At 44.1% G+C, this 72,089-nt stretch overlaps 1 protein-coding gene across 1 annotated transcript; it reads right to left on the bottom strand.

Annotated features, from left to right (window-relative positions):
* Window positions 1–23,409: 23,409 nt before the first annotated feature.
* Window positions 23,410–50,119, bottom strand: AQP1 (aquaporin 1 (Colton blood group)). Its single transcript, XM_073334754.1, has 4 exons — window positions 49,490–50,119; window positions 28,329–28,493; window positions 26,887–26,967; window positions 23,410–25,196 (listed from the first exon to the last, which is right to left on the bottom strand). The coding sequence occupies exons 1-4, from the start codon at window positions 50,072–50,074 to the stop codon at window positions 25,017–25,019; spliced, it is 1,011 nt and encodes a 336-aa protein (XP_073190855.1). The 5' UTR covers window positions 50,075–50,119; the 3' UTR covers window positions 23,410–25,016.
* Window positions 50,120–72,089: the final 21,970 nt, after the last annotated feature.

Genomic DNA, 72,089 nt, shown 5'->3' with positions numbered 1-72,089 from the left:
GTTTCCTACAGCTCTGCCGGCTTGTCCCTTGTTGCTAATGAAACAGTCACCAAATATGAATAGTGGAGGGAGTGATGCATGGGTAGCTTACAAATCACATTGTAAATGCTCTGAGATCCTTCTCGGGAAAAGATTTGTTAGAAGTGGGAGACATTTTCCTTTTTACTATGAGTTATTTACTTTGCATAGAAATCACATGTTTTCACTCAAGCGTTTTTAAAAGGACATGATGACATTGCTCATGCTGTCTACAGGCATTGCCCCAACAGAAACAATAAATAATCCCTGACTGTTCTGTGGGCCACCGACCATAGGATATACAGTCCTGCATTGCTACATGCTGCTGGGCCAGTGACGACTCATATGTTGACCTCTCAGCTACTGCCCTGGCTGAGTTGGAGCTATATAATACTTTAAAACGTCCTGAAATGTGGGACTAGATTTCTGTATACTCTAGCACAGGGGTCGGCAACCTTTCAGAAGCGGTGTGCCGAGTCTTCATTTATTCACTCTAATTCAAGGTTTCGCGTGCCAGTCATACGTTTTAATGTTTTTAGAAGGTCTCTTTCTATAAGTCTTTAATATATAACTAAACTATTGTTGTATGCAAAGTAAATAAGGTTTTTATAATGTTTAAGAAGCTTCATTTAAAATGAAATTAAAATGCAGAGCCCCCCGGACCGGTAGCCAGGACCCGGGCAGTGTGAGTGCCATTGAAAATCAGTTCGCATGCCGCCTTTCGCACGCGTGCCATAGGTTGCCTACCCCTGCTCTAGCAGCATAGAGGAGCCAGAATGGACGGGGATGACTGGGGACTTCAAGCTTAGTGCATGAGCCTCTACAGCATGAGCTAAAAGCCAACCGCCTGTTAGCTGAGGCTGTAGAGCAGACTCATTAATCTCTCTCTAAGTGGTCTCGATGCCACTAGAGGGGACAGAACCCCACACCCAGAAGGTGTGTGGGTTACACTGGCACCCCTGGGAGATACCCCTCCCCCATGTAAGGGGATACCTAGCTAGTACAGAGCTGCTGGAATGACTCCAGGGCTCCACCTTTCAGATGTAGGGAGTGTGCCGGGGCGGGTAGAGAAGAAAGGGTGGTGCTGGGGTACTCTGGCTGTTTTCAGGCTTGATGGGGCCAAGGGCAGCATGACAGACCAGCTCTAAGACTGCTCTAATTTTTCCATAGGCCCTGGCAGGGCTAGGGATATGGAATGCAAAGGCACTGCAAAGCCGCTCCCCCTTTGTTCCTGTGATAGATGTGGTGCAGGACGAACGGAGCATTTGGCCCACTGCTATTTCTTTTAGGGTGATCAGATGTCCCAATTGTATAGGGACAGTCCTGATTTTTGGGTCTTTTTCTTATATAGGCTCCTATTACCCCTCCCCCCCCGTCCCAATTTTTCACATTTGCTGTCTGGTCACCCAAATTTCTTTACCAGCCAGGCGCCCACTCTGCTTGGACCCAGACAGTGAGAGGAAGGAGGGGAAAGAAAGAGTAATCATAGAAGAGAAGTGACTCTGCCGTAATAAGAGAGTGAAAGGGAAGAGCTATGAAGAAAGGGGGACAACTGTTTGTAGTCTGGGGTTTACTACCGAGATCCATTCAGGTCACACTGGTGCCCAGTCAGTCTTAAACAGAGTCTGTCAGGTTAAAAATCATATTTAAAAGAAACAACATCCTCATCGACGTCACTAATAAATCCTGAGATTTACTAAGAGTGACTGAATGTAGGGGAGAGGTTTTTCTAAAACCACGAAGGGTAGTGAGGCCACATACCCCTACTGACATTTAGTGGAAATCACACACATACATTATCCTTGCGCCTTGGAAAAATCTCATTTATGTCCCACTGTTTTGTATGTTTATTTCCCCTTTGCCTTCCTCTCAGTTTGGACACTGAAAACAGCCTAGTCAGTTTCACTTTTCTTTGTCTCCAGTTTTAAAGCAGTTTCCCTTTCTTGCTCTCATACACTAATATAGCTCACTGGTGTATGTACTAAACAGTGCATCCCACTAGTATGGTGCTGTGGTATTTGGGTTACAAACACAAGGGGAGATTTGTCTATTGGGGGAGGAAAGAGGTAAAAATGTTTCCACTGGGACTGTTTAAAAACAAAAGCAGTTGAAAAGCAGTTTATTAGTCTTAACTTCAGTAAATTCTTTTAAAAACAAACAAAAAAGAAACCTAAAGCTGGGGCAGATTTGACCCAAGAGTGTCCCTTTAATAGGATAAGCATAGTTTCTTATGATGTTGTAAAGTTCCACAAAATGTTGACCTGAATATCAACCCATAATGATAAAAACACCCTGTTAAAAAAACAGGGAAAGGAAATTTATAGATTAAAAATAAATTTTAAGTAAACAAACAAAACTAGACTACATCAGGGAACTAATTTAAATCCATAAAAACAATGAGATCCCAAATTAAGATTGAAACTGCATCCTTAACCCTTCCTGTGCACCAGTAGAGTCACTGAAATAATAAGAATAAAACACATATAATTCCTTTACCAACATTAATTAACTAATGCTCATACCACTCCTGCGATATAGGAGAGCAATACTATTGCCATTTTAATACTTCAACATTTGTGCAGAGGTTGCTTTGAAAGTTATAATTGTTGTACGACAGTGAGGTAGATATTAGCTCTTTTTCACACATGGGGAAGCTGAGACATTAAGGGCGGGATTTTTAAAAGTGCCTAAGTGAGTCAGGAGCACAAACCCTAATACAGGCGGTAGGAGCACAAGGTAAGTGCTTTTGAAAATCCCACCCTAACGCCAAAAGTTTCAAACTCGGCTACCTAATGGTATTTAGACTCCATATTCATGATCTGGAGTGGTCTGAGCAGTGGATACTCAGCACCTCTGAAAAATTTGTCATTTGTATTTAGCTACTTATATATTGCCTAGCCTTAAATAGCTGCCTTAAATGTTGGCCTAAGTGACTCACCCAGGGTCTCACACACACACAAAATTAGTGCCCGAGCCAGAAATGGAACTAAAGAGTCCTTATTCCAGTCCCATTTTCTAGCCACTGGCTTCTTGAAAGATAGGTTACCTGAAGTACCAAACAGGCTGTGATATCATAGCTACCACAGTCCGTGCTAAGCACAATATTTTGGCTTTTGCTTGGGATGACTCAGCTTTTGTTGTGTTTAAGTTAAACTCTTATCATAAACTGAATGCGGCACTTGACATATGTTTTGCCACATTAAGATAACATTTGACTTCACATCACGTGGGTGCTTTGCCTCTCTGCTCTCTACCCTGGCAGGAAATGTCTTTATATACAACTTCAAACACTAAGGTAGGGTATAAACCCAGGAGATGGAGAAGTGACTGCAAGGTAAACAAAAGGGGCACAATCGTCTGAGATGCACAAAATACCCGAACCCTACCACCCTCTGAAACAATCTTAGGACACTGATCTGCTGTTCCATATCTTTTTTAAATTAAATATATATATATATATATATATATATATATACTGCTAAAATCCAGCTTCTTCCTCTTCCGAGCCACCCGGGCCAGAGAAACACCCTTCCTTCTCCTCAGTCTCTGCTGTTTACTAAAATGGATGCATCTTTGCTTTCCCTGTTTGGAATCGGGGGACGTGGCTGGGGAAAGGATCGACTGTTTGGACACTGCATTAATTTTAATATTCTGGAAAGTTGCTTGGGCCTCTCTCTCTCTCTCTCTCACCTCATTTTGTCTTCTTCACTTGTCTGTGAGGCATTTTTAAAAGGCAAATGCAGCCCGCTACACTGATTAGTAACGAGCAGAGGTTCTGAGCTCCAAAGGGAAGTCAAGGGACGCTTTTGAAAAGACCCACGTTGGCTGCTGCTCCGGCTCAGGTGGGGGAAGAGCCAAACAGAGAGCTCAGCTCCATTTGGATGGTGCTCAGGGCATCCTGTGGACGAGTTGAGGGTGCTCAGCACCATCCGGGATAAGGCTCTAAAAGAGGAAGGAGGGGGAGAACTGAAGCAGAATCTTTTGTTCTAAGAATCAATGTGTCACACTTGGAGATTTAAAACTGCACTTTGCCCTCAGTAAAAGTCAGGGGCCCAATTTCTCTGCAGGGGAAACTCCACTGACTTCAATGGAATTTTGCCAGTAGAGGATTCGGCCCAGGGTCGGGCAATTTTCCTTCAGCTTGGCATGACTTACTGTTCACTTTCCAAGCCTTAGTAACAGAGACAAACAGAACTGTGTGTTTGACTGTCTTAAAAGGGCATTTCTTCTGTATCAGTGCACAGAGCACTTGGCTCATCTCTTCTCTCCCACACGGTAAATGGGACGCACTGCAGGCAGCTTCTCAGGAACTCAGATGTAGCAAACACCCACTTGTAGTGAAGGAGAAGGAAAGTCTCGTATTGCCCCAATGCACTGCAACTACAAATGGCAATTACAGTTACAGTGAACCTCTGCTCAGAGCCAAGCCACTAGGTGAAACAAATGTGGGCTGATTATTCCCAATACCTCCCTGCTGCTTTCATTTTTCACACCCTTCCCCCTTATCATACTGCAGGCATATTTCAGCGGTTGTCATTTCCTTTGCTCCCTTTTGCTATGGCCCCAATTCAGCAAAGTGCTTAAGCACGTATTTAACTTACTTGACATTAATGAAGCTCAATTGGGCCCTGATTTGCAATACCTGGAAATGATCATATCCAAGAGAGATAGGCATGTGGATGTCACTGCTGGAACAAAGGTTTGTTTTAGAATTTCTGCTCTATTTTTTTTCTCTGAGTTGATAGGAGTAGGTAGCATCCGGGTGAAATGATGCTATAAGCCAGAAACAGCATATTCAGCAAATGTCATCCTTTTCCTCTCATCACAAATTGTCCACCAGCAGTATGATTTCATGCAAATTAGGCCTCAGCCCTGCGACATAGTTCCCCCTGAAGGATTAGGGCTTTAGTCTCTCTTTGCATTTGAACAGCAAGTATGTTCTGCTGTCATATATCAGTTTATGGATTATTCACAAGCTGTTCATTGCTGCTATTCCATTGAGTATCCAGTATTCACAGTTCCCTAGCTGAGCTTTGCCACTGGACAGCTGAGCACATGTCCTGCTCCCATCTGTGTTTACTGATCTGATTGTCAAAGGTGCCGAGCAACCACAAGTCCCACCGAGGTCAGTGGTTGCTGCTGATGACTAGCACCTCTGAAAAACAGGACACATGTCGACTTTTTAATTTACTGCGAGGAACCCTGTTGCCATGGCAAACATTGCCATAGGAATGTGTCAAATAAATAATGATAAAGAAACGAATGGGCTATAAAGCAGTCTAAACCTCTTTTTCATGTCAAACCAACCAAAATAAATGCATAAACCAAAATAAAAGAAAAATATGGGGTGGGCTTCTGATCTCAGTTACATTCAATTCCAATTGCTCAACTGTGAACCCAGAGTAACTCTTCTGGGATTTACACCAGAGTAAGTGAGAACAGAACCGGACCCATAACAAATACATGAATATCTCAATTATAAATAGGGTGGATTACATGCCTTTAAACAGCTTACAGACAGCAGGCATGTAGGGTGTCCTTGTGCAATATAATAAGTAGTAGTGGGCACTGTAAGATCTTTGTAAACATCATTTATCTTAACCTCCAAAGGGAAGAAAGAATACAATCCCAGGATTAGCAACTCAAATGGAGGCGTTCAGAACAGATGTCAGTTGTTGGAAGAAAGACTGAGATGCAGACCAAGGCTGATGATTGAGAAGCTACTGGTCCCTTTTCCTCAGCAAAGATTTTGTTAAATGGCCACAAGAAAGATAATCAGTGGACTGAGCGTTAAATAAGAACAGATTTTTCCAATGTTATATTACTATTTTCAAGGGAAACTACTGAAAAAACAGCAGTAATTCTCTGTGAGTGAAATTCGTCCCTGTGAGCTGGCCCAGCTCAAGACCTATGCATCACCTAAACCTTCAAAATAGGGCTTTAATGGTGCACAGACATGGGGTGACTTTCACCTTGACGAGAGCTCCATAGCATTCCACTTGGCAATACCAAGGATTTGAGAAATCAGCAAAGAAGACTTGAAGATCAATGCTGTGCCTCTGTCACTCGTAGGATAATTACTACTGCTTGTCAAATGCATTTAAAGAAAGGCATATGCCATTATTTATATCAGACAGTTAATCAGTATAACAAGACACTGACTGGATCCAAGACATTATGCCCACTGCCTCCTACGCCCAGCTGCGGCTGTTTCACCACCCCAACAGAATCCCAGTATAGATCCCCCCCTTTCCCAATTGCTGCTGCTGTCCTCTGCCGAGCTCAACCCTTAATTCCCCACTGACTCCCCATCCCCTGCTGCTGATTCCCTCCATATTCATACTCAAGATTGGACTCTTACATGCTCCTCAATCCCACATTGAGGTCTGCACTCAGCAACATTTTTAGGCCCACACTTAAGAGCAAAGCATATGCTCAAGCGCTTCCCCGACTAGGCCTGGACTCGAGCTCATGGCAGAATTAGGATGTGAGAGGAGGTAGGTGTGAGAGGAGCAGAGGGAGAAGTGAAAGGGTATAAAGATAAACAAGGCTTGTGGTGAACACTAGAGTAAATACATTAAGTATTTTTTTTAAAAATAACAGAGAAGATGGTTTTGAATTGCAACCTGAAATGACTCAGGAACCAGATGAGGTGTCTGAAGATGAAGGGTGAACGGCCACCCTGTTCTGCACATATGGAACAGTGAGGGGTGGTACTCGGCACTGGCTCTGAGGAGACAATAGCGAAAGGAGCTGAAGTAACAATTATTAGAGGGAACTAAGGCATGGACAAGTGGGTGAAACCCTGGCCCCATTCAAGTCAACAGGCGTTTTGCCATTGATTTCAGCAGAGCCAGGGTTTCACCCAAATATTACAGCTGATGTGGGATCAGGATAGCGACACATACAGGCAAAGCAGTAGAGGTGGTTATAATCAAGTCTGGAGACAAAGGAAATGTGGGAGGAGAAGATGACTTAAAATCAGTAGTGACACCTAGGTTCAAAGAGCAGAGGGAAACGAGGGTGAGAGGTAGGAACTGGAGTTGGAGTTGTGGTCAAGGACACTTCCCAGTGGAGGCACTTCTGCCTTTGGATCATTCAGCTGAAGGAAGCTAATAGGAGAAAAAGCAGAATAACTTTTCCAAAGCATATAAAGAATCAGAGAAGTCTAGCTCATTTTTCAATCCTTGATTCCAACACACCACAGCCACCTTATTTCCCACAGTGCAGAGCTGACCTTAAAACCTTAGTTCCAGCTGCCTAACTCTATTTTAAAACCCCAGGTTGCTTGGTATTTTCTTTTACCGGCTTTTATCCGATGAGAGCTGCAGACTGAGCTGCAGAAGCAACCAGGTCCCATTTAACATTCACTTTATTCTAAGAATCTAAATTGCAGCCAGCGAAGAGGTAGGACTGAGCTTCTGTGTAAATAGGGATGATAAATGCAGAACCCACTGTAATGAAGTTCCAAAGCATTGCTGGACTGGAAACCTTCAAGCAGCTTTTATGCTGGGACAGGCTTAAAAAGAGAACATGTATATTAAAAAGATAGTCATTTTCTATGTTCCTGTAAGAGCTGGTTGCAAATTTTCCACTGATACTTTTTTCAATGAAAAATGGATTTTTGACATAAAGGAAATTTTTACCAATAAAAATTAGATTTGTTTGTCAATATTTTTTCATGTTGGGGGAAGGGGAATCATTTCCCTACTAGCTCCAGTTACTATTAATATTTTGGCAGCTACTGATATGCCTGAGTAGGAGAGATTTCTCTTTCCCAAGCTAGGCTTCCTTGCCTGATTTTGCATTTCTGGGCATTTGATGTTCATTGTGGCCCTGAATTTTATTTTATTTTATTTTGGCAAAGGGATTGTTTTTTCTTTGTTTTGCTGTTTTGTTTTTGCAAGGGAAAAACTGTCACTTTGACCTGTGAATTTAATAACCAAAGGTAGACTGAGCAGTTAGGTTTAGCCCTGAGTATTAGGGGACAATGTTAAGCATTATCAGTTCTCATGACTATATTGTGAGTCTCATCATTTTTGTGATTTTATGGAATGTCCAAGTTCCTGGAGTCATGTGATTATATGTGACTCTCAACCCTTAATTTTTTTAGGAAGCTCTAGCCCTCAGGATTGTGGAGTAAAGCTTGAAAAGGTGGCACTCCCAGCCCCTATCGCAAAAGGCTCCAAAACAAGAAGGAAAATAATAAAAAGAACCCCAACACTATTGAATATTGTAGATATCCAGAGAGCAGGAGCTGTGTTCCACACCAGATCTGGACCCAAGATTTGTGTAAGCATTACTTGGCTGAGCAGGGGGATTGGAGAGAGTTTACTCCCCTCTATACTAAGTAAGACAAGGGCACAATCTAGCCCTGAGGCTACAATTGCTAATTTCATATAGCTGGGACCCAAATCAAGTCTTCAGATGTGTGCACGCACACACACACACACACCCTCGCACACTCCCCATTGAGTTTAGAGCAAGTTGCACAGGCATCTAACTATGCAATTTGGACCTCTATGCACAACACTTTGAAAATGACGGGGTGTGTTTGCACCTTCTCTATCATGCCATAGTCACTGGCTATTCACAGAAATTGCTTGTTCGGTTAAATGTTCCAGAAGTTGCAACACTTTAGGTTCAGATCCTGCAGTCATTGCACATGCAAAACTCCCACTGAAGGCAATGGGAGTTTTACTTGTTGCAGGGATTGGGCCCTTTGTGGCAAAATCATTTCACATGGCTTATATTTGGAATAAATGTGTGCTGTTGAACGTCCACAGCATTGAAATGTAACAATGATTTCAATGTTTGAACTGAGACAGGAAACAACTATTATTATCATGAAACCAAAGTCAAGGCTTCTTAACAATATAAGATATAAATGATTAACAGGACAAACAATTCTTTCAGGAAAGAAAAGGTTATTGTTAAGACAAAGAAAATCCCACCACAATAATTAACCAGGATAAGGATTTTGACTGAGATCTTTGAATTCCATTTCTACTAGGCCAGGTATAGAATTTAGGAATTGAGCCGTTGGTGGCTTTTATTCCTTATTGAGAAGTCCTCCCAGTTTTGTAATATTCAAAATTTACCTGGAAAGCCTTGGTTTGTTTCAATTAATGAGTTAAAATAATACTCCTATAATACCGTGCATATGATGCCTTAAAGGGGATATTATTACAGAATATCTACATTAGACATTGAAGCAATTAGAAATATGCAGGGCTCAACAAATAAGGCATTGAAAGATTTGCAAGCTGAACATATTAGTTATGACTTCCTTAGGAGGGATGTTCTATCTCTAATGGGGGACTGCAGCAAAAAGGCCTGGATTGATATGACAACCACTTGTTTTTACTTATATATGTATATGCTTTTCTGTGGTATTCATCCCAGTAGCGTTTCAGCACCTCACAATCACTAATTAATTGATTGTCACAACATCCTTGTGATGCAGAATTATTCCTGATCTCACAGCCTGGGAAATTAAGACAAGGGGTACATCAAGTGACTTGCCCAGTGCCACACTGGAATTCTGTGACAGAGTTAAGTATAGAATCCAGTGCCTTATCCTTAAGAATATTCTGAATTGACGCAAGTTTCTATTGGGATCTATGTTATGTTGATTTATTTTAAACCAGCAACAACTGAGACTTTATAGGGCAGGGCACTTTGACTCGCCTTTGGCTAATAACATTGTTCCTCTGTGACATGTTTAAATGATGACAGTTTATCACAAGAGTAGACAATCACAAGACTAGACAAGTTCTCAGATATAGTGGCTGCCTTTAGAAGCAAGACATCTTTCTTACAAATCACAGATATGACGGCATCTATCCAGGGTTCCTAAAGCATTTGCCACTTTTAAACATACAAAGGCATATACAAAAAGAAGTCAATCCATCTACTCTCCAAAGCCATGAAAGAAAACAAAAACCACCCATGTCCCAAAATACCAGCCCTTGACACATAAATTCCAGCCCTCAACACACCCCTTCAAAAGCCTAGGTGAAGAGAGAAGCTTTGCAGCATGACCTCAAAGAATACAGAACTGGCTACTTTGCAGGAGAGGATTCCAACATCCGAAGGGCCTGTCACATCCTGGGGTGCAACGCAGACCAGTGCGCAGTTGCGTTGCTTCATGCCCTGTAACCCCGAATGCTTGAAATGCTATGCTGTTGTGGCTCACAGTATGGACCCCGACAGCCAGGAGACAAGCATCCAGTGAGTATCCGAGTCCTGTGCAGCTCTGGCTGAGCATGCTGATCCTGCAGCCTGCTTGTAATACTCCAGAAGCACAGTGGTATCCACCAGCCTTGGTTACTACTCGCCAAGTGACCCCAACACGTTCCCAGCCCTGATTTTTTCCAAAACTGCCTGCTCTGCAAAGTCCCGCCCTTTCCTGGACAATGCAGAGGAAGGTTTGTGGCCTCCTCTAAAGAGACAAAAAGCACAGCTTATTACTTTAACTGAGGTTAACAATAATTTTAATTCAAACACAGCCCTGGGTTGGTTTAGATTAAAAATAAAACAAGTTTCTTAACAAAAGGAGATAGGATTTGAAGAGATTTTCAAGTATAAAGGGTTAGAAATGGTTACAAGGAAATAAAAGTGAAAAAACTTTCTAGAGACTAAGACTTAACAAAACTACAGTCTTGGTTCAACGTAAGGTTCTTACCACATTCCCTTCCAGCAAGATGGCTGACTTCTGCCTTGCTTGGGATCTTTCTCCAAAGACAAAGTTCTTAGTTCCTTTGTCTTTTTAGGTGAAAGGTTACTTGGGATACTTTGCCCCTCTCTTTTATAATCTACTGAATCTTTGACATGGATTCTTCTGCAGGTGAGCCCCCAGAATAAAGTTCATTCCATCACAAGAAAGGAAGAAGACATGGAGACTGGAGGAGAAGGAAGTTCAATGCTGGTGTTTGCTGAAATGTAAATTGACCTTCACCTGCCCTCTTCCATGCAAATGAGTGGCCACTAGTCATGTGTTTGCCAATCAACTCTGATGACACCTGGCTGGTGGCATTGGTTTGTCCTTTGTGTGGTGTAGCTGTGTTCACCCAACCTCCAGATGTGTCTGGTAAACCCATTTTAGTTCCACATTTCCTTCATATGTGAATGATCCCTTGGGCATTTATCGTGCAGACACCATGGGAGAATATTAATTATCAGCAGTGGTGCAACTAGGGCAGTCCGGTGCAGTATGCCATACCAGTAAGATATTTATAGCCAGTACACCGTACCAGAAAGACACAGGAGGAGCAGAACGTGGGGCCGCTAGGCGACCCTACACCGGCAGCTCCTCCAGCGTGGCTGTACATCCTCCAGCCCCAGCCTCTCCATGCAGCTGCATCTCCAGAGTCCTGTCTGGGGTCTGTACAACAGCCCCACAGGATGACAGGGCTGGGGGTGGTACAGCCATGCCAAAGAAGTCATGTGCTCCCCCCGCTGCCCTGTAGCTGGTGCAGCATACCAGTAAGAAATGAATTCTACTTCCACCGCTGATTATCAGTGTGTTACTAGTTTTCCAGTGATGCCTTACATGACACATATCAGGTACAGTGTATGACATTAATGAACTGGGGTACACTGAACCGGTCAGGCCAGCTGAAACCCACTGGCAGATCCCAGTGAGCCCCTTCCCCTCTTGCACTGGAATGCTGCTAGGTTCACAGGCTCCCAGGCAGAAGAACAGCCAACAGTCCTACTCAAGCTTCTCCACTGAGGGCAGTTGGGGGTGGCATAGCCTGGGGACAGAGGCAGTCTCTCAAATAGGCATGTCCCAGGCCATTTAGGGTCTTATAGATCAAAATCAATACTTCAGATTCCACCTGGAGATCAACAGACAGACAGCAGCCATCACAGAGCACTATTGTGCCATCCCAGCAGATATTAGAGAGCTGAGATCTGATTCTCATTGACAGGAAGGGTCCTTTGCACCATTCCATCAGGGTAAAGAGGCTTTTGAGGGGGTGTGAATGTAATTTACTGTCACTGTAAGGCCCCTTTCCATTGCCAGAGCAGTGTTAAGGGGTGTTAGTATAAGCATGAATCAGGTCTCAAGCGATAAAATATTGGCATATTGCAAGCAAGCTCTCTTGCATGCCGTGATGATGTGAGGCTTCCCCAACTTTGAATCAGGTACAAACAATTTTATGTTCCTGCGATACAAGTGTCCCCTGCCTTCCAGGGTGTTGAGAGACGGTGAAATTCATTCCTTTCCCGCCACTCATTGAAATCACACACAATGTTAACAGAAGGCTGAAAGGTTCCACTTGAGTAATAAAGGCTGGAAGATGGAGTTGGTGACTTCCCTGAATTGATCTTAGGCTGCTGTCTGACTAAACTCATAAAGTGAAATGGCGCAACATTAAAAAGTCAGAGCTGCCCCAGAGAGAGTGCATGAGTGCTGCAGCCTGTTTATAGCAGCATCCGCTCAGTGGTCAGACTGCTACTTGCTCGGGCTCCAGAGACTTTTTCAGGAAAGAAAAGCGTTAACACTTCCAGCAATTGGACTTAACGTGAGCCTCTTTGCCAAGTGCTGCTGCCCGCTCCCCTTGATTATGAAGAAAAAAACTTTGGGTGTGTGTTTTCAATGGCAAAAACACATGAATCAGTTTTCCGATCCCCCCGCCCTTCATGCACACCTTCGTACAGGGAGTTTATCACAGACAAGTTGGGGGGCAATTTTGTGGGGGACTCTTCTTTAAATGTTAGCAACATCTCTTGGGACAGTAGCCAGAAAGGGGGGAGTATGGAAAAAGAAGGGAACTGAAGAAGAGGCCTGAGAAAGATGTGATATCAAAGATAGATGGGATCATTGTGCTGATTAGTTTTCATGTGCCTCTTGACTCCTGCTTTCAGACAAGAATAGAAACAGAACAATGGTAATGGTGCAATAAAAGCCATTCATGGCATATTTTTGAATCTGACCAACCACGAAGTTGAAGAAATCTTACTGTAAATTTGGTTTATTGGTTGTTGTTTCTTCCACTTTTTTTTTCCTGATTTCCAGCACGATTTGGCGACCAAAGATCTCTCTGGAACATAGTGATATAGTAGTTGAGCTCCTGGAGCCTATCTGTGTAGCTTAACTAAGAAGCTTAAGGGGTGACAGGATCACAATCTACTTGTACCTAAACAGTGAACAAGTATTTGATGATGGGCTGGTTCTTCAGTGTAGCAGACAAAGGTATAACAAGATCCAATGGCTGGATCCAATGGCTGGAAGTTGAAGCTAGACAAATTCAGACTGAAATAAGGCATAAGTTTTTGGCAGTGAGGGTAACTAACCATTGGATCACTTTTCCAAGGGTCATGGTGGATTCTCCATCATTGGCAAGGTTTAAATGAAGATTGGATGGTTTTCTAAAAGATCTGCTCTTGGAATTATTTTGGGGAAGTTCTCTGGCCTGTGTTACACAGGAGGTCATAAGAACATAAGAATGACCATACTGGGTCAGGCCAATGGTCCATCTAGCTCAGTATCCTGTCTTCCAACAGTGGCCAATGCCAGGTGCTTCAGAGGGAATGAACAGAACAGGTAATCCTCAAGTGATCCATCCCCTATTGCCCATTCCCAGCTTCTGGCAAACAGAGGCTAGGGACACCATCTCTGCCCATCCTGGCTAATAGACTAGCAGAGGTCAGACTAGATGATCATAGTGATCCTTTCTGGCCTTAGAACCTAGGAATCACAATCCTTGAATCACATATTATGAGTTCTAATTCAAAGAGTCAAAGTAGTCAACCCCTCTGAGGCCTGATTCTTTCCTGATTTTCACTGGTGTGACTCAGGAACAGCTCCCTCAAAATCAGTGGCGTTAAACCCAGTGAAGATGAGAAGAGAATCAGGCCCTCAGTACCATTGGTATATTATCCAGTTGCTCTATTTGTGTGGACTTGTGGTCTGCACTGTGTAACCGTTTCATCTACCCTCTTAGTTACAGGACCAGATTATTGGCTGTTGTAAATAGGTGCGGCTCTGAGTTACATCCCTTTACACCAGTTAAGGATTGGTCCCAGTATATTTAAGGGAGGATTGGGTACATAGAATCCATAAAGTCCTTCTGCCCTAAAAGGGGTATCCAACTCTGAAGATCAAAAATCCACTGAACTATGTCTAGTAGTTCTTGAGAAAAGATGATACTTTTATGCAGCAAAGGAAGGTCATTATATGGCACGGACTGTATCCTTCTGAGCTTCACTTTTGTAAAGTAACCCTGGGACACAAGGTCAGCCCTTCTATTTATCAGCATCATAGAAAGTTTGTGGTTTGTTTTCACCAACAATGTGCATGGAAGTCATGGTTTTCACTGACCACGAACGGTCTGCTTTCATTTTATATTAGAATGAATGTTTGATCTTCTGTTTGCCCATGGCTGAGGGGACGGAAATGGCAGGGAATTAGTTTTTAATGCTGTTTATACCTGAAAGCTCTTGAAATCAACTATGCAAGCTTTTTATGAACTCTGAATCTGAGCTATTCACAAAATGTTCCTCTACCATCATTTTCATTGTATCCTTTGAGGATAGGACAAGAAGCAACGGGCTTAAGTTGCAGCAATGGACGTTTAAGTTGGACTTTAGGAAAAACATTCTGTCAGGATGGTTAAGCACTGGAACAAATTGCCTGGGAAGGTTGTGGAATCTGCATCATTTGAGGTTTTTAAGAGCAGGTCTCCAACACCTGTCAGGAACGACCTAGTTATTACTTAGTCCTGCCTTGAGTGCAGAGGAGTGGACTCGATGACCTATTGAGGTCCCTTCCAGTCCTACATTTCTATGATTCTATGAGATTTTGTACACACGAATGGGTGGAGAAGGATTGTTCTTCATACAAATGCTCAAGGCCATGTGCAAAAAAGAGTGTTTCCTAGTCTTTATTTGTTGTTCATAATCAACTATTCACTGTCTGTTGTTTGATTTTCCTTATTCTCTTGTTTAAAAATTGTCAGTCCACCAGTCAAGAAGGATCAATGATACTATAAAGAAAAGGAGTACTTGGGCACCTTAGAGACTAATCAATTTATTTGAGCATAAGCTGCATCCGATGAAGTGAGCTGTAGCTCATGAAAGCTTATGCTCAAATAAATTGGTTCGTCTCTAAGGTGCCACAAGCACTCCTTTTCTTTTTGTGAATACAGACTAACACGTCTGTTACTCTGAAACCAAAGATACTATGTGATTTAAGTGTCAATTCATACACCATGAACAGTGAATAGCAAATAGTCAATATGATAAGACAGCGAACATCCCATAGGTTAAAAATTGTTGAAATAACCTACTTTGACTAATATCTTTGCAGAAATCAGAGTTAGTTTGTGAATAATTCAAAATGAAACAAAAAAACTAAATTCAGTGGGACAACTTACTAAAATAAGCAAGAGCTCTGCTGCATATGGGTTTTATAGATACACACATACTTGTTCCTCAATCAACCATTTTTATTCAAATTACTGTGCACCTCCTTCTGCTCCCTAATATATATGAGACAATAGAAGTCATGGGCTTTGCAGCGCAAAAGAGGAGTTTGCATGTGTAAAACAACTTACCTTGCTTCAGAAGAGTTGATACATTCTGTACGAAACTTGGGTTGAATTAAAATTGTCGATAATTCAAACTTTAGAGAAATTTGCCTTCCTCCATCCGTTGTGTGTATGTGTATCTGTTGTGAGGATAGCAATGCACATTGCCAGGGAATATTCTGTTGAGCACTACATTTGCACGTGGTTGTGTGGAAGGATGATAAGGTATTTTTATGAAATAATACAATAGTCTATTGAACCAGAAAGAAGAAAGGAGATACTGAAATACAAGAGAGATTAGATCATAATATTAAAACATTGGCTATCTCATTTCTTTGCCATGCCAATGAGCAAGAAAGGGGATTTTATTTACAAGTATCTTACACTTACTGATGTGTGTTTGCTCTATGTACAATGATCCTTGATCTTTTTTAAAAAGGGGAACAGGGCAGCTCAGTAAGGGCACGACCCAAATTTAATTGAAGTCAATGAGAGTATCCATTGGCCTCTCCAATTAGGAGCAGCCCTCAAAATCCCGAGAGAGTTGAGAACGTTTCAAATTTTTCTATATTGGCCATTACAAAAAATCTACGTGGTTTGGAGTCAAGACAAGTGCTGTGAGACTATGAATAGTCACATTACTGGTTATATATCTCATTCCAAAAAATGTCACCTACGGCACTTCCCATCATGCTGTGGTGCTGATCCAGAAGGAAAAGTGGTACAAACTGAATCACCAACACCCTGTCCTGCAGCATGTTTAATTTCATTGGGTGTTTCCATCCAATATGATGGCATGGTTTTTATTGTTTGTATTATTGTAAGTCCTAAAGGCCCCAGTTGGTATCGCTGCTCCATTGTGCTAGATGCTGTATATACACAGAGAAACACACAGTCCTCCCCTGAAGAGCTTCCATTTTACAGGTGAGAAACTGAGGCTCAGAGAGTGAAATCTTGTCCTCAGTGAAGTAAATAAAATCACGGAGGCTTCAGTTAGGCCAAGATTGCACGCAGAGAGAATAAGTGACTTGCCCAGGATCCTCCAGGAAGTCTGTGACAGAGGCAAGAATTGAACCCACACCTTCTGAGGCCTAGTCCACTGCCGTCACTACAAGACCATCTTCCTTAGCTTTAGGAAGCACCCAGCCTCAGGTCGTGTAATCCACATCGAGTTAATTTTCACATGTCAATCAACCTGTTAAAATATAGGTTGCATTTTACAATTTGCCATTAGAAATTCTGTAAAATACCTAATTCATCCCTATCAAGGAGGGTTCATATCTGGGGCAAATTCTTTCTGTAACATGAATCAATTTATTAATAAATAGGGCCCAGCCAATGAGGTCAGATGAAACAAAACCCAATTCAAATCTTCACAGAAAACTTGAACCAAACCCAAACTTTTTTAAGTCCAAAAGTTTGGGCTTTTATTGTCATTTTCCCAAGGGTCTCTGTGCACTTCCCAGTTTCAGCTGGGACCGGAAGTAAAAATGCAAAGCTACTTTGGGAGCTGATTACTAGCTTTGTTGTATTTTTTATTTTATTTTAAGAAAATACTTAACCCGCAAATTGTAGTTGGTGGACAGCTGGTGCAGCTTGTGTATATGTGAACACAAAGGCGACTTCCCGTCCTGTTGGCTCTCTTCGCATTGTGTTTCAGTCGCCTTTCTTTCCTTCTTGTATATGTTTTAAGTCTATGTGAACCCAAGTAAATAAGAATCTAAATTTAACTTGCCGCAGGCTGTAACAATGAGATGCAGATATGGAGACGGTAAGGTGCCGTCTGCTGGCCTGAGCGGAGAACTGTAAACCTCAGTTCTAATCCCAGCTGTAGTAGAATGTGCCTTTAAGAGACCCAGTAGCAGACCCCACCAGGTTGGGTGTGGGCATAGTTCATGCAGCATGATCACTGAGCAATCTGCAGTGAAGAGCAGTTTATTGGAACTAGCTGGGTTGTGCCTGTGTAGGTGGCCATGTCTACTCAGGAAAGTTACAGCAATTCAATTGAAGTCAGTTTTCAATCTGATTTAGTTAAATGTTGCACACTTGTGTGGATGCTCCATTTTTGGTTTGTTTTGATTTAGTTTAAACCTTCCCCCCCCCCCCAGTGACTTAAGCTAAACTGCAAATGCAACTTTTAAACAGAAATAAGAACGTCCACACAGGGGATTGCACTGGTTCAGCTACATTGGTTTAAATTCACATCTTAGGTCAAACTAGTGCAACTTTCTCGTGCAGACAAGGCCCACATTAGTTGTCTCTGTGTCCAATACCAACCTGGGGATGTCACACTGGCTCTGCCACTGATTTTTCCCTCTAGCCTTAGTCAAGACAGTTAATGATGGTGTGCCTCTGGTTTACCGTTTTATAAAATGTGGATTATAACATTTACCTCCAGGATAAGGGTGTTGTGTGGGTTAACTAGTTAAGGCTTATAAAGCACTTTGAAGATAAAGAGCTATAAAAGTGCTAAATTAGGAGGCTAATACAGGACTAACTAGACTGTACAGAGAAGAATGAATGGCAGCTGTATTTCTCTGATAGGTGAGTAATAGAAAGGCATAATCTTCTGGGAGAGAGAGAACAGCTCACTAAAAATATCATACAGGTTCTTGATTCTGATACAGTTTAATAATGGGAACAAGGCGTAAAGGAGAATTCTCCAAGGCTATGTTGATGATCTGGTTCAGTGTTTCTTAACCACAGAGTCACGACCTCCAGGGGTCATGAAAGTCCATCGGAGGGTTGTGAGGTGTTAAAAATGTTATTACGATGTAAAGAAAAAGAAATCTGACTCCCCTACTCCCCACACGCCCCTAACCTTCCAGGTCAAATTTTCTCTATCAACCTCTCGAAATACATAGACACACACATCAGTTACATAGGCTTTTTTAACTCTTATGGCTGGCCTATGCTTGGAATTTACATCCGTCATAGCTACGCTGCTCAGAGGTGAGACAAATCCACACCCCTGTGCCGAGTAGTTAAGCCCCGGTGTAGACAGCACTAGGTCGATGGAAGAATTTGTCCATTGACCTACCGACCACTTCTCTGGGAGATGGATTAACTAGAACGATGGGAGAACCCCTCCCATCAGTTCAGATAGTGTCTACACTGAAGCACAAGCACTGTAGTGTTTCAAGTGTAGACAAGCCCTCACTTTTAGAATAAATGTAAGGGGGGGTTGAAAAATGTTTGGTTTCAGAGTAGCAGCCGTGTCAGTCTGTATTCGCAAAAAGAAAAGGAGTACTTGTGGCACCTTAGAGACTAACCAATGTATTTAGTCTCTAAGGTGCCACAAGTACTCCTTTTCTTTTTTTGAAAAATGTTTGACTTCGAATAAGGGGTCACTAACCTGAAAAGGTTGAGAAACACTGATGCATCTGAAGACGTGGGTTTTTTACCCACGAAAGCTTATGCCCAAATAAATCTGTTAGTCTTTACGGTGCCACCGGACTCCTCGTTGTTTTTGTAGATACAGATGAACACAATTACCCCTCTGATACTGGTTTAGTTGACTACCCAATTGGGGGGACTGACAGGCACCCTTTGGGGGGGTCAGGTATCCGCTGCATTCCTAATCATTATGGGAGGCTTCTAAACTTATCCAGTTCATTTCCATTTGAGAGCTATTACATGCAGAGCAGAAAGATGGTTGATCAACAACTGCTTTTTTAGAACTTGAGCCACCACCAACCATGGGAGTCTGGCTATGGATTTCAGTGGGTGTTGGTGCCCTCGTGTCTGGACATTTGTCCGTGTGCCCAATACCTACTACTGCATTTCAGATTTGAATCTGTTTACTGTGCAGCCTCCTAACATTGTATTTTAATTGGAATACTGTGTATTAAAATTGAGTGCTATAAGGGTCTTTGCCAGCACAGTCCAAACCACTTGTACTATGAACAGAACGGGAAATTATTAGTAATTATAGCCTTGACTTGCATTGTTTAGAAACCAACGTTCCCAGTTCGGGATCCAAGAATTTTGAATTCATCATTAAGCTTTTCCGTTTCCACAACATGGAACTCGGGGGCTTTATTTAGCTATTTAGATCTGCAAATAAACATAGGCAAGGCAGCGCTCAGCATCACCACGCCTGACTTATAGGTGCCTAGAAAATCACCTTAGTCTGAGTTCTGCACCTATGCCTCCTGTGCAATGAATGGGGAGAGATTGGCGCCTCAGAATGGGGTTCACAAAAGCCAGTGCATTAGGCAGCTCCTTGCCTAAGCTAGCCAATGGGAGATGCCAAGGAGAGGAGTGTGTCCTAAGCCCTTCCCTTCTCACAGAGATCGGCCCCAAGCTCCCAGCTACAGGAAGGTGCCTCCCTCTGTTTGGCATTCCCCGCTGCAAACCCTCCCGTGTTAGGTGCCGGTGCCATTTTTTTGCAGGAAGTGAGAGAAGGCAGAGCAGCTGCCTCATAACTTTTAGCCCAGTGGTTAGGTCTTCAGCTGGGATGTGGGAGACCCCTGGTTCAAGTCCCCCTCCCACCCACATGGAGGGGTTTGTAGGGATTTGAATAGGGCTCTTCCACTTTGCAGGTGCGTGCCCTACGCCTGGGCTTTGGCAGACTCAGCTCGTCCCCCGCTCCAATGACTTTTTAAAAAAAATTATTTCTCCACAGAGGAAGAGCTTCCATGGGAGAGACAGAGGGAGCCTCCCTACCCCCATCAGGATAAAGCCCAGTGGCAATGGCACCCATCAGAGATGTGGCAGATCTCACCTCAAGTCCCTTTTCCCCTCCAGATGGAGGAGGAATTTGAAGCAGGGGTTTCCAACCTCCCAGCTGAGCACCCTAGCCACGGGGCTAAAAGTTGTGAGGGAGGGCGCCTCCTGCTGTCCTTTCGTGTCAGCTTGCCTATGGGGCCCCAGTCTGCTAAGGGACATCTGATCACGCTCACGGGATTAGGCCCCACTGGCGAATTAGGCTGAGGAACGCCTATCTTCTGCTCATTTGTGCATCACTCTGGGGCTTAGCAGTGTTACTTCCTCTGAGAAGCAGAAAAAGCAGCCAGTGTCAGCAGCACCAGCCTGACCCTCCTCTTCCCCCTCAAGTTCCCCATACCCCAGCTGCCTGACCAACCCTCCAACGCAGACAGTGGTGCACGTGGGGAGCTGGGGGTGGCTCCAGGCCTCTTTGCCCTTTACCTTCTCCACTCGTCATTGCATTACGGGCCCCTGTCAAATTCACCAGCAGCTGGCAACGGGGGTGGCCCCATAACAACAAACCCACCCATCTGCTGCCAACATAGTGACCAGAGAGCCTGCCTGACCCCAGAGCATGCCAGGAAGGAGGGGAAGGCAGCCAGGTCCTCCAAAGTAGGCCGAGATCTGAGTATTTCTTTCCCTACTTCCCCCTCAGAGAGGCAGAGGGCAAAAGATCCCTTTAACCAGCAAGGCAGTACAAAAACCAGCCACCTGACAACCCATGTCCTGCAGAGCCAGAATCATAGGTGCTTAAGGTACTTTTGCTGCAAACATTTTGGCACTGAGCAAGTTTAGGTGCCTTCGGGACTCAGGGGCAGCTGAGCAGCAGTTTTGTGAATCCCAGAGGGGCCTGATTTGTGGATTTAGGTGCCTAAAGTGGCAGTTAGTCACCACAGTCCTTCAGTGAATGTAGCCCACAATTTCCAAGGGGCTGTTCTGGGGATTTGCAATAAGTGCAAATTCTGTTGCAATGGACAAAGACATTCATAACAATAGTCATAATAATAAACCACGCTGTAATTCATTTACCTTGATGTGCCAGCAGTGAACCCAGGGCCGGTGCAAGGATATTTTGCGAAACTTCCACCTTGAGCCCCAGAGAGCTGCAGTAGGAAAGGGAGCGCTCAGAACCGCACAGCACAGCCTCTCCAGAGAACTTTGCTCCACCGGGGAGCTGGGTGGTGAAGGGGGAGAGGGGTCGCGGGGAGAGGCAGCGGTGCTTAGTGTTTGTGCTGTTGGTTACACATAAATCACCAGATTCAAGAGTCATCATGGTGAGGAGCCTAGGCAGGCAATCACACACCCACGCACACCCCTCCCGGGAAGTTTGCAGCCGCAGCCGCAGCGAGGCCAGGCTGGATGCGAAGCGGGATCGGATGGAACGCAGAGCCCTGGCGGAGAGAGGGGAAGCCCATGGCGAGGCACAGGGACCTCAGCGGCTCGCTCGCTTTGAAGAGGCTCTTCAGGGAGCTGGGGGGAAGCTCCAGGCAGGAATGGGATGGGGGGGACAGAAGTGCCACCGGAATGGAGAGAAGCAGAGCGCCGGGGGAAGGAAGGCGGGGGGGGGCACAGATGCACACCCTGGAGGGTCAGCCTTGCGCGCGCCACCTCTCCCCTTCTGACCCAGCATTCCCTGTCCCCTGCGTCCTCTCCCCCCTTCCCTCCATCACTGTGTCTCCTTCCCTCCTCCTCCTCTCCAGCGTTTTCCTCCCTCGCTCCCTCTCCAGAAATAAGGGAAGTGCCTGGGAAATGCACCTGAGGCAGGTCGCCGGAGAGCCAGCCCCGCTGGCCCCTGAGAAGATGCACCCTGCCTCGGGTCCAGGGCACGGGCTTGTGATGAAGTACGAGCCACCACGCCTTGCTGCGGGCTTCTCCCTGGCCAAGAGAGGCTGGACGTTGCCCATGGGGGCGATTCCCAAGCCCCTGGATTCCGGCTCCTTGATTTATTTGCCCCAGACAGAGGTTTCCCCTGGCAGGAGAAAGGAGCAAAGATGAACCCTCCTTGCGTGCACGGCTGGGTTGCCATGAGGCAACCTGCGCACAGAATGGGACAGAGCTGCCCAATGTAGTGTGTGGAAGCGACAGAGAGCAAGGGAGACACGGGTACGGGGGAAGGCGGCTTGGGGAAAGGACCCAACTGCGCCCCTTCCCATTTTGGATGAAGCAAAAAAATAGGGGGGGGCACCGCTTTTTGGCACCCCAAATCTTGGCGCCCGAGGCGGCCGCCTACTTCGCCTAGTGGTTATACCGGCCCTGAATGAACCCTTTGCAAGGAAAACCGTCGTGGTAATGTGCCAAGATTCACACTGGGGAAGTGGTTATTTTCATATTTTTACTACTAAAAAAATCTTTTATTAATATGATTGTATTAAGAATCATTACCGATGTACGGCGCCCAACGTGTGCTAGGCTCACTATACAACAAATAGAAGGATAAAGTCCTTGTCTCAAAGAGGAGCGGCCCAGTGGGAGTTAGGCAGCTAAATATCTGTGAGGATCTGGGCTTCACAGCCTAGTTTTACACGTTCAGGGCCCAGGTGCTGCTTTACATTCTGTGCTGTGCCAGGGGCACACCAGAAAATAAATTGTGACTCCTGGAGTCAGAATAGTTCTGTACTACGCTTTGCTTTGAGTCATGAGTAAGTTACATGGAGCAGCTTATCCCACCTCTGTGTACCTGCCCCACTACCTCTGGCCAGTGTGTCCTGGTGGATAAAGCCAAACGTGCTCTTACTTCCTGCTTCTCTCTACCCCATTCCCGACAGACGCCTCTTGCAATTAATGCCTTTCCATCTGTCACTACATGTGCCACTTTATAATATTTTACTCTGATATATGCTTATTTATAATAAAATAATAAAATATAATTATTAATTATTATGATTATTATTATTATTCAGTAGCACATAAGATCCCAATCAAACTCAAGGCCCCTCCTGTCCTAAATGCAGTACAAATTCAGAATAAGAGACAATCCCTTCCCCCAAAAGCTTACTATTTAATTTGGGCCTCCAAGGGTAGGAGAACAGAACTATCATCCTCACTTTATGGGGTTGGCGGGAGGAGAACTGAATGATGCCATACAACATGATGTTGCACTGTATTGGATGGCAGGTTAAAATCAAGAATCATGATCAGTTCGTGTAGTACAACTGATTTTGTTTATTTCTAAACTGATCCAAAATCCAGCCATGCCACATTTACATAGATAATACATGGGATAATATACCAAATTTGAATGCAAGAAAGAAAAACGTATTCCACATTTGCTTATTTTTTTAGTTTTATGTGCTGTACATGTCCTGAACTGCCTTCAACTTTCATATCGATTGGAATCTTGGTTTGGCTCTCTGATCAATGCTGCTTCATTAACATGAGAACAGATCAATAGCGATATTGATTGATTCGTCGGGTGAATTGAAAGTGTGCAGTTTTTTATATAGATACACCCCAGGCCTCGTTTCTTATCTAAAGGGGATAGTCTAAGTATAGAACAGGTATATTAGTACATATCTGCTTCAAATATATTCTGCGGTTAGTATACACAACCGTCTACAATTGTGTATTACTTAGGCAATACAAAGTAGCACAAAAATAAAACAGAAAATAGTCTTACATATTTTTGTGTTAGTTTTCTCTCCATTTCCAGTGCCATTTATTTTGCCTAACATTTACCGCAATCCTTTTCCTTTATTTTCTTCTCCTATTTTCTTACAAAACAGTTTATTAGTCTCTTAATATAAAACATATATATAAAAAACCAGGAAATGACCCCAAAACTGTGTTTAGGTTCAAAAATGTATTTGTTTGTGCCCATTTAGAATATACTCATATACTGAGTATATATAGTCTGTGTTACAGTGTCCCTGAATTTCCCAGTATTAGCTACTCAAACAACGTGGGGTGCGTTTGATTTTGTGCCATTTTGTTTTAAGATGCACAGTTATATTTGCAAGATTAACAAAAGCAGACGAGTCACAGGACTAGGCAAATCCTGTTGACACATTAGCGAGGTATTGTTCTCGTTGCCATTGTTATAGCTGCGCTCCAATTTGACTTCTAGTTATTAGTTCCCTGGAGTCCGAAAATTCAGATTTCATTTTATATCTGCAGGCTGCATCGAGGTTGTGCAGGGAGAACAAAAGATTGGAAGATGCAAACGTTTCTGGCACTTGCAGATTTGATGCTTGCTGAGAACATTTGTGGTGCAGTGTTTTGGGGGTTGCATGCAGTCTAGAAAGCTCAGCCATGTTCCATATCACTAATAACCAATTTAGGTGCATTTATTTCTAAAGGATTCTTTTGTGCGAATAATTGGAGAGAATTTTTTCATGTGCTATTATGCCTCGTATTTTATGTTGAAACTTTCTGTCTAGTAAAATCCCTGTTATGGGTACAGACAGATCATGTGTCCTAGCATTCCACTGTCACAGCACTTACACTGGTGATTTGAATGTCGTCATCATATATGGAGACATCGGAGGAACGATTCCTTTCCATACAGTGCCATAAATCTGGGGTTTCAGAATTTTAACTTCACCCGCTAGCTCACACGCAAGTGTCTCGTGATTTTGGCCTCAAGCCCATTGTATTTAAGAGCCAGATAGTAAAGGCTAGAGTGACAGGGGGCGAGGAAATGGAAAACCTGAATTAAAAACCTTCTGGAAATACTGCTTGTGTGTTTACAAAGAGTCTATGATAGTGATAACATCTTCAGAAATTGATGTGTTTCTTTCCCTGAATTCTTCTTTATTTTGGCTTCATCTCCACCCTTGTGTTAACGTCATCCCCATCCAGATCGTATTCTTCAACTTGGCCACTGGTCCACACCTTCATACGGTCAGTCAGGTCACTGCTTCTGGGAGCCAGGATGAAGTCGTAGATCAGGGCAGCACTTGCACCTCCCAGCATTGGGCCCACCCAGAAGATCTGAAATACAACATCAAACTCTGGTATTTCTTTCAGTGCTTTCCAAAATACTCATTCACTTTAGAGCCATTCTTGGAAACATCCTATGTTATTCATTCATTTTCACGTTGGATTAGACCTGGAGGTGGTCACCTAATGGATTATGCATTGGGGTGGGAGCCAGGAACTCCAGAGTTCTAATCCTGGTTCTGATAATGAGTTGCTATGTATCTTTGAGCAGGTCACTTCGGCCAATATTGCCAAAGTTGTTGGGTGTTTAAAGTTAGGCACTTACAGGGAAAACATTTTGCATGTTCCTAAGTAAATGTGGTCTGATTTCCACTGAAACTATGGGAACTGCATGTGCTCTGTGCCTCCAAAAATCAGGCCACATTCATTTTGAGGTAAAATTTTCAAAAGTGCCTAAGTGACATAAGCTCCCAAATCCCCTGGATTTTCAATGGGACTTAAGCTTTAAATTGCTTAGGTGACTTTGAAAATTTTACCTTAAGTGCCTGTTATGGATTTAGGTGCCTACCTTTAGCTACACAAGTTTGAAAATTTTAAACTAAACTAACTTTCCTTTATAACCAAAGTTACATTTTTTGTAACTGGGAGATGGATGGCATGGTAAGCAGATTTATACAAGTTTTCTCAACTCTTTCTTTTATCCTTCAGTTTGGGATTTATTGCATGCCCCAAATGCTAAGAATAGCCCTACTCGCTAATGTGTAGCATAGTGATCATTAAAGAGAGGGGAGAATACTGCATAAATTCACATTGCATGAGGATTTGTGCAATCAGATCTTACAGGCATAAATATTCATTGAAAGTGATTTTGAAAGTTGTGTGCAATTGTACTGGTGGAAACCAAATTTCAAATTCTCATGCATGAGTATTCAATTCAATAATACATGTACACTTATCTAATCAGGAAACAGACACTTTATCATGTGATTTTAAATGGACACACTTAAAGACTTTATCCAAGTTCTAGACATTGTAGCAGTTCTAGTGGCATTCACCATTTTAAGCATAGGGAACATCTCTGAAATCTGTAGTATTTCCAATGCCCTGATCCAGGACAGCATGTAAGCAGATGCTTAACTTTAACCACATGAATAGTCCCATTGACTTCAAAGCAACTACTCACATGCTTAAAGTTATTCATAAGCTAAAGTGCTTTCCTGAATTGGGGTCAAAGGCCCCATATATTCAAAGGCATTGAGGTGACTAATTCCCATTTATTTCAATGGGACTTAGGCGCATACATACTTTGAAGGATCTAAGCCTAAGTGCTCCCACTGTAATTGACCAATCACAGCTCACAAACACAGCTTGCATATTGAGTACATGGCCAGAACTATGCAGTAGGTCTGTTCAAAGTTAAAAGATTGTGCAAAATAAGATAAATCGGATAATATTGAATAAGAAATAAAGTTGAGGAGTTTGTGATCTGCATGCAGTTATTTTATGGACTGAAAAAATGATTTGTTTAACAAATGAAATATTAAGTTATTTGCTCAGCTCTGATGATAATATATCTTCTAATGTTCGTATTTTTGAAGTGCAGTCATACTTTCATAATGCTTTTTATCCAAAGAACTTAAAGTAGTCGGTATACATGGCAATGCTTAACAATTATCATGAACTTCATCTTAGGTTTTTGTCACTAAAATAAATTCCTGTAGAATGAATGATTTGAACTTACCCAGTGATTAGTAAAGTTTCTGCCAACCAAAGCTGAACCCAAAGACCTGGCTGGGTTAATTCCACAACCGGTGTAATCAATCTATGAGAAAGAAAGAGAACTTATGTTAGGGAAGTGATTCAGAATGTTATGTGTTGCACACCAACAAAATATGTGTGTCTGAAATACAGTTAAATCCATACTTAGTGATCACTTAGCAGGGTTGTGACCAACCAAATATGATTCTGAATGGAATCATCTATGGAGTCTTCTAGGGAATGGAATGGAAAAGAATAAGAATGGAGACTTCTATGGAAGATGGAGCAAAATTGTACTCAAGGGGCCAACGGTGGAAATCCGGCCCCATTAAAGTTAATGGGAGCTTTGCCATTTACTTTAATCGGACCAAAATCTCACCTCAGGTTCAGAGCAGTTGTGAATCAATGTAGTTTCAATTTTAATGGAATTATGCCAATATATATCCTGTGAGGACCTTGCCTGGTGCAACTGGGTATTTGGAATCATCTCTTAAAACCTGAGGTTGTCTAGTTTGGATAGTTTCTCTTACTGTCATTATTGAATATTTGCATATGCCATAGGAGTCTATGCCACCTTACAAAGGCCACAGAGACATGGTTTATATCCCAAAGAGCTTAACACTGAGATTATATGAGACCCACAAGAGATGACATCAGGCCAGGTTGGGGAATGGGACATGTTCACAAAACAAAGCTATGATGTTACTTGTCTTCAAAAAAGCTAATTCCTTGTTTTATCTTATTTTGTTATAATTCTATTTTTAAACGTAGAATATTGAATGTTGATGACTCAAGGCAAATCACTGTGGGGAAGGAGTGGGGTTCGGAGGAAGGATTTGAAGGAGGAAAGGGCTGCATGGCGTACAGAACCTGGGAAGACATTCCAGGAGCAGCAGGGGAGGAGTGCAGAGGTGGTCAGGGAAAAAGAAGCAAACAGAGTCTGGAGAGTAGCAGAGCTAGTTTAGTGCAGTTCTTGGTGAGCAAACTGTGTCTTTCACCTCTGCTGCTTCTAGGTTCATGCTGAAGTCTAAGGAATGGCTGTTACATTTGGAAATGAAGGCATTGTTTGACCTGTGTCTTTATAATTGTATACCAATGTCCCAAAGTACTGTATTAAGGAGTAATGCCATACAACCTGTAGAGGTCAGGAGCCTACTTTGTATTAATGTACTTTATAAGGGTGGGTTGCAAAGATGATATATTCAGTCTTCAGTTGGCAGGGCTGGCGAGCATTTCAGGGTGATACCAGCAGGATAAGGGAGATTGAAGGGGAAGATAGGGACTGTGCAAGGTATTTTGGCAGGCAGGTTGGAATGTATGGCCTTCTGGCCATGAACAGAATATGCTAGCCACTCCTGGAAAAATCCTTCCAAGGGCCATTACATGGGAATTTGCAGAGTATCTACAATGAGAATTAAAACTTACAGCAAGAAGATGTCCTAAGGCAACAGAGAGCCCAATAGCCAGAGGTGCTGATCCTGAGATATCATTTCTTCTCCTGTCTGTGGTGGCAAGGACACACAGCACCAGCTGGAAGGTGGCAATTATTTCAATGCCCAGCCCTTGGCCTGAATTGATTCCCTCTGCAAGCTGTATGGAGACAAGAAGAATAATTTCATCTGACATTCTGAGCCACATGCAGGTGAGACTTGAGGTTAAAAACTCATACTGTATTAGTTCCTCAGTGAGAAATTCTAGGCCAGTCAGGCAATTTCATCTCTCATGTTGCTTTTAATTGACCAAAAAGAGAAAATCTAGAGTTGAAATACCAGCCACTGTACTCATCACATGCCCTGGAACTGTTATTAGATGATACTGTAAAACTATAAGCCCTTCCAGCCACAAGTTAAAACTGAGCTTCTAGACACAGTGGCTTTTGGTAACACAGCCAATTGCAGGTTTCTGCAATAAGAACATAATTTTTATGCCTATGAGAGACAGAAAGAACCCGGAATCTGCCATCTATAAGTTTAAGGTTACACGCATCCTATCCATTGACTTGAGCTTTGAGTGTTCAGTGTACATATTAATTTCTTCCCAAAACCTAGGCATTGTAGAAACAGATTGCACATTGCTCTGTCGTCATACAGCATCAAATGCCAAATAAATGCAAGGGGAAGAAATAAGGCAAGGAGAAAGAGAGGTGGTGTGGTCCATTGGGTAAAGCACTGGTCTGGAGGCTAAGAGACCTGAATCTATTCTTTACTCTGTCACTGATTTACTGTGGGACCTTGGGCAAGTCACATCATTTTTCTGTATCTTACTTTCCCCACCCTTTAGCTTTCATCTGCTTGAATTGTAATTTCCTCAGGACAAGGGCTATCTATTACTACCAGTTTGTACAATGCCTGGCTTTCTGGAGACCCCGCTCTTTTGAGGCCTCTCAGTGCTACCTGAAAAAAAGAGAACATTCACAATGCAAAAATGCCACACAGTTGCTGCTGAACCCTTCCGAAGGAAAGCAAGTTGTGGGGATGGACCAGCAATGACAGGTATAGACACAGCAATCTTGCTTCCACTCCAGTAAATCAGAACTAACTATTGAAATCCACAGTGTTACATCCCCACAAAATTGGCATGCATCAGATCAGGCCCTCAGTATCTAACACGTCATTGAGCTGCAAAATGAGTAGGTTTGCTTAGAAAAAAATGAAATTTGCTCATTTTTTGGAAGTTCCCTGGAAAACTTGTGCTCAGGAAACACACATGGATCATGCAGAGTACATTCAGAATGCTGTTTGTACTAGTTCTGTCTGTTACTAAAACAGGGCCTCTTTCTGATCTCAGCTACACCGGTTTCAATGAGGAGTAACTCCACTGAACTCAGTGTTAAGTGACACTGAAACTGGAATCAGGCCAATGTAACTGAGAAACAAGCCTGCTCTGCGAAGTTTAAACCCAATGTCACTGTTATCAGTAGGTTATCCCATCTGTCATAGTATCTGCATTAAAAAGTGCAAGGCCATACATGACAATAACATATTATAATGATATTGTGACCCATCTGGAACAAGGAAAGTACAGGAAATCATGTTTGAAAATCTGTTCTCATGAGTTTTCCAGCCTAATTTCCTTAGGAGAGACATTTGGATAACTTCAGAAAAGTATCCAAACTTTTGGATGCTTAAGAAATTCCTTTAACTTTCACCCCTCACTAGTCACTTTCCTGTTTTTGCCTTTGCTATGAGGCTTTCTCCGTCTCTCCAGAGAAAGAGAAAAATGATTGGGCTGGAGCCTCATCTGGCCTAAACCAGCACAACTCCATTCAGATCAGTGGAGCTTCATCTCTTTGCACGAGTTGAGGGTTTGGCTTATGGATAACACATTTTTTTACATGTTGCTCATGAAAAGAGCTGGATTGATAGCCCTACAGTTAGAAGTCATCTATTTCTCCACAGATGTCGAGTTACGTCAATTGCAATGGTGTTATTGTGCGATGTGGACACCCATTCTCTAGGAAGTGAATTGAGACAACCAAACATCCATCTGAACGGTAGTAACAGTTGGGAGCTTCTAGTCTTAACTTAATAAGAATTGATGGCTCGGAGATGAAAACCTCCATTATCCAAGCATCCATACTAAACCCTTGAGCCACACCACCCCCGCTCATCTATGGGTTATCAACCCATTGCATCTGCTCCTTCTCACCCAGCAATTCCAAAAAGGCAGTTTATTTATTTCATCCCAGCTGGCCCACCAGCCCTCCCTTCAAAAAATAAATCACTTTAATTATTTGCAAATACATGGGGCTTGTGCTCCTAAGTCACTCTGGGTAAGTCTACACGGCAGCTGGGCAGGGTAATTCCCAGCTCGGGTAGATGTCCTTGTGCTAGCTCTATTTGAACTAATGCACTAAAAATACCGGATATGGTGCCGCAGCCAGCGGCTCAGACTGTCTGAGTACATACCGAGGGTCTTGTTCCAGGGTTATACTCAACTATGGCCACACTGCTATTATTAGGTGCTAGCTTGAGCAGAGATAATGTGTGCACATTTATCCATGCTGGGAATTATCCCTCCCGCATGCTGTGGAGATGTACCCTGAGGTATTTTTGAATATCCCACCTACCTATTGAATTTGCAAAGCCAAATGTTGAAATTTAGAAGCCAACTGCAGGTGCAGGTGCTGACCACCTATGAAAATCAGAACAGTGAGACATAGGTCCCCAAATACAGCTATGGAGTCAAATTCTCTGCTGGTGTATCATTGAAGTCCTCAATAGCAGAGCAACAACTAGATTTGCCCTTCACGTCAAAAGATTTATTTTAAAATAAATTGCACCTTGAAAAACAGCTTTAATCCTTATCTATGGAAGGCGGAAATCATATTCTTCCTCCCCCCTCCGCCCACCCCCCCACGACCAGAAGAGGCCCATGTTCAAAGGTCATTCTCTGTGTAAATCAACACTTATTGATGGGCTCTGTGGAATCAAAGAAAACCTGGAAAGGTCATAGGAAACCTTTACCAATGTCATAGGAAAGCATTTCCTTTTGCATGGCCTTGTCAGACGTAATTACATCTGGCCTGAGAGGCACATGCATTTTCACTGGAATAGCAAGGAGGGTGGGCCATGTTCCAAAACTCTACAAACCTGGACCAAACATGTGATGGTTTGCCCTGTTTTTTTCTCTATTCCTTTGGTCAGATGTCAGTAACATGCGGTGCTACGGAGGTCTGTCTGCCCTGTCCTAGAGGGTCATTACAGTGATATACAAACTTGTATTAAGGAAATCTGGGGCCCTGTGTGCACCACAACATGGGGTACTCTATGGTTCCATCCCCACAACCATGCCATACATTTGGAGTGGAGACAGCAGGCAGCCCACTTTTCCCCCACAAAGTGCAGCAGAGTAACTTCTCCCCATACTTACCTCAGCAGCTCAGCTGGGGTGTATCTGCTGGGATGAGTAGGCCGGGCCTGCTGAAATCCTTTATCCCTTCCAAATACATAGCCCCCTTGCCAGGGTGGTGCTGATGGAGTTACCTCTTTCACACCCCTTTGAGATGCATGAGGCAGTTCATGCCACTCAGAGCTGTTATTTCAGGCTCTCTACAGACTCAGGCAGACATAACTATATTGGTTACACTTGGGTCAGGTTTGCAAGGTTTTCTTCACAACCATAGAGCTAAAAACTTCTTTTTAAATGAAAGCTTATTTTTTTATCTAATCACCTGACTCCAGGATCTGAGGACCTAGGCATGAACAGAGGTTGCCTATGCCTTCATCTGAACCTAGTAGCATACAGTATTTCAGGATGACAAACATTCTACTGGATTTAACCATCAGAACATATGTAACAAGAAACACACTGTTTTCATAGGAACATGCGGTTCTGATGTTCAATTATTCCATTGGTCCCACACATCTGCTATCCCACATCTAGCACCATGTACCACATACCTGACCAAGGTGCTTGTCCTGCAATTGGACTTGTATGGCAATTCTACAGGATCGGAGCCCAGGTATGCAATGTTTTTATTAGGAAGTATTCCTTCCTGGCCTTTGCAGTGGTCAGCTAATGCTCTGCAACATGAGATTTGATCACCTCTCTAGTGCGGTGAGGAGCAGCCCATGTGTCCCCTTAAACTATGTTTTTGTGGTTTCAATTCAAACCCTTGACAGTTTTTGGCAGGTGAGTTTCCTTTGGTCTTTTTTTTTTTTAAGCTAATATGCTAAAAAGAAAATTAGGAAGAAAGGGGGCCAGCTGGTTCTGAGGAGGTGGTAATAAAGGGCAGGGCCTGTCGCCTGTACGTCTTAAGCTGAATCATAGAACTGTTTGGCACTCAGCAAAAGTCAGTCCCACCTGCCAGCTGTTCGGTGGTTTATGTGAAAGCAGTAGATGGTCCTTGTCCAGTTCCTCATGTTCACATCGCAAAACCCACTAGCCCAGTCCCACCTCTAGATTGGCAGTTTCAGCAGAGAATGAGAGAGGATGGAAAAGCAACTAACCTCTTACATTTACAGGTAGCACCTCGAAGTCGTGGTAAGTCGTATTGTGGCTTCTGGTGCCAGTGGATCCTGCTGGTAATAGCTGGTAATAGCATGATAATCAAGGTGGGCCATTATCATGCACATTGTAGGGAGAGTGGTCACTTTGGATGAGCTATTACCAGCAGGAGAGTAAGTTTTTGTGTGTGTGGTTTTTTGAAAAAAAGGGGGTGGGGGTGAGAAAACCTGTATTTGTGCTGGAAATGGCCCACCTTGATTTTCATACACATTGTGAGGAGAGTGGTCACTTTGGATAAGCTATTACCAGCAGCAGAGTGAGTTTGGGGGGGGGGGAGGGGGAGAAAACCTGGATTTGTGCTGGAAATGGCCCAACTTGATGATCACTTTAGATAAGCTATTACCAGCAGGAGAGTGGGGTGGGAGGAGGTATTGTTTCATGGTCTCTGTGTATATAATATCTTCTGCAGTTTCCACAGTATGCATCCGATGAAGTGAGCTGTAGCTCATGAAAGCTCATGCTGAAATAAATTGGTTAGTCTCTAACGTGCCACAAGTACTCCTTTTCTTTTTGTGAATACAGACTAACACGGCTGTTACTCTGAAACCTGTCAATAACCATACAGTATGATTTTAATAATTGCAGTAATAATTGCAATATTTTTTGACATCAGAGTCATACAATGCAAGCAACGGCTTGGGTTATACTAGTGCATTTCCGTGTTCTCTTTGTTACTGCCTTGCCTAAATGGAACAAAAATGAATAAAGAATGCCGGAAAGGTAATGGGAAATGGGAAAGAGCATACACCACTGTCCATGTTATACCAGGTGCTGTATAAGAACAAAGAATGACCACTCAAAACACAAATTTGAAGAATACCAACTCTAAGAAGAGAGAGGAAATGTTTCATGTTGGAAACGAAGTATCATTGCTTGTAGAGAACCTAGCACAATAGGGTTCTGCTCCTTGACTCAGGCTCCTAGGGTATGTCTACATTGCACACTAAGCCTGGTCTCTGACTCCGGTTTCAGCCCAAACCCATCTTCTGTCTGCACACTGACTAGGGTCAGAAAACATTCAGGAAGGTCCTCTTGATTTTGTTATGGAGTGATATCCGAGGGAAAGGGCAGTATCACTCAGACACAGCACATCTACCTCTTCCAGAGATAATCTTCATCTGTACAAGCTTCGCAATTGCCCATTTCCGCAATGGCATGGTTAAATGCCCTGAGCTTCATTACTTGAGCACTGATTAATAAGCGTTGCTCAGGGAGAGCACACCGCTCCCTGTCAGCGATTATTTTTATCTATATAACACTGACAACCATTCATTGACTCCATGGCCACGTAGAAGAGTGTGGGCTCTAAGTAAATCCGTTTTGGCGTTCACATGCAGAACTGCAGGTAGTTCTACCGCAGCACACTCCTGACTTAAAGTAGATAATGTCAAGAAACAGCTGTTTATTTTTGCCAGTCTATTTTAATCAACACTTGGGATTACATCACCCACAGTTCAGTTCACACGGCCCATCTCAAGTCTTGGTGAAGGCAAGCAGGTGATGTAATCTGACGGGATGGTTCAACAGCCTGCAAGACTCAATGTACATTTATTGTTCAAACAGTGATCGCTAGTGATCACGCATGGAGTGAGCAGAATTCCTTCTCTATGCAGTTGTGGGAAACATATGGCAACCACATTGCAAATAGCTATTAGATGTAACAAAATGCTTCGCTCTTTGATTTGTCCATGAGTGGAGGTATTCAAGCTGCCTTCTTGCTGTTGCTTTTGATGGACATATTTAGCTGACCCATTTCCACCACTTTGAGCAGGAATGTGGGCAATTAATGGCATGTTTTCTTTCCTTTTGTTTTATCAGAGAAGGACATTTCTTAGTAGTCTGACTTCAAAACAGAAACAGGGAATGGGAAAATAAACTGGCCCAAGGTGAACCTGACTATGTACTTTTCTGGGGGCTTCATATTTTTTGCATTAGGGACAAAAGTACATCACGTCAAAACATGGTTCCAATTACATGGACAAGACAATAGAAAGGACATTATTATTTGTTACCCAAGGTGGTTTTATCATGTGGAATTGCCCTGTATCATCTAGCACCCTTCTAGCTATGTAGCGTATTTTCCAGGGGTTCGATTTACTTTTTTATATATCAGGGGATTGGTTAGTTTCTCATCATTCCTTAAAAATATGGAACTCTTTGCAAATGAGAACGTCACCCTTGCATAGGGGACATATTCATCTTTGTCTCTTCCAAACACTTCTCTACGTGCCATACTCATATGTTTTCTCCTGGAATGAAAATTAAGCAATATGGAATGTAGAATTTCATTGACAATAACCTCCAGAGTTACTTTTAGTGCCATTCAATTCTAGAAATTACTGGTGGAAAAGACCTGTTAGGTCTTTCCTTTAGCAGTACTGGAATTTTCCCTATAGTATGGCTTATCTAGTCTGGTTTTAAGGAAAGGGATTTCCATCACCTCTCTTGGGAATCTATTGCATAGTTTCGTAGAGTTTAAGGCTCAAAAGCAACATTAGATCATGCAGTCTGACCTCCTGTGTATGACAGGTAATTAATTTATATCTATATACCCCTATATTAAGCCCAAAGGTTTTAGTTAGGCCAAAGCATTGTAATCCTAGGAGACTAAACTGTGTGCTGCAATGTACTTTCCTGTCTCCCATCTCTACTGCAAGTTAGTCTCCCTAGACCATCCTAAATAATTATTCTCCCATCTTCCACTAACAGGTAATGCATATTCATGCATTAACCCTGAAGAACCCCACATATGGCATAGCTTGCAAAAGACCTATATAGGACCGTGAGAGTTAAAAGATTCTTCCATTGTGCTGGGCTCACTGAAATCCTTAATTCCCCCAAACTTTCTTTTAATATTTGTAGAATGTAAATGCAGTGTGCACAGAACCTAGCATCTCTGAGGCAGTACTGTGATATGTATCTTAATAATAATAAAATAATAAACTAATAAAAATAATTTATAATAAATAATTAGAAAAGGAGGACTAGTGGCACCTTAGAGACTAACCAATTTATTTGAGCATAAGCTTATGCTCAAATAAATTGTTTAGTCTCTAAGGTGCCACAAGTCCTCCTTTTCTTTTTGCGAATACAGACTAACATGGCTGCTACTCTGAAACCAATAAATAATTAATATCTTTTCCCTACAGTGAACTCATTCTTTAGTATGTTAAGTTCAAGAAGCTTCTAATAACTAGCACTAGACATCCCTATATTTCCCACCATAGACATTAGCTTACCCAGTCCATCTCCCTCCCAGTGCAGGTCTGTTCCCTAAAGAACATTTCCTGCTGCTTTCCCCAGCCCAGTTTGAAGTATCCTAAGTGATGCAGCTCTCCCCCACTTCTTTCAGGAGGCTGTTTCACAGACATTCACTCTCTGAAAGTGGTCCTTACTATTTAACCTAAACACTCCCCTCCTTAATCTCACCGTTCTTTCTAATGATAACTCTTTGTACCATCTTAAACGATTCATCTCCTTCTTTTCTATTCATACCCTACAAATATCGATACACTATTATCATACCCGTTAGTCATTGTTTAGCCAACCTACAGAGATTCATATTAAATTCTATGATTCTCATCTCATAAATCAATATCTGCAGTCCCCCCACACAACCATTTCTGTTGCTCGACCCCAAAGTCCCTCAGTTATTTTGTTGATACAGGATACCTTTCCTAGGACTGGCTCGTCCGTTGTTTCCATTAACTCAGGTAACTATGTCCCAACCACCACAATTCATGCTGCTGTTCCAATTGGATATGAGCAGCATCACTTCCTGTCCTAGCCTGTACTTAGTGTTTTTATGCACTGTGGAACTGTGGCAGCATTTAGTCCCAGTGATGGTGGCAATTCAATGGGGGACCAAAACAATCCCCCTATGTCACACCGTTATTTTTAAAGGACTTTGAGATATTGTAGGATCACAGCACTGAAGTCAATGGGACTGCTCACATGACTGAAGTTAGTATAAGCTATGTTATCAGTCACTTTACCAACCGCAAAGCTCTACAAACCAACATTTCTGATCTTCATTGAAAGTCCGGTTTATAGTCCAGTTGGCTCAGGGGCGGCAGGCTCCCTACCTGACTCCACATGGCTCCTTGGAAGCGGTGACATGTCCCTGTTGCCCCTAGGTGGAGGAATGGTCACAAGGGGGTCGGAGTGCGGGGGGGGGGGGGTGCAGGGCTAGGGGTTGGGGTGTGGGACAGGGTGTGGGGTGCGGGCTCTGGGAGGGAGTTTGGGTGAAGGAGGGGGCTTGGGGCAGGGGGTTGGGGCACTGGAGGGGTTTCAGGGTGCTGGATCTCAGGCGGCTCCTCGCAGGCGGTGACCTGTCCCTGCTTTGTTGCATAGTATTTTGTTGAGTCAGGGTAAAAATGCACTATGTCCACGATCCGGCAAAGCACAGAAGTATGTGCATAATTTCAATCCCATTGAAATCAGTGGGATTACTCACATGTTTAAAATTCCACATGCTTAAGTGCTTTGTCAAACCAGGGCCCAGATTCTGTGAATTATTATAAAGTTATTAATATTGCGATGAAGTTGTCCTCTTCATAACTCTGCAAAGGCTTTGCCATTCAGATTTATCTTTGTTTGTTACACAACAGGTAAAGCATTGAGAGTTCTCCCTGAGCTGACTATTTAATGATGTTAAATCCTCAGAAGTTGGGTAACTGATTAGTAACATGATGTTAATAATTGTTCTTCTGAATGGCCTTTTGTGGAAGAGCTCAAACCACTTGCCAAACACTAATTCATTAACAACATCCCTGTGAGACAGGCATTATTACACCCATTATTTGTCTGGTTTTGACTTATATAGTGCAACTTGTCACAAATCTCTGGGACACAGAGAGGTTTAACTGGTTTTTTGTCTAAGGCCACACAACAGGGGCATGCTCCAAAGCCCATTGAAGTTAATGGAAATCTTTGGAAAGACTTCATCAGCCTGTCGGTCAGTGATAGGACCTGCAGTAGAATATGGGAGCACAACTTCCTGTCCTCTGCCAGACTCCCTCCCAACAAATACAGATGAGAGAATTCTAGGTGCCAGCCCAGACATTTCGCTAAGCACAACAGCTGTCTTCCATTCTTTGGACAGTAGACAACCTCAGATAATAAGACCCAACCACCATCCTCCCACCCTCTCCACTACATGGTGAGAAACTAGTCATTCCTTTTGTGTTACAGGGCCCCACATGCTATAAAGAGAAGAATAATGGCTTCATTTATATTAAACCGATGTATATAAATCTAACATATGCGTCCAGTGGCAGACAGTAAATGTCAATATATCTACAGGGCTTTCATTAAACATCGCCAGTGTGAGGCAAAGCATTTGTGGAAGAGTCTCATTCCACTTTACCTTTGTGTATTCCCCGTGGGAAAGTTTCCTTGTGAAATGATTTTTAATTTTGCTGTTTGGGAATAAACTAGGAAGGTTTTTGTTTTCTAAACTGAATTAAAACTGAGTAAACAAATCCTTTTTAGAAGATTGTTTGGAGGACTTAATTATACAGATAAACTATTTGTTACTTACTTCATTGGTAACTTGTGACTATGACAATCTCCCACTGTATTTAGACACTGGAATAACTATCTGGCTTTGTACAAACACCACAGTGTAAACACTTGTTGATTGCCTTAGAGTAGCGTTAGTTTTATATTTCTAAACCCAAACGCCAATGAAACTGTGAAATCTTCCTTGGAATTAAGGGGATACTCAGAGACTTCTCAAGCCCGAGGTAGTTTATACCTTTAAAGTCCACTTTCTAAAGGTAAAATGTGGCCATATTAATATTCAAATAGGCTTCTGGAGTAAAGACAGCAACTCCTGCTCTCTCATTTCTCTGCCCTGAGCATCAATATAGAAGCAACATGAGAAAAAGGGCTAAGGGCCAAATTCTGTCTCCATTACATCCATGTCACCTCTGTCTATTCTATTCAGGATATCCTGTGGCCCACATCACCATATATTGTCTTTAGATTCATCAGAAAGGGATTGGGGAGAGAACATGGGAGTGAGAGTGAAGAGCAGCAATAATAAGGGAGCTGTGCTGAGAGTTGGAAGAGTTCGAGAATCAGAGAAAGACCGGCTGTCTGAGGTGTAGATGGTTTTCCCGGTGGAACCCAGGACACAGCAGGATTTCTAGGCCGCATCCCCTAACCCAAGTGGTGGATTACAGACCTGCGCTTCTGTCAGGGAGAATAACTTTTCAGCTTGGAAAAGAGGAGACTAAGGGGAGTGATATGATCAAGGTCTATAAAATTATGAGGGGTGTGGAGAACGTGAATGAGGAAAAGTTATTTACTTGTTCCCACAATATAGGAACTAGGGGCCACCAAATGAAATTAATGGGCAGCAGGTTTAAAACAAATAAAAGGAAGTTCTTCTTCACACAGCGTACCGTCAACCTGTGGAACTCCTTGCCTGAGGAGGTTGTGAAGGCTAGGACTATAACAGGGTTTAAAAGAGAACTGGATAAATTCATGGGGGTTAAGTCCATTAGTGGCTATTAGCCAGGATGGGTAAGGAATGGTGTCCGTAGACTCTGTTTGTCAGAGGGTGGAGATGGATGGCAGGAGAGAGATCACTTAATCATTACCTGTTAGGTTCATTCCCTCTGGGGCATCTGGCATTGGCCACTGTTGGCAGACAGGTTACTGGGCTGGATGGACCTTTGGTCTGACCCAGTATGGACATTCTTATGTTCTTAACTTTGTTGAGATATTCAGACACTTTTCCCCTCCCATTTATTTATTAGTCTATTTATTTTCCTGTCCAAGATAGAGGACAGGCCCCGTGTAATTGATTTAATGGAATAATATGATGTCCTAAACTCAGATTTCATTGTCTTCAGTGGAGCTCTTCCCACTTACCATCAGCTCTGAATTCAGTTCTAAATTTCAATGTAATTATTTATTTTTCATTGGGATTTTCCTTTTAGAACACATGGTATCAGGTTCTGCCCCGGTTCCCACGTATGTAAATCCAGAGGGGATTTACTGAGTTCTTGTTGTTATTGCTATTATATTGTTATTCCTGTTTGTATTGGGGCAGCATCTAGGAACCCTCGTCATAGACCCAGGCCCGCAATGTGCTGGGTGCTGTACAAACACAAAACCAAAATTATAAAAGCAAAAAGACAAGCTCTGTCCCTGAGAGCTTTTTATCAAATATAAGACAAGAGACAACAGATGGAGACAGACCAACAGGGGAGCACAAGGAAACAATGAGACAATTTGGATGTACAAAATAAATGTCATTTCTCAAAAATGAAATTTGCGTCATGATACCTATTTTTTAAAAAAATCCTGGAATGCCGGATTCCTAAAATGGCTAATAAAGATCACTTTTACATTTTGAATTTTTTATCGGCCTTTGTCAGTTAGTAGGACCTATTGTTATCTAGTGTTTCCAGTTAATCTAGAGAGTGGGAAAGCAAACACTCATTGACTATAAATCACTGTGAAAAAAGCAGGAAACTTCTATATGAGAACAGGAAATTTTCTACAGCTGTTTTTTCCTCCTTTAAAATTTGTGAACTAATTTGGTGCTGAGAGAGAAAAAAAAAAGGGTTGTCATAGATATGTCTTTATACAACTCTGATTCCTACATTTTCTAGGATTCTCTTATCCTTTAAATAGTTGCCATCTTCCATACACCCAGAGAGCCACATTTTCGGCTGGTATAAGTGGACACAGCTCCATTGACTTCCATAAAGTTTTACCCATTTACACAAGCGGAGAATTGGACTCGGAGACTCCCACAAGCTACTTCCATTACCTCATTCCTTCCCTCCATCCTGCCTCTCACCAGAAAGACCTCTTCCCCTCCCCATTTATTTCCAGATTACTCCCTCATGTGCCAGATTCCCAGTCTGGATCAATACAGATAGCTACCTTTTTCATGCCTAGTGAATCTCAACTGGATTTGGCTCATCCCTAGAAAGGAAGGCTTGGTAGCCCTGCGTGGCCTGGGGCAAGTTTCACCTATACACAGCTCTGCCAGGGCATCTCTTCCAGTGAAATCTGTGATGCTTGCTATGCTTCTCATAGGCCTGCCCTGAGCCTAAAGTGAAAGACGCCAAATCAAAGATTCTAGAAAGTAACATTCACTGCTTAGCCACAAAACAGACAGGGTGGTGGTAGTGAGAGTTTCCTACAAATCTTAGCCAACACGTCTCCACTTTAGAATGGAAAACTCTAGATCAGAAAACAAATTTCACCAAAAAATTTTCAGGGCGTGGGGGGAGGAAGTTCTGATTTTTCACGAGGAAAAAAAAATCATCAAATATGTTCCAGACAGTTCTACTCACTCTTAAATTGCTGGGACCTCCTCAAGGGGTTTAAAAAGATTGCACATTTCCTTTTAGTAGCTTGAACAAAACTAATAGGTATGATTAGGTCTATTGTATCCCATTCTTATGCAAGTCTATAGATTTTCTCCCAAAATTTAAAGTCAGAGAATATAATATTTTGTATTTAAATAGCACATTTATTCTGAGGATTTCACAGCACTTTCCAAACAGGAATGTTTACCTCCTCCTAATACTCCTCTAGCCACCACCATCCAACTGCTAGTGGTCCAATTCCGGGCATAAAACATCCCCAGGGGTGCTCTATTCTAAGCCTAGAGACTGGACTGGCAGGTGGATGGTCCCAAAAAGTGATTCTAGAAGCCAAGGATTGCTACACCCCTTTCCCCCATCCACACCCACTGTACTATGAGCCAGGGTGCGGTTTAGCAGCTGCCACTGTAGCTCTGTGCCATTTAAGGAGCTCCCACACTGAGGAAATCTTCAAGCGGCTCGTTCAGCTGGTTTTATGGCTGCTTCACTCCATTAGATAGGAGCATTATCATACTGTAGGTTCAGGGCCATCATGTCAATTATATTTTCTTAAGAAGCGGTCAGGAGGGGATAGTTCCATGCATTAAGAAGATGTGCTGATTTGGGTGGAATTAATACCTCCAGCCAAACCGTATTCCCTAGACACTACGCACGTTGTGCAAGGATCTCATTTACTTAGTGATAAGGCTATCTCATAAGTATAGTAGAGAAAAAAGCTGGGTTCGGTAATTTCTTTTAGTGGACCAACTTCTGTTGGTGAAAGACACAAGCTTTGGAGCTAACACAGAGCTCTTCTTCAGGTCTGGGAAAGATATTCAGAGTGTTACAGCTAAATACAATGTGTTCCAACTTGTATTTAGCTGTGACATGCTGAGAAACTTTCCCAGACGCAGTGTTGAAGAAGAGCTCTGTGTATGCTCGAAAGCTTGTCTCTCTCACCAACAGAAGTTAGTCCAATAAACGATATCACCTCACCTACTTTGTTTCTCTAATATCCTGGGAGCAACACAGCTCCAACAACACTGCAAACAGTTATAAGTATAGTGTCTTTTACCAAAAGGGTTTCAAAATACATATATTGGGCGTGACTCGCCCATTGCAGAGAGCACAGGACATTTCTGGGGTGGTAGAGAGCAGCTATGCTGCATGAGAAACACTAATCACTCGTTTTTAGGTAGGGAAGGAAAGAATAACTTCTCCAAGTGAAACTGCATCGGGACACTAAAAAGGTAACATAGCCAGGAAATAATGGCTAACGCTCTTGTTCTTCCTAAATTAACTATAACATTTAGCCGAGGGCTCCAGTTGTATGTCTCATTCAAAAGGTGGATCTTCTCTCACTATGGAAACAAGTTACTAACATAGCAACACCACTGCGGTTTTCAAATAGTGATTTTCTTGTGCTCTGTATCTTATCAAAGTCACCCATCTCCCTAGCCGAATGCTGTTAGCTACTACTCTGGTATGAAGTTCAGCTAAAAGACTGAAATATTATAAGGATAATTCTATAGGTCTCTTCATCCCCCCGGAATCTCAAAGAGCTCTACAAATTATATATTGTATGCAAGGATCATTTTGTCCACCACTGAAATGCAGCCACCTCTGGAATGCAATACAGCAGCTACAGTGTGTGTTTAATAATGCAGAACATAACAACACAACAGGCTAGGCCAGCAGGAGAGAGAGAATACTGTGGTTAATTGAAACCACAGAGGGAATTTAGGTATGCAGAATGTAATTACTTATGTTGAAATGTGACCAGGGAGCAAGGACTCAAGTCTTTGTCTTATAAAGAGTGTCATGCCCTCTATAATGTCTGTAAGAAGTCCAGACCTCAGATTTCTGTCTCATCTGTCCAGTGGCACCTCCAGGAGTCCAATACTCCATAACATGGGGCTGGCTCAGAGGAAAAAATCCTGCCTACTTATTCACCATCCTTGACTTCTAAAACACTGGGGTTTTCTTTGTAAGTTCCACCACCCAACTCCTGACTCAATCTGATTTTGTTTAGTTTAAGATTGGATGAGATCACAGTCTGAGGGAGCAGCCATAATGAAAGAGGGAAACAGGAAAAACTGAATCACCACAGCACAACATATGAGCCCTCCTACCATCCACAGAAGCCACTCCTGGCACAGTGGTGATAACACAGCCTCAGAGAGACCAGAGCTTTCTCTAATCTGTGATAAGAGCTGTGTGAATAACCAATTCTTTGGTTTGGTGGCAGAACCAAAAAAAAAAAAAAAAGGTGTTTTGGGTCCACCCAACCCTGAAATTTTTTCAATTTTTCAATGAACTAAAAACAGAACAAAAGTTTGACCCAAACCCAAAACGTTTCATTTAATTTTCAAGGAGGTTTTTTTTAAGTCCTTTCAAAAAGTCAGCCGAAGTAAAATTCAAAACGAAAAGTCATTTGACATTGAAAAACGGAAACGATTCGTTTAGAAAATATCAAAATGACTGCTGGGCTGAGAAATCAGTCCTGGTGCTGAACAAGACTCAGAGACCACGGCTTGTTCTCCTCAGAGAGTTACTTGCATTGAACAGGTGCGCATGGATTCGCCCTGTAATTGCAAATTGCTGGGGAGGGAAGGGGCATGAAAGTAGTGGTTACTGCGAGCACTGATCCTGCTGTGGTGAAGAGCTGCTGTTGTGGTGAAGCCCCCTCCTTCCTCTTTTGGGCAAGACTTTTGAGTCATCTCCAGGCCTGGTTAACCAGACACCATAAAACCATTTTGCATCCCAGCTTGTACATTCATGCATCTGCCACTGTTGATTCATCAGTAGAACACAGCCTACTTGACTATGGGTGTGGCAGAGGGTCTATCCATTAGAAAGAAAGTCCAAAGCACACTCGAGGAACAACGTGAAGTGAAACCCATACAAAAGGACACCTTTATTAGTGTGATCTCCTTGGAGACTGCTCCAAAATATCTCTGAATATACTGAATCCAATTGCGTTCTGGCTTTGTTAGAAAGACATCTCCTTTATGTAACCAATTTCTGTTAGTCCACTGCATGCTCCCTTAAAACAGAGCTGATTGTATTTATTGTTCTTGTTTTTCCTCCTCTGTCTAGATTAAATCTCCTCTAGTACTCATATTTATTTTCCTTGCTTTAAATTCTTTCATTTAATTTAAGGCAGAATTATCACTAGTTTTCCAAACTTGAAGAAAGGTCTTTTAGAACAAGCAAGGAGCTTGCTTGCTAAGCTTCGCAGTGGGGTTCTCAGCAGCTTTAATAAGTATACAAAGCCACAGAAAGTGCAGTAAATTATGAATTCATGAAGCAGTGCATACATTTTTCACAATCCTATAATTTCAGCCATAGGAAAAATTGACTTAAAATTGGCATAACATATTTTACTGCAATCTGATAGAAGTGTTGAGATAATCATTGATGGGCAGCAAATATCTTTGCTACAGCAGTTATCTGACCACATATCAGTTGCCTCTTGCCTGCTTTTCATTAACTTAAGCAGGTTGTTGACCATTAGTAGTCTGTTTAGCGTAAGTAAATGACACGTTAACAATCCATAGCTTACAGATCTGTCTCAAACATAGAATAATCAGCTACACTCAAAAGCTAAGGTTGTGTGTCTTGGATTTACTCTGCTCTTACAGTTCTACCATGTGGAAACTAGTTTGGGGTGAGAAGCTGAAATTATCAAAAAAAAAAAAAGATGCAAGTTGATGGAAAGAGATGCTTCCTCTGAACTGCAAACAGATACCTTTCCTGTGTTAACACTGTGTTAAAGACTGACAAGGGAGGGCCAGATTTTTAGAATTGCACATACCCAGCTTGTCTCTTACTGTCCCTCAGCACTAGTGTCTGATTCAAAGCCTGCTGAACAAAATAAATATATTTCCCTTCATGGCAGTGGCTTTTGGATCAGGCCCTTTTAATGTGGTCATCTTAGTGTAACACTGACAGGCCCCAGTCATCGGCGGGCAGGACTGAACCTGGGACTTCTAGAGTTAAATGCATGAGCCTCAAGCCATATGGCTCTTAGCTAAGGCTGGAGAGCAAACTCATTAATCTCCTAGTGGTCTCAGCGCCATTAGAGGGGACAGAACACCAGACCCAGCAGGTGTGTGGGTTACATTAGCACCGTATAGTCCCTAAAAGTAAACCCTTTAAAGGAGTTCAATACCTTTCCCTGCTCCCTCCCTGCACCCTCTTTCTCTGCACTCTTGCATGTCTCTTGGTGTGTTTTGTTATAACTGCTGTCATTTTGCTCAGTTTGCTTGCATTTCTTTTTGTCTGTTTGGTTTGCTGTTGATAGGCAGAGAGGGTCACTATTACCACGATGCACACATACAGGTCTGAGACTGCGTGTCCACAGCAGGTGGTCTATTCACTCACCCTTGTCACGTGCAAAGGTGCTTGCCCTTTGGGGGGAGTGGGGGGCTCATGAAAACTGAGAAAACTTGACCCTAATAAACTCTGATGATGTTACAACAGAAACCACTCCTCTAGGAACCATAGCCCAGCCTAAAAGCCCCTTCTTTTTTTTCCTCCACACATTCAGAGTCATGTACCCTCTCATTCCCACTGAAAGCACAAGCAGCTGAAGCTGTTGGCAATAATATAAGTTCTATCCCTTCCCTATTGTACTCTAGTTAAAGTGGGCAGCACTGTGCAAAGGCAGATCTACATTGTTTCTGCTTATCTTCTGTTTAAGGGCGGATCCAGCCTGCTCTGAGGCTTGACCTGTGCGTTTTTTTCCCATGTGACCTATCGTGACAGGTTCTGAAAAACCCTTCTTGTCAGGGCAGCTGCTGTGCTGTTTTCCCCGGCACCGAACTTAGCCACCCAGCCAATCTGGACTGGCCAGTGGGAAGCAAATAAATTTGTTTTCCTCTCTATTTCTCTCAAAGGGAAAACAACAGCTGCTGCTCTCCCCATCTCCAGAGAGATTCCCCCACCGAGACTCCAGCCAGAACATTTAGCACTGAATGAAAAATCATTTCTTCTGAATATTTGACAATGAAGACCATTGATACCCACACTTGCGATGTCACCTTAGAGAGCTACATTAATTGCATGATAAGGGTTCTGACCAGTGTCCTGGACAAATTCCAACTTGGGGATATGGTCACACACGGCGCTGGAGCCATAAAATACCATGGTTTTCCCCTGCAGGGTACTCTCTTCCCCTAAAAGCACAAATTCCATTGAATTCCACTCAGTTGCTGTAAAGACTCAGAGGCTTCCTTCCTGCAGGTCGGGTGGAATTTTTAAGGTTCCTGGGGTAAAATCGAGTCCCACTGAAGCCAATGGAAAAATTACCATTGATTCCACCCCGACACTTTGCATATGCAATTAGATTTAGTACATACATTGGCTGGCTGGGAGGGCAATGGGGTAAAATATTGGCTCATCTGGGGAAAAAATAGTCCCTGATTTTGTGGTATAGTGCCGAAAGGCTGAGGCACATGCCCAAGTGGAGGGAACATTTTCTCTCAAGATATGGTTCTTTCCCTCTCAGAGCCAACCTGTATTTGCTTTATTATCCCTGTAGGCTTTTCTCCCTGCCTTCTTGTCATTCCAGCCCTATCTTCCCAGTCTTGCCCCCTGCCTCCCAGACTCTTCTCTTTGGGGCCCCCAGCTCCCAGCTCGTGCAGTGTAACTTATAATTTAGGGGGTAGTCCAAGAAACAAAAGGGGGTTTGTCTGGTGTCATGTATCCACCCAACAAAAGTCCAGGTTCAGGGCTCTGGGATTTAGGGTGAACCAGTGCATGAGGGTTTCATGGCCGGCCAGCGTGCAGACGGGGAAATCCAAATGCTAACACTCTGGGAAACAGACCACCCGCATTTAATGGCAGCTGGCCCCTAGGTATTTGCAGGAAACCTCTTTGGTTACATCATGTCCCATGTGCTTCTCTCCTGCATGGTCTAGTTCCCTCCAACATTGGTTTCAGAGGGAAAGAGTACATACCGTTTTTAGACCCTGATCCAAAGCCTATTGAAGTCAATGGAAAGATGCTCATTGATTCCCATGGGCTTTGTGTCAGGCCCATAATTATCATCAAAATTTGGAAGCTGAGTGGATAGATGGATCATCAAATCCTCTGTATCCACAGATTCCAGAGAGGTAAACAAGCAACTAATATTGCAATAAGAAAAGGAGTAATTTTGCGGATACAGACTAATATGGCTGCTACTTTGAAACCTAATATTGCAATGGAGCATGAAGACCAATGACACCCACTTGTTTCTCTGGAGTAACTTATTAAATACCAACTTTTACTATATTTTTCATAATTTCATTGTAATTGCCTGTAGACACCACCGCATGTTAAACCACAACACATTATTTATTCATTTAATACTCTTTGACTTGTTCTGTTTGTTTTCTCTTGCCCATAAAGGGCTTACCTGTAGCAAAAGACACATTCTGATCAAAACCTTCTCTTGCAAATATGCCCCGTGAATTAAACTGGGTGCTGAATATTAATGTTACAAACTGCCACCTTATTTTTTTTATATGGGAGGGAACATCCAGAAGATTTGAAATAAGTGCACTGTACAGAATCAGATGGAGTAACTAGCCATAAGGGAAAAGGAGTACTTGTGGCACCTTAGAGACTAACCGATTTAAATTGGTTAGTCTCTAAGGTGCCACAAGTACTCCTTTTCTTTTTGCAAATACAGACTAACACGGCTGTTACTCTGAAACTAGCCATAAGGGAAATCCCAGTTTTAATATTCCTGTAGGTAACACTAACAAGGTGTTTGTGGCTATGTGACTGACATTGAAAATAGGCTCATTCTAAGCCAAACAAATGCTTAAAGATATGTGGATCCATTTAGTTGCCACTCTGGTCAAATGCCAGTGTTTTAAGGAGGAACAGCTTCACTGAAATGATTGGAGCAGCTTTATTGAAATTACTGTCCACAGTCACACAGCCACAAACATCTGGCTGTAAAAGTATTGAAACCAGGGCTCCTATTATAGACAGTTGCCTCACCTCCTCTTGGACAGAGCAATGCAGAATTCAACATTTCCATGAGTGTATTTCTAAACAAACAAAAACACAAGAAGTGGCAACTGTAACTCGGTGTCAGAGAGCAATTCGGCTCTCAGGGTAATGCAACACGTACATTTCATTGTAGATTTTTGACAACAGGATTTGCTTTGCTACAGATCTCGCTCCCTCCTCCCCCCCCCCCCACCTTTTTCTCTCTGTGTTTAGTTAGGTACCTATGTTCTTAGCCTCCATCCTGGGGTTATCTGAGCCCCTAATTAGGTAGCCTATACAGAGTAACCTGAAAAAAATAAAAATATATATTCATCTATGCACATTAAATGACATCACCAGAAAAGATATGTAGACTGAGATTTTCAAAGTCTGCTAAGGTATTTGGATACCCAATTGCCAATATTTTTAATGGGAATTGGGTATCTAAATCCTTTAGGCAACTTTGAATATCTCATGCTTGACGTACAAAAGCAAACACAAACATAATGTGATTCCAGTAACCAGTAACATACGACCTTGTTTCAGGAAAAAGAGGACCTTCTCCTTGATCTCTGTCTTATAGAGGATGGTTTGTATATCTGTAAGCTTACAGTAGTAGCTGTACTAGCAAGTGACAGCATGAGCCCTAAAAACTTTATCCCATGGCAATTGAAGTCAAGGCAGAGGCTCCCATTGACTTCAGTGGGCTTTGGATGAAGCCCTATTTTAAACACAGGTTTCAGAGTAACAGCCGTGTTAGTCTGTATTCGCAAAAAGAAAAGGAGGACTTGTGGCACCTTAGAGACTAACCAATTTATTAGAGTATAAGCTTTCGTGAGCTACAGCTCACTTCCTCAGATGCATATCGTGGAAACTGCAGCAGGCTTTATATATACACAGAGAATATGAAACAATACCTCCTCCCACCCCACTGTCCTGCGCTATTACCAGCAGGACAGTGGGGTGGGAATAGGTATTGTTTCATATTCTCTGTGTATATATAAAGCCTGCTGCAGTTTCCACGATATGCATCTGAGGAAGTGAGCTGTAGCTCACGAAAGCTTATGCTCTAATAAATTGGTTAGTCTCTAAGGTGCCACAAGTACTCCTTTTCTTTTTATTTTAAACACAGTGTCTTCCATTATGACTGGCTGCCTCAAACAATCCCCAGACACCAGATTGCCCTCCTCAGTAGGTTAGTGATCTTACATTAAAACTTCTGCTTGAAAGTGGGAAAGAAAAAGTTATCAGCTTTACCGCATTGAGCCCAAGGGAGTTGTTTGGAAGAGATGAAGTGACTCCAGAAAGAATCGCCGTGGCTACCACTGCTCCTAGGCACTGGGCAACGATGTACATGAAAGCCTTCAAGACGCTGATCTGACAGCTCAGCAGAAGACCCAGGGTCACCGCTGGGTTCAGGTGGGCACCACTGATGTGACCCACACTTTGTGCCATGGTTGCAATCGCGATCCCAAAAGCCAGCGAGACCTTCACATTGTCTTGAGTGGCTGTGGCTGTCTTGTTGCCGACTACAGGAAAATTGTAGCCCAGTGCTGAGCCGATGCTGATAAAAATAAAGAGGCTCATGGCTAAGAATTCAGCCACTACTGCCCTCCAAAACATTTTCTTTTTGAATTCACTAGCCATCTTTTCTCTCTTTCTCTCTCTCTCCCTCCCTTCCCCTGCTTGATATTTCTCTTTTGAGATCGGAGGAGAAAGCTGAAGAAAAAACAGAGTTCTTGGATTATTTATAGGGCTTTGGGTGGTCTGTAGGAGGAAAGGGGTGTTACACAAAAGGAGGAAAGAACATCTACATAGATTGATGTAAGGCACTACATGCATGCCAAAGTTTTTCTTCTCTTTTTTTTCCCCCCTCACTTCCCCTCCCCTCAGAGACTCTGATCTCTGCTGCCATTTTTAAGAGGCTTTTTAAAATCCTTATAAAAGAGTGCTTCGGGGTGCCTCAGGAGTTTTACCATCACTTGGTTACCCTCTATGTGGTAATTCAGCATGCAAGCTGGGCTGCAAGGTTTTACAGGATTTCTCTCTCTTTGGACTCAACCAAAAAACAAGGTATCTGTGCAGGCTTGTATTTTAATCGGTCTCGATTTCAGCAGAGGCTGGCTGTGACAACTGAAAGTGGGTAAATTAAACTGACAGCTAAAAGTGCACTCCAGAGACTGTAAAGATCACATTGTATTTCATTTTAAACCAGGCAGGCAGTGTCAATTTTGCTATCCCAGTGTCAATCTAAAATTATTGAAGTAATTTGGAGGCTTTATACAGGTGTAATTATGATCAGAAACAATTCAATTGCAGAGAATGGAGTTATTCCGTTTTTTACTGGTGTAACTGAGATCAGAATCTGGCACTTTGTGTGTGTGTGTGTGTGTGTGTGTTGCACTTGTCACTTATGTGCTTGTAATATATAAATATATATATAACAAATAACCTATATTCTATGCACCCATATTATGTCCTTGTAAGGACTGTTTGGGTCTCTCAAATCTTCCCCAGTTGACACCCCTATTAGCAGTAAATAAGCCACTCTGGGATCTACTTACCCAAGTCCTGCAGAGAAAGTAGTGTACACACTTTTTTTTTTAACCCTCCTCTTCCAGAGGGCAGCTGTCCTTGCTGTCCCCGGGAGACTGACTTCTGCTGCAGATAAACAGTACTGGCCAGAGAGGGAGACGAAAACGATGTGCTTTATTTTGTATACAAAATTAATCTTCCAATGATACCAAAACATCTTTAAATGCAAAAGGTCTAAGAGCCTGGGCTGTTACCGCTTTAAGACCTACCTAATTCCCTTGGTTTAACTCCCTGAGTTGTCAGATCTATGTGCACTTGAAAGTCTGGCAATTCACTGTTCTCTAAGTCAAAGTCTCTTCATTTTTCAAATACTGGCTTCAAAGTTTTCCTGTGAGTTGACTCTGATTCAGGGGGTGGGGAAACAGTTCTTAGAGCATAAACAAATTTAAAACCAACCTAATTGTTTTTCTTCTTCTTAAAAAAGAAGAAAAAAGCTTACTATGAATATGTATTACTGTAAATTTCTAGTGTGTACCTACAATCCCTTTGAGACCTTTAAACTGGTACAACACATATTATGTATATGAAAAAAAAAAAGAAAAATAAACCCACCACTGACAGATACACACACAGATAAAGTTATACAGTCAAGGAGATTTTGTATAAAGAACTTTTAAATCTTATTTAATGTAAAATGCTGACTTTCTAAAAAATCAAAATCCAGATGCTAAGCTGTTTGCAATCTATTGCACTGTGGTTGCATACCTTCTGTTCAGCAGATGTGCTTGGTTTTCTTTATGACCAGCTTTATTCATAGTGTTATAGAACATGCCTATACTCCATACCTGCATCAATGAAACAAAAAAACAACAATATAGAAAAAATTACAAATTAATCCTTCATGTTATCTTTCTGATCGCAGTAAGGGTTAATCTGACCCACAAACAAAACAGAACCAAATTAAGTCACCCATATGCAACAAGGGCATTACAGTACAGAAAATAAATTCAGCACTAGCTACAGTTTAAACAATAGACTCTCTCATGTACAGCATCTTTCTCACAAATTGCTTTCCAAACCAATTTAAAGATAGATAAGGCATTTAGATTATTGCCTCGTTGTTTCCATGATGTCATAAAAATAAAGGGAAGGGTAAACCCCTTTGAAATCCCTCCTGGCCAGGGGAAAACTCCTCTCACCTGTAAAGGGTTAAGAAGCTAAAGGTAACCTCGCTGGCACCTGACCAAAATGACCAATGAGGAGACAAGATACTTTCAAAAGCTGGGAGGAGGGAGAGAAACAAAGGGTCTGTGAGTCTGTCTTATACTGGTTTCTGCCGGGGATAAACTAGGAATGGAGTCTTAGAACTTTTAGTAAGTAATCTAGCTAGGTACGTGTTAGATTATGATTTCTTTAAATGGCTGAGAAAAGAACTGTGCTGAATAGAATAACTATTTCTGTCTGTGTATCTTTTTTGTAACTTAAGGTTTTGCCTAGAGGGGTTCTCTATGTTTTTGAATCTAATTACCCTGTAAGATATCTACCATCCTGATTTTACAGGGGGGATTTCTTTATTTCTATTTATTTCTATTTTTATTAAAAGTCTTCTTGTAAGAAAACTGAATGCTTTTTCATTGTTCTCAGATCCAAGGGTTTGGGTCTGTGGTCACCTATGCAAATTGGTGAGGCTTTTTATCCAACATTTCCCAGGAAAGGGGGGGTGCAAGTGTTGGGAGGATTGTTCATTGTTCTTAAGATCCAAGGGTCTGGGTCTGTAGTCACCTAGGCAAATTGGTGAGGCTTTTTACCAAACCTTGTCCAGGAAATGGGGTGCAAGGTTTTGGGAAGTATTTTGGGGGGAAAGACGCGTCCAAACAGCTCTTCCCCAGTAACCAGTATTAGTTTGGTGGTGGTAGCGGCCAATCCAAGGACAACGGGTGGAATATTTTGTACCTTGGGGAAGTTTTGACCTAAGCTGGTAAAGATAAGCTTAGGAGGTTTTTCATGCAGGTCCCCACATCTGTACCCTAGAGTTCAGAGTGGGGGAGGAACCTTGACACATGAGCTACCCCTCTGTCCACTTGCATCCACCTGTCTCTTGTCTTTTATTTCAATTGTAAGCCAGGGATTGGCAACCTTTGCCACGCAACCTGTCAGGGTAAGCCCCCTGGCGGGCTGGGCCGATTTGTTTACCTGCCGTGTCCACAGGTTCGGCCGATCACAGCTCCCACTGGCCGCGGTTTGCCACTCCAGGCCAACGGGGGCTGTGGAAAGCAGCGTGGGCCGGGGGATGTAATGGAACGGCGAACCGTGGCCAGTGGGAGCCGTGATCAGCCGAACCTGTGGACACAGCAGGTAAACAAACTGGCCCGGCCCGGCAGGGGGCTTACCCTGGTGGGCTGTGTGCCAAAGGTTGCCGGTCCCTGTTGTAAGCTCTTTGGGCCTGTTTTTGTTCTGTGTTTGTACAATGCCTAGCACTGTGGGGATCTATCCCAGTGCAAACAAACAAATCAATAATACAGAGTGAGAGTACAAAAACTGGTAGCAGTAGGAGAAAGAATTTATGAGATACAGGCACGGGAAGAAATCTGTATTTTCATATGATACCTCTGGAATATTATGCTATACCATTCAAATAACCCTGTGATGCTATTTTATCTACCTCAAATCCCACATGCATAAAAGTCATAGTATTTAAGGCCAGATGGGACCAGCACATCAGCCTGGCTTCCTGTATACAACAGGCCACTAAACCTCACCCACCACCCCTGCAGTGAACCCAACAACCTGAATTAGATCAAAGTATTACAGCCCTCCAAAGACTAAAATATTGCGTGCCACAAATAGAGAACAGAAAGCACTGTGGTGTACCAGTGCCCAAGGCCCCTGCAATGGCAGGGAATTGATTTGCTGAGATATACCCAAATCCTAGCAAGCAACCCCACGTCTCACACTAAATGATTAATGTATTACGGTGTTAAAGCACACTAGGGAACCTTCAGTGCACACCAGCAGGGTCTACACAGATCAATTAATGTGCATCATGTTAATATGGTTTAGAAATCACAGTCCATAGAACGCATTACTGCTCCAAGCGAACAAACCCTCAGAAAACAAATTAGTTCATTTGCTTCATATCATCCTTGATATGCCTAATTGCTCAGATTTCCCTACCATTTGAATGAGAAACGCGATACTGGGCTCTCATTTAAAATGTGTTTTTGTCTGTCAACAAAGCGAACATTGCATCTTTGGGAATTTTCCACTTATGTGAAGGAAGTGTAAAAGTCAAAGCGGGTGCGGGGGGAGGAATGCACACAGTCCCGGAGGCCCAGGTGATCAGTGTAAAAAGGCACACTTCGTTCAGCAAGCTACCGTTACTCTTTACAAGGAGTAGAGCGATCCTGCAACTTTACCAGCCAAACATTTTCAGGGATGTCATGGCGTGACTGGCCCTTCAGTGGCATGTTTAGCGCACCCACCCCCCCGATGGAGGTGGAGAAAATGAGCAATATCAGGACAGCTCATGTGGCTTCATCAGGCCTCCAGGACATAGATAAGAGGATCATAGAGAGTCAGAGAGAGAAAAGGGAGATACCAGATAGGAAGCCCTCGGTGTTGCTGCTTGATAGAGAGCAAAGCCGCTAGCGGAAAGCCTCAAGAGCGACAAGATTAAGGAGCCCTACAGCCAGGGTTATGGCTAGGAGTCCTCAAGTTTCCTTGTGAACTTTGTTAATAAACTTAGACCCCACGTGCTAAGCCTCCCCTGGTGCAGCTGTTGACGACCCACCTGGGTTGTGGTGTCCCCACCTGCACTCTGCCTCTTCCCCTCCCTGCTCGGCCTCTTTCCCGACGCCCCCACCACCTGCCACTGCCTGGTGAGTCCCTCCTCTCCTCCACTCCATGCCCCCATCTCCAGATGTCCCTGCCACTCATCACATCCCTCCTCTCTTCCACCCTCCTCCCTGTGAGACTCCCCCGCCCCCCGCCATGTCCCTCCTCACCCCCCTACCCCTGTGAGGGAGCGGGGTCGAGGAGAGGAGGGATTCAGTGAGCAGCAGCGGGGGGGCTGAGTGGGGAGGGGGCCAAGCAGGGGAGAGGGTGGGGCTGGGGCAGAGTGGGGGCAGGGCCTGGGACGGAGCAGGAGTGGAGTATGGGCAGGGCCATGAGCGGAAGAGGTGGGACAGGGAACTAGCCTCCCCCAGGGGAAGTTTCACCCGCCGCCTATGCTAGACCCCAAGAAGGTGTGTTTCTTGACAAATTAAAGCCTATGTTTAAATTATTGGGGAGCTCATGGGGGAGAAACTGAGGCAGTGGTTTGCCCCCCAAGCCAGACCTGATAGGTGGTGCTGCTATAGTGGGTAACTGGCAATTGCTCTGGTGATTTTACTTCACAGAGTGTTAGAGCCACTGACAACTCCTCCCCTCTGCCCAAAGTCAGTGGCAGCAGAGTTGGGCCTTCAGTGTGGGAGTTCACTGTCTGCTTTTTATTATAAATCCAAGCTGTGCTTTGGAGCAGGTGCTTTGTCCCAGATTCTGCTCTCAGTTACACCAGTGTTTAGCGAGAGTAAATCCACTGATTACAGTGTTAATCCAGATTTACACCACTGGAACTGAAATCAGGTTGCTGGCCCTTTCTTGGCTTCAGCTTGCTTTCTAGTGAGCAGGGATCCCTCTCCTACTTGTTAAGATAGCAGGTATATGCAGTAAGACCATTTATAAATGCCCAGCAAGTTCTGCACAAGAGAGGGCTGCAGGCCTTTATTGTTATATTATTACACACAGAAAGCCTAACTTTTCCTATTGCTCCTTCTTCATGCTACTTGGGTGCCAGCAAAGAGGGTATTTAGAGCTCAGGAGAGACAGTTGCCCTGATGCCACTTCTGGTGCCACAAGGGCCCATGACTGCCAAGAAGAACAATTTCAGGGACCTGCTCAGCTCCTGAAGCCCCAGGATGAAGCAGATCTGGTACACAGAGACTGTTCTAAGTCTTTAGCTGCCAAACTCCAACGAGTCTCTACTGAACATATGCAAACTGATTTTTCAAAGGCTTGTAGCTTGGCGAAATTTGAGTGGTTTTTCACAGGGATGCCAAAAAAGCCTATGAGAGAATTAGGGTGATTTTCCCTGCCCTCCCCCCCACTGCCAAATGTCAAGTCACTGCCTCAAAGCCTGGAGGCGCAAGGGCGTCTCTATAAAACAGCTGTAAGGCTTTTTTTAAAGATAGGCAACGTGACATATTTTCCCCTAGTCTTGTTTTTAGAAATGGTTTTTAAAAAAAATCAGCCCAAGGCAGACACCCAGCATGGAGCATTTCAGCCCCAGTGGTTAAGCTAGCAAAATCTGAGAATGCAGTATTATGCTGGAGAGCATTGAGCAACCTTAAACGTAGGTAGTGCTAAGAGCTCGACTTATAATTATTATTTTGTTAGCATTGGCACTGGCTGGTGCTACATATGATGGCATAGAAGACATGGTCCCTGCCTCAGTGAGCTTACAGTCATAATGGGAAAACAACAGAGGACAGAGGCAGCCTAGAGTTTCCCAGTGTGCACCATTGGTTGTGGTTTTTGTGGTGTAAACATCTGGACAGAGAACACCAGCATATAGGCCTCTGGACAGTCATTTCCATACTCAACAGTTTCTGAGTAATAAAAAACAGACCTGAAGAAGGACCAAATTCTTTGTGAACATAAGGGGCTGAAACTCCACTGAAGTTGACAGAGCTGAGCACATTTACACCAGGGGAGAATTTGGGCCCATAAGTGCCCAGAATGATTGTATAATAGATTGCATCTCATGAGGCATCTGATGGACATCAAGCCAAATTCACCGGGGAAGAATAGCTGAGACTTTAGTTCTGGTTTGCTTTTCAGGTTGTATCTCTGCAGTTCTTGGAATATGGTCACAGTGTCCATCCCGGTGAAATATAAAATACAGTAGGACACAACAACACTGGAGAATTTCTTACTCCAAAATGTCTTCTCATGACTAGCCTGATGTAGCCACAGGAATCTGGATGGGGGTCCTTAAAGGAAGAGACTTTGGGGAGAAAAATTGACCACTGGAACAAGGTTCACCATCGTGGCTGCCCACCCCACCATTTCCTGTGACCCCAAGCCTTCATCATTCTAATTGTGAAAAGGTGTCCTGATCATACTGGGCCAGAGAGCAGCAGCTAAAAGCAGTGCCCTAAACAACCCAATGCTGGTACAAGTTTGCCAAATCTCAGAGTGGCTGATAAGACCATGTGTTGTGCTGTGGTTCTCCGGCAATGAGGTTGCAAGTGCAAGTTGCATTTTCTATCTTTGCTGGTCTTTTTTTTCCCCATTTTTGTGTATACGTTTGTCTTTGAGGAAACGGGACCAGACTTTAACAAGAGCAGCAAGGACAGCTCCAGCCCATCTTAAGTAACTTCTTTTCTTTTCCCCAAAAAGGACAGGTACTACTGTCTTTAGCACTACATAAATGACTGTCAAACAAGGATGATTTTCCTCTTAAAAACTCTCTCCAGCTAAAGGGAAGTTGTTAAAATGAAAGCCTTATCTTATGCTTTAAATTTCAAATGCTTTAATTGTTTTCCCTTCTTTTCTGTATCTTTCCTACAAGGTTATAAAGGAATTTTAAAGGTGTGTTTGCCAGGGTACTAAGCATGCAGAAGTGTCTGTATATCGAACCCCAAACCTTGTTTGAATCTGTTTAACGTTTGACAGTGATTGCGTTATGTTAACATCTTTGACTCTTTGGACCCATTTACTCCATCTAAATTAATATACCAGGGTCAATTCTTCAGCAGGCGTTAATCAGCATAGCTCCACTCAGGATAATGGAGTTATGCCATTTACACCAGCTACAGATTTGGCCCTGTATCTTTAGGTAGGGTAATGGCACATTTCAATGACTCTTAAACTAGGTTTTTGTACACACCTGTAATTTGAAAGATTGGTCAAATCTTGTCATGTTTCCCCCGGCACTGGGGGACCTGGGGAGGGGAGGTAAGGGGAAGTGGTAACAAAAGGGAGCCAGCATTGCACCTTCCAGATATGACAAAGGCATATTTTGAGATTGGGCGTTGGTTGCTGTCTTGTGGGTATGTGCTGTTGCCTGGTTTCCTGCGTGTCAATAGCAAGCACTATGCTTAGCCGCGGGATTAACCACGACATGCATGCACAAATGCACATGCACACACAAACACACACATATCTGTTACACTGTGTGGACCTGATTGTTCCATCAGTTGCACAAGCAAGGATGAATGCAGCCAAAGCTGCTTGTATTTGAACAAAGACAGGGCAGATACATCAAAATCTTTCAGCCTGTGATCATTGCCCTTGGTTCCCAAGATGCAGGCTGAGCTTCACACTGGCTGCACTCCCTTGCAGCGTGCAGAGCCATACCAAGACGGGGCATGGCCCTTTGCCAAAAGTCCTGCACCCTCTGATTTCCTCAAATGGTGCCTGTGTGCAGTGAGGGCTCAGATGCCCTGGCGATGAATGTATTAAAACAGATTTGATTAGATTAGAGTAAAACAAGCATCTTGCAATGCAGAGCTGCATGCAGCTGTGTGGCTCCAGGTAAAACATCTGCACAGGGGCTTTGTACAGGGGATGCAAGCCCCAGATCCCCAGTAGCACGTTCTGTAAGGACAGATGGCAGGGAAATGTGGTGATCTTCAAGGGAAAGGGCAGCTTGGGAAGGGAAAACAAAGAGTGTGGTGTAACAATAAGGACAAGAGACCTGCAGTGTGGTTGGTGTTACTTTGGGGCAGAGGTCAGAGTGGAACTAAAAAGGCGGTGCTACTATCCCAAGCTCCACCCACAAAATAAACTCCACCCACCTCTCCACACCGCTCATCATGGATGGTGCAAATGGCTGAAATATGACCACACATGCTCTCTGGGCTTCTTTGGCTCTGAAAACATGCATGGGGGGCTGAATACACACATGGGCTCGCCTCAGCTCCTCAAGCTATAGGGCTCATATGCCCAGTTGGGCTCCTTGAGCTCGGTTCCCCCAGGAGTGTTCAGATGTCCAGCTTGGCTCTACTGAGCTCCTTAAGTGTGTCTCTGTCTTGACTGGGGCGGGTGGGGAGCAAAAAGTGGCAGTTCACTCATAAGCACAAAATGAGCTGTCCCTCAGAGCAGGGGCTGGACGTCTTCATGACACCACCTCCTCCCCTCTCCTTTCCGACATGCTTCAAAGGGCAGTGAAACGGTGGAAACCATGTGTACATTTAAAGTATTGTGATTGGGCCTCTGAGCTAGCCCTCGCTGAGATGAATGAGGCGTGTTGCTCCTCTCAGAGCTATTGTTTCAGGGTTCCGCAAAAGCGAGCGGACATTGCTGGCATCGGTTACAATTGGTTCATGTCTTCAGGGCCATCCCCACAGCCAGGCGAGGTAGAGACTGACTTTTTGTTTGTTTGTTTTTCAGTGAAAGCTTAGCTACTGTAGAGCAAGAAGGCAGCATGAACGAGGTGATGGTGTACTGCACCTGTGCTTACTGGTTGAATCTGAGCCCTGCTTTTGGGGCACTGAGATACCACTCTGTTAGGCTGTACGGACAATGTATTCTTTGTTATTTATGATGTCTATTAAAATGGAAGCCCCAACCAAGAGCAAGCTCCATCATACTAGAAGCTGTAAAAAGGCATAGTCAGAGACAGAGCTTAGCCGAGGGAGCTTGCATTCTCAATGGACAAGACAGACAAAGGGTGGGAGATTTTGATCTGATTTTGCAAACTGGGAACTGAGGCACAGAGAGGCACACCAAGTGTCACCCAGTGAGAATGTAGCAGAGCCGGGAACTGAGCCCAGCCCTGTAGAGTCCTAGTTCATTGCTATCCTTCTCCAGGCAGAGGTTAAAGGGACGGTCATGACACAGTCATCACACAGCACCACACATGCCATGTGCTCCTGGGGACCACTTCCATGCCCTACTGCAGCCTGTGCCCGGTCATGCTGTCCCACGTTCCGCAGGTCTCCGAGTGCTCTGCTGCCTTGTCGCGCTGTCTATGCAGGAGGCATAACCCTGATCCACCCGGTTGCTTCCCATCGCTGTTGATCTTGCTTGTGCAACACTTTGGTGAGCAGCAACGATCCCAGTCACAGCTATTTGTGGCCCTGGCAAACCCTCCCCACAGTGCTCGTGCTCTGTGTTAGAGGAGGTGCAATGTACACTGTAGTTCCCATGCTATTTTGGATACTTTCAGTCACTTTGGACACAATCCTGCAAGATGCTGAGCAACCTCAGTTTCTTTCAACTTCCACGGGAGCATCCAGCACCCAGGCAGGACCGGGCCCTTTATGCCCATTCTTACAGTTCCCCACATCTCTTATCCTCCCTCTTTCCCCACTCATCCCTCAGTCCCAGTCTTCCTCTTTTGCCTGCGACAGCTCCTTCTCTCTCTCTTTCTCAATCCCCTTCATGTCCTCAGAGTCCTATTCATTAGACGCCAATAGCACATTCCAGGAGCGAGAGGTGCGCTTTAATATTGTTTTTCTGCATCTCTTAATGAGAACGCGATGACACCAGTAAAGCCATCAGCATAGGAGCCAATTCACTAAAAGTGGGCTAAACACTGTAACCAGCTCCCCCTCACTAGATGACACTAATCAAGACAAACTCTCTAGAGGTCATTGCAGCTTGAGATACCATAAAACGATATCCTTTTGGGAGGAGATCAATTACTCTGTCCAGGCTCAAGCAGTGGTGGTACCCCGGGGCTGTTTCTCAGACCACAAGATATCATAGCCCTTCATCCCCTTAGAAATAGCAGCATACAGAACCACAGGATCCATAACAAGCCCTTGCCAAAATAAAAGGTTTCACCTTGGCCTCAGATGCATGGCTTTAAATACCAGAATCACTTAATTGTACTAATCCCAACTTTCCCTGCGGGAAATACAGCTGAGAGCCAGGAAAAAAAATAAGTTTCAATCTTTCCCACGTTATCTCATTTGTCCATTTTGCAGTCTCCTCTCTCACTAAAGTGGGTGACAAAACGGCAGATGGAATTGAATGTTGGTGAATGAAATGAAAAAATAATCCCAACTAAACATACAAAATGGTGGGGTCTAAATTAGCTATTACTACTCAAGAAAGAGATCGTGGAGGCATTGTGGATAGTTCCCTGAAAATATCCACTCAGTGTTCAGTGGCAGTCAAGAAAGCTAATATTCCACTGTATAAATCCATGGTACGCCAACACCTTGAATATTGAGTGCAGTCTGGGGACTGATCTCAAGAAAAGATAGAATAGAATTGGAAAAACTGCAGAGAAAGGTAATACGAATGGCTAGGGGAATGGAACAGCTTCCATAGGAGGAGGGATTAAAGAGACAGGGACTTAGCTTAAAAGGGAGATGAGTAAAGGGGGATATTACAGGGGTCTATACAATCATGACTGGTGTGGAGAAAGTGAATAGGGAAGTGTTATTTATCCCTTCACATAGCACTAGTACTAGGGGTCACCCAATGCATTTAATAGGCAGCAGGTTTAAAAGCAAACATAAGGAAGTATTTCTTCACACAATGCACAGTCCACCTGCGGTACTCATTGCCAGGGGACGTCATGAAGGCCAAAAGTATAAATGGGATCAAAAAAGAACTAGATAAGTTTATGGAGGATAGATCCATCAATGCTTATTAGCCAAGATGGTCAGGGATGCAATTCCATTCTCCAGGTGTCCCTAAACCTCTAACTGCCGGAAGCGGGGACTGGATGGATTACTGTATAATTGCCCTCTTCTGTTCATTCCCTCTGAAGCATCTGGCACTGGCCACTGTCAGAAGACCGGATCCTGAGCTAGATGAACCATTGGTCTTACCCAGTGTGGCTGTTCTTGTCTTCACAGTTCTGTCCTAACCTCCCCAGTAAGAAAGGGTTCCCTTCAAAGTCCCTTCCATTCTTCCACCTCCCCCTCATCTCAATGAGGAGATACGATGCAAGTGGGCCAGGATGTAACCCACACTGACACGAGTGAAGAGATTCCCACTGACCTAAACCCAGGGCTTTTAGTATAAAGGTAGGCCTAAATTTAAATGGTGCATCAGTGCAGGTGCATAGCTCTCGCGCTTCAGTGAAGATGCTACCTACGCCAACAGGGGGGCTTGGAAACAAGTATCTTAAAAAGGCCAAATCCATTCAGAAAAACAAGCCTAGGCTGAGCAAATCTGGACAAAAATCAACAGACAGTAGTGCAAGTTGTCTTAAAATATCAATATCTATCAATATGTAGATTGAGTTAAAGAAGCAGCTCGTGGGATGAGAGGGAGCCAGGAAGTGGTGGAATCCAGGCCCAGCCCTGCCACTGACACTATGTGGCACGTAAGTTAAGGACAATGGACAACATTTTGTGGGTGATCTAAATGAGAGGGCACCAAAAGGAGTTTCCTGTTCAAATGGCATAGAAAATCTGAAAATGAAGCAGATCACTGATGGCTTTAGGATAAAAGTCAGCCTCAGGACTGGCCCTTCCCTTCCCCCCATCAGCCACACCACTGACAAGATTATTACCATGTATAAGAGGAGAGAGAGCAAAGCGAAAAGGATGAGTAAATAGGGCTTGCTCTAGCTCCCACTGATGTAAATGAAGAGACTACCATTGGCTTCCATGAGGGATGGATCAGGCCAATAATGAACAGCACGACTAATGCTGCACTCCAGCAGACAGCCACTGAACCCCCACCCTACATCCACAGCTAGTGAGGTGGCAGGGAAATCTTACTGACTCCCCTCTGCTGCCCTGTGTGGAAGGGAGCGAAGGTCTCCGGGGAGGGGGTGGCAGAGCAGCAGGGGACAGGGGGCAAAGGAAAACAATGCACCTCCTCGTCCTGTGGCTGTGAGAGATGTAGCCCACACAACCCCCTCACTCTGTGAAGGGAAAGAAGGAGCTGGCAGAGGTGGGCTTATAAGCACAAAGTAGGGGCTTCAGGGTTTGGTCCTGTAAGCATGAGCCCTACTTTAGCTAGGCTGGTTGTCTGAGATGCAGCTCACCACCCAAGGTTAAACTGTGCTCTGCAAACACCCAAAATAATGGAATCTGTCCCCGTAATTAATGTGCCTCACAATAATGCCTGGATTGTCAGTGCGAAGAGAAGATGAAGTGCAGCTGGATGACTGACTGTATTCAGAAAGACGATCCAGATAATAGGATTTAGTGGACTTGAACAAACTCCACCAGATACCTCAAAGAAGCGGGTCAGCTGTCTGAATGCAAATATTGGCTCAGCCTGCTTCTCAGATTCCTCAGTCGGCAGTAGAGTGCATCCCAAGCTGCTAACCACAGGGATAGGTGTTTATTGTTATAATTATTATATAACATTTCTATTAGGCAGGGTCATGGCCCCATTGTGCTGTGCATTACACAAATGCAGGTAAGGACACAGGTCCACAAAATTATTTAGGCACTGAATTAATGGGGGCAGAGGGGTGCCTAGCTACCTCTGATGACCTGGGCCACAATCCCTGCTTCAGGGAGCTTCACCATCTAAAAGACACAAGAGGAGACAAAGGGACAAGGACGGGAAAATAACACACAAGCAAATGTATGTGGTGATGATCGGCACAGCTGAGTTAGTGGTGTGTTTTGTTGTTACCAATGTTGGGATAGGAATAGGGGGGGAGTTGGTCCGAGAAAGGAAGTTTGAAAGGAAGCAAGGGGAAGAAGAACCATCAGAGCTTGCCACCTGCTTAGTCGCTGGTCAACAGCCAGGGTTTCACTTGGGATCTGAGAGGAGACAATTTACTGGATCTCTGTGTTTACTTTCATCTTAAGGGCCACTTGCTGAGCCCTCTACATGAGCCGAGAGACCCATGCTGAAAAGGGGGAAGTGGTTCAAGGTAGAACCACTGAAATAGGTTACCAAGGGAAGTGGTAAATTAATTGTCCAGCACACGGAGTCTTTAAATCAAGACCACGTGACTGTCTAAGAGCTATATTTTAGCTTAACCGCAAGTTATACGGATTGAGGCAGGAATCACTGATTGAGATTCTATGGCCTGTGCAGTGCAGGCAGTCAGCCTCGTCGTTCATAGTGGTCTGTTGTGGCCTTAAAATCTATGAAACAAAGACAGATGAACATAAAGTGCCAGCGGATTAATAATCATGTGCACTGTCGGCCTGGGCTGCTGAAGGCGCAGTTTGGTCTAAGTTGCACAGCCAGCATTTATACAGCCTAGTCCTACGTTCTCAATATCTGTGACAGGAGTACGCAGGTAATATCGTCACTAGGATAAAATGTTCTTGAACAGCATCCCCAGTGTATTTTGCCACACGTCTGTCCCATCAATATTAGGTGTGGAAGTCTTACACTATAGCACGTATTTTTCCAGTTTACAGTGGCCAATACAAGAAAAAAACATGTTCTTTAGTTCTGGTTTGGTACCTTTCTGTCCCTCTCATGCTAAATCAGGGCTGTGTGTGTGTTGCACAATAGATAAAGCTCCTGTCTATACAGTGACATAGGGCAACTACCAATGTTTGGGATTCCTGTACACCGGGTATCTCTGCCTGCTGGAAATGGGAAGGATTTTTTTTAAAACATAGCAGAATGGCAAGTAACAGACTCTGGGGGGACCTTGCCCAGCTAACCAAAGTGTGCAGTGATTCCTGCTGCAGGGAATATGAAGGTAGCAACTTTTACGGCCATGGAATTGGCAGCATCATGTCAGTGACACGTTATGTTTTGTTCTATGAAACACGCCCACTTACTCCTCCATTAATGGCTGAGGGAGCAATTCAGCCCTGTACGGAGGCCCAACCCAAAGCTTATGCATCATTTAAATCCCACCTATGTCCTATTTGGGATCTCAAATGGGATTTCAGTGGTGTGTAGGATTGTGCTGGCCCTCCGCACACTGGGGGGGTGAATTTCACCTTGAAAGAACCCACAGAGTTTAAAGTCTACCCTTTAATGCTGGTAGGATTTTCAGTTATCCTTCATTGTTGATAATGGAGGGCTAGCTGCACAAGACTGAGATGCATGCTCAGTTACTGTCTATGGGGGACTAATATCCCCTATATTATTTTTACTCGGCTACACATTTCAAAGGTTCAGCGCTGGCAAACAGCATAGGGAAAATGAGCCCATTGAGGCTCATTAATGTCCATCTGATATGATTTCATTATATGGGATATGTTTCCCAGAAAGGGAGAGAGTACACAGCGGCCATTTGGGAGAGAGGGTACCATGATTGTGTGAGAGATGTCACTGCTTCCTTAAGCTCCCTTCTTAAGTTATTTCCTTTTGCCCTTGAGAGGCTGTTTTGTTGCTAGCAGTGGCCGAGAGTATTTCACGATTTTTCTTCAGATGGGGGTTTTCTTCCTCTGCTCTCCTAGTCTTTGAAATCTTTATGCCTCTTCAGAGAGCACGAAAAATGAAGACGCACCCTGGGCTGCTGTGATAGTCAGTCTCCTGTCCATGTCCATGAAAATATCTCACCCGGGTGTATTTCCATGGGAGCCCCACCAACCCTACAAAGTTTAGCTCATTAATTGGATTCTCAGACTATTCCAACTGGGGATATTCTCACAGGACCTGAGATGACTTTTAAATGAGTTTTTTCCTGTTCTGAGAACTCCAGGAGCAAAATTAGGCTCACCTCCAGTTCTTCTGGCAGCAGGGATAAATACATTAGAATAGAGCTGTAGTGAGATGGGGGTCATGTCAGGAGAGCAGAAGCTCACCAGAATGCTCCCTTTCTCCCTGTAGAAACTTATTTGCAGGTAAACCACAGAATTGGGGTCCCCCTGGTTTGATGGGAAACTTGGGGGGGGATCATAGGTGGTAAGATCACTGTTTCCTGCAGCATAGACCCTTCCCTGCTTCAGTACTCTAGGGATATTTCAGCATAAACTTTTTTGACATGCCTGTGTTAATGTCTTCTGGAAGGTAGAATCTATGGCCATCACTAGTGGAAACCCAGCAGGATCATGGTTTCCCAATGGGGAAGACCAGTTAGGAAAAACTAAGCTTCAGTGGATGGATTGAGATTCATAGGAAATCCACACATATCTTGGACCATCAGCAGGTTGGGAGGGCTAAAGTCTTTCATCCTAAACCTTAGCCTTTAGTTCTTTGCTCTTCCTCTCTGAATTCCTTCTAGTTTGTCTACATCTTTCTGGTGCTCTTACTTTAGAAGCATGGACTTTGAAACAGCGGACATGTACTCTTTCACATGCCATATTTAGATATGAATTCCTTTTCTGCTGAGCCAGTCTCCACGCTAACATCACAGCAATGCTGCTTCCTGAACTCTTAGATCCACCTAATTCCTAAACACAGAAAGCCAAGTGCGTCGGCATCAGATTCTGTCAGCTCTAGATCATCCAGTGCTTTGTTCTGTGAGGTGCCTGGGTCCATTCTGAAGGGAACTAAGAAGTCCAGCAAAATGCTTTCATGGTTTTACAGTGTCTTTTGCCAAAGTGGAATTCAAGCTATTCATAATAAAATCTTTGTGAACTCAAAATTCCTGTTCTTTTTTATTCTTACCACATACTGTAATTAGAATAAAATAATCAGTCAGAAATAAATTCTATGAACTCCTAGCTGCATTCTTCTCTTGCCGTTGACTGAATGAAAATATACTGCTAAATCTCATGAGGATAATTCTAAATGCAACGCAGTGTTGCAATCAGGGGTCTTGCACCACTGTAAAACTGGTGAGAGATTGGAATCAGGCCCCCAATGTAATAGAATGTGATAATGTGTAAATAATCTAACTAGCAGCGAACAAAGTTATCTGCAGTAGTGAACAGTGTAACAGCAACAACAAAACCAGCAAGCCAGTATTTTTGAATGTCTTGAAGAAAGTAGCTGCAGATTTAGGTCATGGAGTCTAAAGGCAGAAGGGACCATCTGATCATCTAATCAGACTTGCTGTATTTCACAAGCTTGGCCATCTCCTCAGCAAGCCCAACAACCGAAGTTAGACCAAAGAATTCTCTTGTCACATGCAGAGAACAGGAGGGACTGAGATGCACCAGTGGCTGAGGCCCCAGCCATGGTAAGGAATTGATTAAGTGAGATATCTATTAAGTGGGAGAGCAGTGTTGCCTATTGGCACTGGACTGCAATGCAGGAGACAGTTCTAGTCTCAGCTTTGTTGCTGACCTCGGGCAAGTCACGTCCCCTCTCTGTGCCTCAGTTTCCCCATCTGCAAAAAAGGGGATGGTGATACTGACCTCCTTTGCCAAGTGCTTTGACATTGACTGATGAAACATGTTTTAAAATAGCTAAGTATTGTTCTTAATATTTTATTATATGGCCAGGCTGTCCCTCCTGAAAATTTAGTTATTCATGATCCCCATAATAACTGCTCTAACATTAATATTGTATTAATAGATTGCTAGATAACAACATACTTCCATTCCCCTTCCCATTCCTACTGTTTTTATCATCATCCTTGGCTTCATCAGGTCTAATATTTAGGGCTCAATCCTACAACTAATTGCTTGAAAGCAGACTTCAGTGCAGCTCCATCTGAGTGCAGCAGTTCATCCCTATGTGACAAACTGCAGGACCTTAGACTGCAAGCTTTAAGGTGCAGGGACTATGTTTTCTTATGTGTCCTGTGAAGCACCTATCACACTTTTTTGTGCTGTAGAATAATTGATGAGGAGTGGATGCACGGAAACAGAAGAGCATAGACGAGATACATAAAAGTCCTACAAAATGAGAAAGGGAAATTGAACAGGGAAAGGGGGAAGAAGCAACCGCTGAGGAAGCAGAGTAAAATCACATCTGCTGCACAGGGTGTGAATGCTCCGAATCCAAAGGAAAAAAAGAGAATGACCTGGCTGTGCTATTTAACTGACAGTTGGAAGACTCACTGCTGCCTGGGACTGGTTCAGTGCACATCTCTCTGAAAAGAAATAAATGGCTCAAAGAACAGAGAATTCTGGCTGTGGAAATGCTTACTCATCTAAAAAGAAACCCAAACATACTGCAAGTGCTTGCAAAATTGGCAATCTTTTATTGGCTATGCAGGTCAAGCTCCTATAAAGGAAGCAGAATCGACCTTTTCAGTTTACTAAGTAATATATATATGGCATAGCAGAGAAAGTATTCAGAGATTATGGTCTAATTACGTATGCAAATATATTGGATGGAGAGTATGATATTTTGCAAGCTGCTCATAAAAGAAAGTCTGTTTTTTGAAAGCCCCTAATTTTCTATTTTAGGAGACAGCCTGGTACACACTTTGATGTTGTTATTTTTATTTAGTGGTATTACTTATCTAGGCCGTGCTACCTTGTACAGGACATCAATGGTTCTGAACTTCTCCATACCGTGACCCCTAGTTACAACAGAAAAATGGTTTGAGATCTCTCTCCTGGAAGCTTTTGAACTCCTCAAGCATGTTGAAAGGGAGGGTAGCCAACATCCTGTGACTGAGGGTATGTCTACCCTGAAATTAGTCACTTGTGGCTTGCCTGTGGCAGCTGACTCGGTCTTGCAGGGGTCAGGCTAAGGGGATGTATAATTGCAATATAGACAGGCTGCAGCATGAGCCATGGAACCCTTCCCCCTCATGGGTCTTAGAAGGCTCCAGCCCTAGCCTGAACGTCTACACTGCAATTAAACATCCCCTTAGCCCAAGCGAGGGTCAGCTGGCATGGGCCATCCATGGGTTTTTAATTGCAGTCTAGACACACCCTGAGAAGATGTGGGGCAGGCATAGCAGAGGAGATGAGAAGGAACCATGTTGCACTCGGGGTTCCTGAGAGGAATTGTTCCTGGTGACACCCCGGTAGGGCACAGCATGGCACCTACACCACCTTTAGAGAGAAGGTGCATTCTCCTGCCCCTCGATGCCTGGTCAGTCTCACATGGCGTCGCCTTCACCCCGCTCTCTCTGACACAGCCGGAGGAATTAAGGGCTATGCTCTCTTACGGAGTTCTAAAAACCCTTGAGCAGGGTCACAAGTGTAGGGGAGTCCCCGACATTCACCCACATGGTGACAGGCCAGAGTCTGGCTTCCTTATGGCACCAACGGCATGCTGTGCTCTATGGTGAGTGGTGTCTCTCTCACCCCATGCCACTGTTAACAGAGCCCTTCGCTGCTCGTGCCACAAATCAGACGGAGACCACGTAGCATGCCAGCACCAGTGCCCTTTGATTCACAGGGTCAGTTCCCACCTCCGTCTATATACAGCCCACTCCATGCTGCTCCCTGGGGGACAGCTCGCTTCTTCAGGCCAGAAGGGAACTGGAGCCACAGGCTCCTCCCTTTCCAGGTCCCCCGCTTAGCTTCCTTTCTGCCAGCTTTATATAGCCCCCTGTCTGCTAAGGCCAGCAGGTGTTTCTGCTGAAGCCCTTAGGCGAGCCATACCCAGCCAGCACCAATTAATACCCCTTAATTGGGGCTGGGCTAACAGGGGCCTGGCTCAGAACCTCCTGGCCAGCACCCTGATACACGCCTCCCCCCTTAAGAACCGCAAGGTCCGGCCAACCTCGGCCCTTTCGCCTTCTACCCGGGGTGGGGGATCCTTCCGGCGAAAGCTCCCCGCTCCTGGCCGGGCAATCCCCAGTCACCTCTGCTGGTGTTTTCTCCATCCCCCTCCCACAGAGCATACACTGCTCAGGAAGTGGCTGCCCCCATAATTCCGCCTCAGCCCGCAGGTCGTCACACCAGTCACAGTTCGGCGGGCACCCCATCCCCTGCTCCTCCTGTACCTCTGGTCGGGAGTCAGAATTTATCCCACCATCTGGCGGGGCTTTCTGCGCCTCAGTTTCCCCTGCACTGCCCTGTGGGTTCGGGGTCTCATCCATGGGGAGCGATGTTATGGGATGCTCCCCTGGACCCGTCCCTTCTTCTGAAGGGCTCAGGCTGGCCAGCTCCCCCATATACCCTTCCCGAGGGTTCACCTGCTCTGGGCTTTGTTGTCTAGGAGTTTCTTCATTACCGACGGGACTTTGCCTGTCCCAGGATCCTCAGGCTTGGGATATTCGCCCCCGCTCTCGGAGCACCCCACCGCTTCCTTCCAGGTAGCAGGCCTCAGTCTCTGCCTAACGCCACTGGGTACGGTAGCCTCTCCAGCACCTCCACCCGCTTCCATCTGAAGTGGCCTCTCACTTCCAGGGGTACCTGAGCCACCGGGCAGGACTTCTTGTCCCCATGGATGCACCCAAGGGCTATCCTTGCCCCTGCGATGAACCAGTGCGGCTTCACCAGTGCCTTCTGTACTAGTGTACAGCCTGATGTGATGTCTACCAGGCCTGTGCGGGGTTTTCTCCCAACCCTCGCGGGAATGGTGGACAGGTTCGGCCCCCGTTTTTGCCCCTCAATCTGAGTCCATCCACAAAATTCTGCCCATCCGCACTCCATATCCAGGCAGTCCCGTTTTGTGTGACCCGGTCTCCCACACTGCCAACAAGTTAGCCTGGCGGGCCTTTCAGGCGCACCTCAGGGGAGCCCTTCTTCTCTTGGCCTCTCCCGGAAAAAGGTTCTGTCTGCCTCTTCCCCGGCTCCCTGCCCTGCCGTAGCCGGTCCTCCCTCGGCCTCAATGTACTCCTCCGTCAATCTGATGGCCACTTTGACGGTGCCGGGCTGGTGACGCCTCACCCACACGCGTGTGGTCTCAGGGAAGCCCTGCAGTATTTGTTCGAGGACTAGAGGGTCCATGATTTCCCCTACAGTACGCGCCTCTGGCCTCAGCCAGCGGGTGGCCCAGTCCATCAGCCGCTGGGCATACGCCCAGGGCCACGCTGCCGCCGCCCACTGAGCCATCTGGAACCTCTGACGGTACCACTCGGCCGACAGGCCCACCCGATCCAGAATGGAGGCTCTCACTGCCTCATGATTCTGGGCTTGTTCCTCGCTCAAGGCCATAAAGACCACTTGAGCCTCGCCCGTCAAATACGGAGCCAGATGGAGGGCCCATGTTGTCCTCTCCCATCCGGCGCACGTGGCTACCCACTCAAAGGTCCCCAGGAAGGCATCTGCTGGGCTCATTTTACATAGTCCCAAGACCGGCAGCCAGGCGCCCTCCCCTCCCACAGGACTCACCACGGGTTTCAGGAGCCGCTCCTATACGCCGGTCTGCTCCCAGATAAACTCCTGCAGGTTCCACTGTTGTTCAGCCTGCCAGGTCAGTAAGGCCTGTCTCTCAGCCTGGTGGGACTGCTGGAAACCTTGCAGGGCCTGCTGCATCTGTTCCTGCTGCTTTACCAGCCATTGTAGGATCTCCTCCATGTCCAGGTCACCAACCACATTTGCTGGCTTCCAATCCCAGACAAGCCCCCACGTGTAACAGAGCCCTTCACTGCTCATGCCACAAATCAGTCAGAGATCACTTAGCATACCAGCACCAGTGTCCTTTTATTCACAGTGTCAGTTCCCACCTCCGTTTATATACAGTCCACTCCACGCAGCTCCCTGGGGGATGGCTAGCTTCTTCAGGAGCCACAGGCTCCTCCCTTTCCAGTTTCCCACCTTAGCTTCCTTTCTGCCAGCTTTATATAGCCCCTGTCTGATAAGGCCAGCAGGTGTTTCTGCTGAAGCCCTTAGGCCAGCCATACCCAGCCAGCACCAATGAATACCCCTTAATGGGGGCTGGGCTAACAGGGGCCTGGCTCAGAACCTCCTAGCCAGCACCCTGTTACAGCTACCTCAGAGTGTCTAGTGAGAATGGTAGAGAGGTTCATTTTCTCTTACTCTTCCCTGACTCATGGAGCAAAGCAAAAGAAGCAGAAAGAGGCAAGCAGGGGGTGTAGTCAGTGTTGCTGCTTAGAACTATAACCACAGGATGAAGCTTGTACTAGTAATAAAAAAAAAATAGTGAAAATCTAATGTACAGACGCTTTGTGCATGAGGGTTCTCTTTCCTCCTAGAAAGGAAGGTAGGTGATGCAGTTCTTGCTCCCACTTCAGCTATTAGAACCCGGGGCCAGATGGCACAAAGGTGCTAAGTAATAATCCTTCATCTTCATTGTGAGAGGGCTGCTGTGTTTTTCCCATTTCCATCCGTTGGTCCGGCCCCAGGGCTTCTGCATTCTTCTCTGTCGCTTTTATATAATACAAATGCCAGGTAATAAGTTCAAAAGGCTAGATGCTGGGTTAGTTCATCTCTCTGGTTTATTAGGCTAGCCCTGACTAACAAGGTTGTTTTAGCTTGGGGCAGCATGGAGGGAAAGGGAACATTATTTCTCACACCTTGTGCTTACTGCACTATTCAACAGCCAAGAGTAGCAGCCAGCAGGGCTCTCACTACACTATATAAAAAAGAAAGACACAATTCCTCTTCCTTTTTTTTTTAAGTACATGCTAATATGGCCTTGTGGAACAATAGTAAAACAGTAGCAAATTCCACATGTA

This window comes from Lepidochelys kempii, chromosome 2 (genome assembly GCF_965140285.1).
Source record: "Lepidochelys kempii isolate rLepKem1 chromosome 2, rLepKem1.hap1, whole genome shotgun sequence".
In the NCBI taxonomy this organism is placed as follows: Eukaryota; Metazoa; Chordata; order Testudines; family Cheloniidae; genus Lepidochelys; species Lepidochelys kempii.
This window is presented reverse-complemented; position numbering and strand designations above follow the sequence as displayed.

Excerpts from the sequence above, each read along its gene's own strand:
- AQP1 (XM_073334754.1), bottom strand. The coding sequence starts at position 50,074 with ATGCATGTAGTGCCTTACATCAATCTATGTAGATGTTCTTTCCTCCTT. Across the intron at positions 28,494-49,489 it reads ACTCCCTTGGGCTCAATGCG|CTTGCAGAGGGAATCAATTC; the intron begins GTAAAGCTGATA and ends GTCTCCATACAG. Across the intron at positions 26,968-28,328 it reads CCTTAGGACATCTTCTTGCT|ATTGATTACACCGGTTGTGG; the intron begins GTAAGTTTTAAT and ends TCTTTCTCATAG.